The sequence below is a fragment of the Pinus tabuliformis genome, chromosome 5_1 (assembly GCF_031772625.1).
Source record: "Pinus tabuliformis cultivar Carrire ecotype Pingquan chromosome 5_1, CPIR1, whole genome shotgun sequence".
Lineage (NCBI taxonomy): Eukaryota > Viridiplantae > Streptophyta > Pinopsida > Pinales > Pinaceae > Pinus > Pinus tabuliformis.
In genome coordinates, this window is record NC_142305.1 from 639977396 (window position 1) to 640049484 (window position 72089).

The 72089-nt window shown below is 33.7% G+C and overlaps 1 protein-coding gene and 1 pseudogene across 1 annotated transcript; both read right to left on the reverse strand.

Annotated features, from left to right (window-relative positions):
- Positions 1-39875: 39875 nt before the first annotated feature.
- Positions 39876-41032, reverse strand: LOC149166606 (pathogenesis-related thaumatin-like protein 3.5). The gene is made up of 2 exons (XM_089431373.1): positions 40876-41032; positions 39876-40776 (listed from the first exon to the last, which is right to left on the reverse strand). Exons 1-2 carry the CDS (start codon positions 40943-40945, stop codon positions 40088-40090), a joined length of 759 nt encoding a protein of 252 aa, XP_089287499.1. The 5' UTR covers positions 40946-41032; the 3' UTR covers positions 39876-40087.
- Positions 41033-70458: 29426 nt separating this feature from the next.
- LOC149166607 (pathogenesis-related thaumatin-like protein 3.5 pseudogene) lies at positions 70459-71174 on the reverse strand (annotated as a pseudogene).
- Positions 71175-72089: the final 915 nt, after the last annotated feature.

A 72089-nucleotide genomic window follows, 5' to 3' on the forward strand; every position in this document is an offset into this window, starting at 1 on the left:
CAATGGTGAATCTAATTAGAAGTGAGGGAAAAAAAGTTCCTAACTCCTTTATATACATATAAAGAGCAGCAACAAAATATATAAATCTAATGTTACATTAATGGGTATATTTCTTGTGGATAGGTTATATTATATCTCTTTGAATGAGCTATGGTATATCACCTTCGAATGAGCTAAATAACAAGGATTTGAATTATGATAATTATATATACAAGTCCTAAAGTCTAGGTCATACATTAAAATTAAAGGGAGGTACTCGAGGCAATACAAGATTAATTCTAAGCAGTCTCTATTATACTGTGAGATTATGGTGATACAAGGAAGTCATTTTCAATGTTAAATAATGATATATAAGATAATGGAAACATTATCTATAAATCAATGTTACAAATTAGCTTTGATAATTGGATGATAATGTTCGGTATCAAAATATGGAACTTTATTGTTAAATATACCAGTAAAACAAAATTATTTTTGGTGTGTATGAGGTAGGTTACATTATACCTTTTATATATATACACTAAGTAATTTTATTTGGCATTCGACACTGTAAGGTTTGGGAATTTCCTTTCTGCTTGTACTTTTACTTCGCATTCACAAGTTCTCTAAGAACACTCGGGGTTGTGGCCCATTAAAGGGATTCACATTTTCAGGTTTTTCGAATGCTCAGAATTGGCTCATCAAAGGGAGAGGAAATAAAGTTGATAATGAAAACCAGAAACCCATGTAAATTCCAGTACCATGCGTTTGTTTTAATTCGACATGTATCTGGGTATATTGGAATATAATTTCATTAATATAAATGATTATATAATCATTGACTTTTGCATTAATAAGGATGACTATGCATGACTTATGTGAATCATGGTGTTTTGTTTGGTTGATAAAATATAGGTTTTATTTATTTATTTTTAATATTATAATGATTTATATTTAAATACGGGTTCATCAAATATTTATTTGTTTTGATTTAATAAAAAAATTTAATTAAAAAATAATATATATTTATACACGTTGATTTCAAAGATCAAGTTTTGCATATTTAAATGTGAACCAATTTACATTAAGTTAATTATATTTGGTTAATTTTCTTAATAGTTATATATATCATAATCATTTCTATATTATATTAATATAATTGAAATGATAATTAATTAAAATAATAATTATGTTGGAATTTTAATTTAATTATTAATAATTATTAAATGAATGTAGATATTTAATATTCATTAAATATTTTTAATAATAGTAAGAGAGTCAAAGTGAATCTCCATAATTAAGAACCTTATTTTATATATAATTAAAAAAAGCTAGAATTTAGTTAAGTTTTTTAATTTTTTTAATTTTGGTAATGTGAAATATATTATGAAGTACATATTTTGATATCTATACATGTTTATCAATGATTTAATTTATATAACTACACTAATTAATAGTAATTAGAAAAAACAAAAACTTATTATTCTATTAATAATGAAAATAATATAACATATATAATGAAAACAATATAAAATTGTTATGAAACCAGCTCACAAAAAAGATAGAAAAGATAGTTGAACGCCTTAAAATTCAGCCTCTTTGAGGGAGCAACCTCCTTTACATTAAACAAATGAACAATTCTTCGATGATACAAATGACAAGACCTCCTTTCTATATATAGGAGTCTAAGGAGTCATAATATAATCAGAGCCGACATAACAATAATAATGTAAGGGCACAATAATAACAATAGTGGGCTTCTATGGGGCACAATAATAACAATATGGGGACTACATGGGTACAACAATATAATAAGGGGGTTGTACTAATAACAATAAGGGGTTACACTAGTAGTATAGGGGCCTAACATGCCCCTCTCCTTCAAAAAGTGTTGTCCTCAATGCTTGAGTAGTTCTTGATGCTTCTGTAGAATATTCTTGTCCTTCCATGTGGAATCTTCAGCAGGTAAGTTCTTCCACTTGATGAGATACTCTAAAATTGATCGATTTTGTAGCTGTCGAGTTCTTGTTTCTATGACTACTCCAGGTTCCAATATGATTTTTCCTTCCTCTTCAAGTTTTGGCAATATTGCTTGAATTGGGATCTTCTGCAACTTTTGAATGAGTGGCCACAATTCTTCATCCTTCTTCCATTCATCCCTTGCTTCGTTTATCCAATCTGATTGGATAATAGAAATAGCACAAAACAATTCTTCCACATCCTCATCTTTTCTTGAGAGTGAATCTACAACAAAATTTTGTTTCCCTTTTCTATAGATGATGTCAAACTCATAACCCAATATATTTGTGACCCATTTTTTCTATTCTTCTATAGATAATACTTGTTCTAAAAATTATTTAAGACTATCATGATCCATTTTTACCTTGAAGTGTCTTCCAATTGGGTAAGGTCACCATTTCTTAAGTGCATGTAGTATTGCCAAGATTTCCTTCTCATAAATAGCTTGCTTGAGATGTAGCCGTAAAAATACCCAATCACCTAAATCAAAACATTTTTCACTGCAATGTTGATCTATTAGTTGTTTCATTTGATTCTGCACCAAAGTGGCATAATCCTTTAAAAGTTGGAGAACTTGTTGTTGATGCTCGATGTGATCTTTCACTGCTTGAACTTTTTTCTTCTTGATATGTCCTTCTAGCTTTAGGGTTTGAGGAGTGGTAATTTCTTCCAATGCTTTACAAGATATGGTCGGATTCATTTCTTGATGCTCGATGTGATCTTTCACTTCTTCAATATTTTTCTTCTTGATATGTCCTTCTATCTTGAGAGTTTGAGGAGTGGTAATTCTTGCCAATGCTTTACAAGATATGGTCAGATTCATTTCTTCTTTCTCTGGGATTAGTTCCTGGTGTATATACTCTTCTTTTGATGTTTCTTTATCCTTTTCTTCCTCCTCTTCATAATCTATGTAAAATAATTTCTTCTCAGTACACTTATGACCTTTAGTGCATTTTCTATCACAATTGTAACAAAGCCCTTTTTCTCTTTTTTCTTCCAATTGTTGTGGTGTCACCCTTGTAGGTTGTGGAAGGCTAGGAGAAGAAAAACTTCCATAATTATAGTCGTGAGTGGTTGGATTCCTTGTTTCTATAATTTCGATTTCAATTTTTCTTGCCCACTTGAATGCCTTCTCCCATGAATCAGGTTCCCAAAGACGAAGCTCATGTTGAATGTTATCCTTTAAAGTACATATGAAGACATCAATCCTTTACTTCTCTAGAATATCATTTACCCTTATATTCAATTTTTGAAAGTCCTCAATGTGTTCTTCCATTTAACACTTTTGTTTGAAATTTATCAATTGGCTAAACAAGGTGTTTCTCTTTGTATCCTCATAATGTGCTATCATTTCCTCCGTGAAAATTGACCACGTAACAAGTGGTTTACGAGAACAAAGCCCTTTATACCATAAAAATTGATCTAGATCTAAATATAAAGATGTAATACATACCTTTTGTAATAGTGGTACACCATGTAGATCAAAATATTTCTCCATCTGTAGTATCCAATTTATCAGATCCTTGCCATCAAACTTCCTCATCTTGCTTTTTCTTGATTTTAGGAGCTCGATCTTGAAATGACTATAACTCTGTAATTTCAGATCTTCTAGTTCTGAAATCACAACATACAATAGCCCTCTGTGTCCTCTTTCCAATGCCACCAATCTGATCCAAATTGGATTCTCCAAGGAAGAGTTATGCCAAATCTCCCATAGTGACCTGATTATAGACTAGTTCAGTAAAGCGAACTTGTATGACGTGCCACATGTCACTATTTTGAGCTTTTTCTCTAAAAAATATACACAAGAAACTACAGTTCGTCCTCTTTCTGTACCTTCTTACGAAATTTCAATCCGATGCTCAGAGAGAAAGTTATGATGATTTTCCCCAGGTCACCTGTTTGGAATGTAATTCAAGAGTCTACAAAAAGACCAACTTCCTTAGACTATATCTCTGCAAATATAGCGTGAAAAGCTCTGAAATTCGGACCTGAGGTTCAATACAATTTCTTCTCAAATGGGTTTTTTTTTAGCTTCTGAAATATTGTAGAAAAAAGGTTATAGCGAAAATTCCATGATCACCTATTTGGAGCAGCGAAACCCTAGAATCCAAAGCTCTCATACCAAATGTTATGAAACCAGCTCACAAAAAAGATAGAAAAGATAGTTGAATGCCTTAAAATTCAGCCTCTTTGAGGGGGCAACCTCCTTTACATTACACAAATGAACAATTCTTTGATGATACAAATGACGAGACCTCCTTTCTATATATAGGAGTCTAAGGAGTCATAATATAATGAGAGCCGACATAACAATAATAATGTAAGGGCACAATAATAACAATAGTGGGCTTCTATGGGGCACAATAGTAACAATATGGGGACTACATGGGTACAACAATATAATAAGGGGGTTGTACTAATAACAATAAGGGGTTACACTAGTAGTATAGGGGCCTAACAAAAATTGATGTATGTTGATTAATAGTTTTCTTTATTTTTTTTCTTCTTTTGTTTTCAAATTAATGATTTTCATTTCTGGTTATCAAGATTTTTTTTTTTCGGCCCAAATCAAGCATCCAACCTTCTCTCTATGTTATCTACATTGCTAGTTAGGTTTATATTTTTTTTATAATTGTTAATTTATTCAATTTAATTAAGGGAAAAGGGGCATGATCATTTTGGAGATAAATCTCAATTTTTATTTGTGATTACTACTAGCAATTGCACCATATGTTGCAAACAAAACCTTGTAAGACATCACTGACTATTATCTTCCTAAAAAAAAACATAACTATTATCTTTATTAATTTTTACCCTAACATGTTGCTATTTTATCAATAACTATTATCTTCCTCAACAAAAACATAACTATTATCTTTAACATCTTCCTCAACAAAAACATAACTATTATCTTTAACATTTTTTACCGTAACATATTGCTATTTTGTCTTGTCTATGTGCATATTGCTATTTTATCTTGTCTACGTGCAGGGAAGCTCAATTTGTCCATATATTCCTTTCTCTTTCCATTCATTTACAAGAAATCCATTTTATCACTAACTATTATCTTCCTCAACAAAAACATAACTATTATCTTTGTAACATATTGCTATTTTATTTTGTCTACGTGTAGGGAAGCTCATTTTGTCCATATATTCCTTCCTCTTTCCATTCATTTACGAGAAATTCATTTTATCGCTAACTATTATCTTCCTCAACAAAAGCATAACTATTATTTTTATCATTTTTTACCGTAACATATTGCTATTTTATCTTGCTTACCTATAGAGAAACTCACTTTGTCCATATATTCCTTCCTCTTTCCATTCATTTACAAGAAATTCAATCATTTTGTGTGACAGAGCACGTTCTGTCACACATTTGTACTCCCTCAAACTCCTTTGAATTGCATGCTTAAAAAAAAATGATAATTTCAGCAGACTTAAACGAAGAGCAAATAAGATCTTCTCAAGGATTTTCTGTAGGATCTTATTCCAGTATAGGGTTTAATTACCCTCTATGAATAAACCTCCAATCTAGAAATATAAGAAAATAACTATAACTATACATTGACTGAGTTCGAGCTTATAGAACAGAGAGTCAAATAGACATCAAGAAACTAGTTACAAAGAATTTCACAACAGAATGAATATCTATAAAATGAAGTAATTTAAAAATTGGTTGGCTTGGTATCCTAAAGTAATATGTCATTTAAAACAATAACAAGAGCTCTCACTTGGTATATTCACATAAAAAAAACTACACATGAATATGCAAGTGATAAATGCATCCAGTCAGATGAACCGTAAGGGATTCAATGTAACTCTAAAGGTTTCAACCAAGAAACCATGCAATTATGAGTGTACATACATCTAAATACAAAAAAAAAAAAAAACTCTTAGATCTGAGTAGATTTACATCATCAAATTCCTCACTAAAATAAGATCCTAGAGAAGACGTCCAACTCTTGCACCTGATAAAAGATTTGATGAAGAGGATAAAGCCCTAAGGTCATTGTGTCCATGGGAAAATTTGGTCTTCAATCCATTTGGGAAGGTTTCATTTACGCACAACTTGATTTTATAGTTCTTTACCCTCTTAGCCAATTTGTGAATTACACTCTAATGTTTATGAGATGGCAGAAGAGGGGCCACCTCCCATCATAGAATGGTCTACAAGACTATGGTGTACTCCCTCTGTTCATAGCACCTCCGAAAGGTTGAGCCCTTGTTGTGCCTTCGTGAAATTGCCAAATGGTCATGACATATGGGAATGACCAATTGCCAATTGGCTTCAATGAGGTGCCGCCTTGATGAGTTTTTCATTTCCCTATGCCATATGGTTTATTGGGTTGAGAGGCTCATTCTACAACCCAGTTCCACAACCCAGTATGAAGGGGATGTGTAAGTTTGTTCGTTCATTCATAACCTTTTAAAATAAAAATAAAATTAAAAATTATGTTCTAAATAGAAAAATAATGTCCATTATAATAAGAAAAATAGAAGTAATAGAAATATATGAGCAAGATGTTTCAATCTTATAATTTTCAAAACTATTTCAACAAGAGATTTAAATAAACTATTTGAACATTGATATTTTAAAACTAACCATACATAACATTAGAACATTCATAATCTATACTCCAAAAATAAATAAAATAAATAAATAGTTTTCCATTACAGCAATGTATCTCGTACAATTTTAAATTTAATATTACAATAATATCAGTAAAGTTTTATATTTTGCAGATTAATTAAATTTAATATTTAAAACATACTTACAATTTTAAATTTAATATTAAAATAATATTAGTAAAGTTTCATATTTTGCAGAATAATTGAATACAGTATTTAAAACATATTTAGCACAATAATTGTATGATAAATGACATACACACTCAAATTTCATATCCATATACAAAAAATTTATAAATAAAAATTGTACTTTATTAAATTTAATTTAATTATTTACATAAATATTTCAATTAAGTTTTTAAAAACAATTAAGTGATATTTTTCATATTTATATGACCACTAATACATTATTAAAAAGTATCATTTATTATTTTAAAGAAAATATAGAAAAACAATTAATTTCCTCTTTACATGCACCTCAAAATAATTATAGAAAATAATGCATGCATCCCAAAAATTCATGAAAATAAGTATTTTCAATTAAGGATAATGAAATGTAACTAAAAATCCCTATTTATCTTTCACATAAACTTCAGGTAATTGTAGCCAGTAAGACCATTCTCGATGACGCATATCAAAATCTGTAGCTCACCTTTAGTTCAGGTCTGAATGTTGTGAATGATCTAGCGAAGTTGGAAATAATCCCCGAACTTTTCCATGCCATCATACTCACATACAAGAATATTATTGTTCATGTATACTCCCATGTCTATACACTTTCATACTAATAAATGATAAAATTTCTCCACTCTACTTCTGTGTGTCATATCACTTCCAGATTCCATTGTTGATCATCCCACCCAAGACGAACATGACATAAATTTCCAAGCTTCAACAAGGGAGGTTCGAGTACCCTACTTGTAACCTCAGTCATATCGGCGGCCACAATTATTTGAAATTGGATCAAATGAGTGCCGTAAATAGAGAAAACAAAACATGAAAATGAAATGAAATTATAATAGAATTTTCTAATGGAAAAGCATATTAAACATACCCTCTATGACCATCTTGTTTATCCATGATGTCAGGGATCATTTCCACTAATTTTGGCAATGGTGGACATCTCTGCATCCTTGGAGATTCAGTAGAGACAGAACTATTACAACTAACTCCTTGACCATTGCAAATTTGGAAAAATTCTAAAGAAACATAATATGGCTTTGCTCGATTTCTGCTCACATCCACACAAGGACAGAGTTTGAAGTGAATATATTTTAAAGAAACATAGTATGGCTTTTCTCAATTTCTCCTCAAATCCACACAAGGACAGCGTTTGAAGTGAATATCCAGGTCATACTTCTACTTGAAGTGTTCTACAAAATCCACCATGGAAACTACATAAGAGAGATCTACAGCTGCTTGGCTACTAAACCTATGAACTCTATATATATCAAGAGTACGCTCATGGGTTGTTATGATTTCTAGGCCTTGTAGAAGAGATTTTCTTTGATTTTATTATATCTGAAAGTTTGTAAAACCCAATGCCAAAGCTAAGGTGACTAGATTATTAAGCTACATCTAAATTTCTAAACTCTATAATTTTGCAGTAATCATATTGTTTGTATGGTTTCTGAATTTCACTGTGTTTATGGTGCTGGACCCGCCAACATGTGAAGGGGATATCCCCAGTAAGAAGTCCCAATTAGACCTCAAATTTTTTGGTGTAGGAGTCCCAGTAGTGGGTCATAAGGTAATGCCTTGACTGCGATTTCGCACAAGTAAGATAACTCTGTCAGTAGCAAGGGTGTGACTGATGCAGTTAGTCAAGGAAGTTGTATGAGAGGTTCCAACACTTTGAAGGGGGAAGGAGGTCAAGGTGAGTTCCAGGTTGATAGGGATCAATCCCAACTCAGCTGGAAACACACAACACAAAGGACATACACATCTTCCGGTGGAGCAGTCCACTCAGATGCGACAATCACATCATACAAGGTAAGATAACATGTACAAAACTCACAAATCAGTCAGAGACGAGTGTGACAGTTGTTATAACAAGGTTCAAGTGAAAGGTCTGTCTGATGTCTGGTAGAGCAGTCAACACAGACAATGACAACATTAACAACATATGCAACACATTAACAACAAGATTCATATAATTGCATGTGAATTAGTTCATACAGAAGTACGTAAGTTAAACAACACACATCATTAAAGCAATTGGATCAGTCCAACTACAATAACAACATATGTATGAAAATGTGTTGGCTCTTATTATATAAAGAAGTGTAAGTCACAATCATATAATACATCCATGTAAACCTACTAGACCCAATAGTGAAACGTTACAGCCACATTCGCCTACTCCTCCAAAGAGATGTACTAGCTCAGTGCAGTGGAGAAGCCAAGGCGCGTTACAATACTATCCAAGCCTTCTTAAAAATAGTCTTAGTAGAAGCTTGGCTGACCAAAATCATATACAATGAGTTATGAGGGAATATTTATAATAAAGGGTGGGGTGACCCTTGACATTCCCCTTTGTGATAGTTCAACTACCCTCATGACTCTTCACCTACATTATGACTGTTACATCCAACCATTGACACTTGACTTACACTTGACATGACTCAACATTACAATGCACATGTACTCATGTTAGACAACATGGCTTGAGCAAGCCTTGCAAGACATCACTGACACTTGGTCCGCTGAGATGAGACCAACTCTTTGACATGCTTATGATGGTGAAGGTGGTGAGCTGATGCAAAGCTTGGTCCTCTGTGATGGTGTGCATGCACCTCATCGTGACGTCTTGCCAAAGCCAAATCTTGCCTCCATTGCAACTAGTGCATTGGTTCAACCCCTTCATCCAACTCATCTGCTAACATGTGCATGGTCTTCTTGGGTATGGCTAAACCAGAAACACACTAATGCATAACATCTAAGCTGATCTTCAAGGGTGTGATGGTGGTCATGCACATGAACTTTCTGAGGTACATGTTTACCTCCAGTTGGACTTTCTTCCTGTCTTTGCTTTGGTAAGTGTGCTGAATTTTTTGGGTTGCATGCATTCCCATAATGACATGCATGTTGTTGAAGCCCTTGCATGTGATCAAGAACACTGCTCACATGTATGCTCTGTGTTAGCTTCTGGGATGGATCTTTAACTTGTACGAGCTCAATTTCATCCATGAGTGCATGTTGCACCCACTGTTGTTCCTATTCCTACTACAACCCATTTTCCTGTCTGTGAACCTTCATGTTATTCCTAAGTTGCTGGTTCAACACATGCAACTCCTTCTTTGTTCACGATCTTCATGTCCCGCCGTCATTTCATAGCCAGAGTCTCCAAATTTGCTTTCATCATCAATGGACCTGCTTGAGCTTGCAACCTTGTTCCGCCTCTGTGTTTTCAAAAACCTTCCTCTTGCATTCACTGCATTTGGTATGCTAGCTTCAACTGTTGTTCATGATGATGTGTGTTGCGATGTTGTTGCTTGATGCTACTGCTTGAGTAGGCAATCTCATAGACACTTGATCGACTGCATCCCTAAGCATGCTCTGAACAGTGTCTTCATCTCTGCTCTCCTAGAAACCATTGTACCTATACTGCTGGGGGTAGATGAACACCTGCGATAGCAAGCAATCTATTCGTCGAAAACCAGAATGAACATGAGAACTTACTTGCAACATACCTAGGTAAATGATCATCAAGGTTGCATAATTTCAGCCGAGAGGTCAGGAGACCGACCAGCAAGACTACTTGAGGCGCAGTCTGGGTTGCTGGGAGACTGGCTGACTGCTAGAGTTATGTAATGCATAGTCCAATCTAGCTGCTGACTCCTGGGATTGTGCAATGCATAGTTCAAGATGGGAAGGACTTCTGGCCCAGGGGCAGATTTGTGCAATTTCTTGGGCCAAGCAACCACTATCCTTCAAAAATGTGCAAAACTGTCCTAAAGGTCAGTGCTAGGCAAGAATGCACAAATCTGGAGAGGAAGGTGAGCCTTCCTTCCCCAGATTGTGCAATGCAACCTTGGTGAAGGCAGAGCCCAAGCCAAGGTTGGCCCGACTCGCTGACGGGTAAGTGAAAGCAAGTCAATGAATGCATGGTGACACTAAGTGACAACAGAAGTGATCAATAGTGCATGCAAAGCATGAATGAAAGATTCAACAAATAGATCAACATGCATGTGGGTGAGGCAGTTCACTGGTTGGGCAAACATCCGTGCAAAATAGTTTCATGCATGCGACAGCAGTGAGATAGCAACAAAAACTGAAACAGAGCTAGGACAAGCTAGTATACATGTAAACGAAAAAAAGCATTCATATAAATCAAGAAAACAATACTCTGACAAGAAAAAACACAAGAAACGACAGAAATGCAGCACAAGGCATGGGAAAAGAGATTACCCCAAAATAGCTGAGCTAAATGTGCCGACTGCTCCTAGATGTGATGTAAGATATCAGAGTTGCAAGGTTGATGTGGGGAATGAGCCCTTCAGCGTCTGGTTGATGAGTTTTTATAACATCAAGGTTGTGATCCACATGCCACAAATCTAGGGGAAGTGACACTTGGTGGGAGGTTTCTGAATTGGTCCTTGCATGTAACCTCCAACTGCTAAACATTGATCCCTTAAACAAGGGATTCCTTTTCATGCTACATTGGGAGAAGCAGTCCATGCATGCAATTCTGTTTTGCTCGGTCCCAGAGGGAACTGGTCAACTCAACTGCACATGCAAGAGACTGCTCGACTACTAGTGAAAAATGTGCATTTCTGGCTGGGAGCTGGGCTCATTGCCCTGGAGGTTTGCACAATTTCTGGGCAGAGTAGTTGATTGTTGCCTAGATTTGGGCAAATGTTGGGCTTAACAGCCTACTGCTAGGAAAATTTTTGCAAATGCTACTGGGAGGGTTGGCTGGCAGGATTGCAGAATCTTGGAACCTAGTAGGCTGTCAAAGAAGATTGCAAAATTTCTAGAGGGAGGGTTGGTTTCCCTCTAGAAATGCTTAATTTTCAAGGGGAACCTTCTTAGCCTGCAGGTGGACCAAGTCCGGGTGAGCAGCCTGTGACGGGAATGGATCAACTGTGATCGACAGGCTACCTTTGTGCAAGGAAAACACTAAAGCTTGAGTACTTGACAAAGCAAGACAAAGTGATGTGTAAGGTTGGTGGGTAGGCTCCAAAATAGGATAAAAAAAAAAATTGGAGGGTGGTTGTAGCCGCTACAACACTTGGTGACACACTGGTATAACTCTAGCTCTCTAAATGGACCTTGTTCATGAAAAGCAAGTCTAACACCTCTGGAAGTATTATTTAGCTCTCAGCTAATCTTGGCTTCACACTAGCTTGATTTTAAGATGTAGCATCCGCTAGACTCTTAGTCGATTGACACTCATTCCAAACCAAGGATACACAGTTGTTTCGATTAGGGTTGAGTGGTATATAGGTGCACAAGCAGTATAGTTGTCAAAGTCTTAGTTTCATCTCTGGTGTTGCTCCATTGCCACCAAGCCTAGACAATACCCTGGTGGAGTCACATAGGAACACAAGCATGGCTCCGCTTCTAGCGATCTTGGTCAGTACCCCAGTGAAGTTACTTACATCACCTCCCTGCGTAGGAAGCCTTTCTCTTCTTTCGCCTTATTCATTTTTTTTCCACTATGCATAGCACTTATTCGTTTCAAAGGTAGAAGAGGGATCTCGACTTATTGAGAGTAGAAGATGTTGTTCCAGCAGAGAAGTAGTTTATTGTATCTCTGACGTGCTTGTTAAGGCTTTCCCCCTCACCGTACTCTACTTGACTGAGCTGACAAGGGTTAACCCAAAAATAATCGACAAGATAAGGTGACACTAGTTAGCGTGCAAGCATTGTGTTTTCACCAAGTTTCACTTCAAACAATACATATTTTCCTTCGACGTATCATGGACTAAAAGTAACAAGCTCATCATACAAAGGAAAGATGACAGATAACCAAGTAGTGATAGTTGTACAAACCCTCTTGCACTTTACCCAGCTCGTTTCATGAGTGACACATGGTTTCATGCGAACTAATCTACGAACGAAACAAGTGAATGAAATAACAATCAAAAAAGCAAAGCAAGAGCAGAAGCAAAAATGAAAGCGAAGCAAGTAAACAAGAAAGCAAGCAAGCAAACAAGAAAACAAAGCATGTAAGCAAACAAGCATGCAAGAAAACAACTGAAAGAAAACACTACTCCTACTCCTACACTAACGGTGCATGGGGCTGATCACATGAAGTGATACTTCCAATGCAGCCACCAACGCATTGGTAGACCCATGTTGGTGAAGACCTGGTCCATGAGCAACCTAGTTGTGCGAACTAGCGATCAAGAAAGATATAACAATGAAGACAACCACACTTCATGATTTGAAGTGCCCACGGGACATAAGGAAGTGCATGTGCATGACGGGTAGTCCGCGGACTTATCATGGTGCTGTGTGACACTACATGCAACTTTGAAGCATAATCACACTCTTGAATGTGACATGCAAGCAAACAAAAGAAACAAAGATAACTTATGTCGCGCACGAGTTCTTGCAATGTAAGACTCCTCCAATGCATGAGCAATGAGATCGTGTAGTTTGAGTGGAGGAAGTAATATCTAAGGGTTAGATTGGTCTTGAGTCCATACAGATGAGTGATGAGGAGCCTTGAGTGTTTGAACAATTTCCTGATCAGAAGCGAAACCAACCTCAGGATAGCGAGGGCCTGACAGAACCATCAACTTAGGTTGAAGTGCCTCGACGGTCTGTGGGGTTTCGACTTCGTTGACATATGGATATTCATAGACCAGTGGCTTTGACGAATTAACAATGAGTGAATCAACATTATGATCGGATGATGAGGAGAAGAGATCACATCAACCAAGATCAGAAAATTCAGGATGTTGGTCGACATCCTCATGTTTGGATGAATCACATAGAGGGGTAGATGAAAAGTGAACAAACTCATCATCTATGTTTCTGGAAAAGACATATGAAGGATCAAGTGGATTTTCAACGAGTAACTTATCCTCTCCATTTTCAATTGATGGAATAACATCTGGTGAGTCTTGTGAGTGATTAACAATGGGTTCATCCGTGGATTAAGATACACATGCAAAATCATGGATGATAGGTTCACCAAAGAGGTTAGGAAAGAAAGGAGGGGACTTGGATAGAAGGGAGTCATCCTTTGTTGAGTGTTGATGTTCAAGCTCCCACTCATACTCTTCATGAATGACATCGCATGTTGGTTGTGCAACACTGACTCCGTTAGTGGGTTGTTCCTTGTCCACAACAAATGGAGAGTCTGAAATGGATGAACAAAAGACAACATCATTCAAAGGAACACTTGAGTGTGAAGACGAAGGTCGAAGAAAAGAATGCATATGAGAACTCGAAGGACTCACAACCAAATCTGCATGATAATAGAGTGGAGTGATGTTGGGAGAGTGTGAAGGATGAACAAGTGTGTGAGCATGATCCTCAACATCATTGGGCAGTGGTGGATCTACTGAATGAGAGGGAGGCAGATAGTCAGTTGAGACAGTGCCCGCTCCCACATGAGATTGCACAGTTCCATCAATGACGAATGTTGAGCAAGGCTTGATATCAAGCTTACTCTTAGGACGGGCATATTTCTTAAGGTAATACTTGAACCAGTCCCAAAGATAAGCAAATTTCATATGGCTCTTCGGATCTTGAAACTGCAAGTCATGAAAGCACTGCCAAAAATCAATAATGGATTCATGCGGAGCCCTCCGTTGCTGTAATAGTTTTCAGTCAAGATAGTCTAGATCAAAATGATAGAATGTGTCTTCAATGAGATCACAGAAGTGCTCAAATGAGTGCACGGTATCAGCCAATAGGCTAAGCAACCAATGAATTGGAGATTCACGAAGTGTGTATGCGAGAAGCAAATTGGCCTATTCGTCATAAAACTCATCTTCCTCATAAATCATGAAAAGAAAGTTATATAAGTGCTCAGGCCAAGCCACTTCGCCTTCACCATCATATGTGTGAGTGGAAAAGAGATCGAAAAGCTTCCCCGAGATGGAGACATCTTCATGATTCGAAAAACACCTTGGGGGAAGAAGAGTGCAAGACTCCATGAAAGATATGAAAAGGTTCAAAACTAGATGAGAGGACACAACTTGTCATCAAGCCCTCCTTCTAGCGTGAGAAATGTTAACGGTGCTCGACCTGCCAACATGTCAAGGGGATCTCCCCATTAAGAAGTCCCAATTAGACCTCAGACCATTTGGTGTAGGAGTCCCAACAGTGGGTCGTATGGTAATGCCTTGACTGTGATGTCGCACAAAGGAAAGTAAGATAACCCTGTCAGTAGTAAGGGTGTAACTGATGCAGTGAGTCAAGGAAGGTGTATGAGAGGTTCCAACACTTCGCAGGGGGAAGGCAGTGAATGTGAGTTCCATGTTGAAAGGGATCAATCCCAACTTGGCTAGGAACAAACAACACAAAGGACATGCATAGCTTCTGGTGGAGCAGTCCACTCGAATGTGACAGTCACATCATACAAGGTAAGATAACACGTACAACACTCACAGATTAGTCTGAGATGAGTGTGACAGTTGTTACAACAAGGTTCAATTGAAAGTTCTATTTGATGTCTGGCAGAGCAGTCGACATGGACGATGACATCATTAACAACATATGCAACACATTAACAACAAGATTCATATCATTGCATGTGAATCAGTTCATACTCAAGTGCGTAAGTTAACCAACACATATCATTAAAGCAACCGGGCCAGTGCAACTACAATAGCAACATATGCATGAAAATTTGTTGGCTCTTATTATATAAATAAGTGTAAGTCACAATCATACAATACATCCATGTAATCCTGCTAGCCCCAACAATGGAACATTACAGCCACATCCGCCTGCTCCTCCAAAGAGATGTACTAGATCTATGCAGTGGAGAAGCCAAGGTACGTTACAATACTTTCCAAACCTTCTTCAAAATAGTCTTAGGAGAAGCTTGGCTAACCAAAAGCCTATACAATGAGTTATGAGGGAATATTTATAGCAAAGCGAGGGGTGACCCTTGACATTTCCCTTTGTGACAGTTCAACTACCCTCATGACTCTTCACTTACTCTATGACAGTTACTTCCAACCATTGACACTTGACTTACACTTGACATGACTAAACATTGCAATGCACATGTACTCATGTGAGGAAACACGGCTTGAGCAAGCCTTGCAAGACATCACTGACACTTGGTCCACTGAGATGAGACCAACTCTTTGACATGCTTGTAATGGTGAAGGTGGTGAGTTGGTGCCAAGCTTGGTCATCTGTGATGGTGTGCATGCACCTCATGGTGACATCTTGCTGAAGCAAACTCTTGCCTCTATTGCAATCGGTGCATTGGTTCGGCCCCTTCATCCAATTCATCTGCTAACATGTCCATGGTCTTCTTGGGTATAGCTAAATTAGCAACACACTGATGCATAGTGCCTGTGATGATCTTCAAGGGTGTGCTCATGGTCATGCGCATCAACTTGCCGAAGTACATGTTTAGCTCCAGTTGGACTTGCTTCTTGTCTTCGCCTTGGTCAGTGTGTTGAATGTGTTGGGTTGCATGTGTGTTGACAATGACATGCATGCTGCTGAATCTATTGCATTTTATCAACAACACTTCTCACCATGTCTACTCCATGTTCGCTGCTGGGATGGATCTTTAACTTGTATGGGCACAGTTTCATCCATGAGTGCATGTTGCACCCATTGTTGTTCCTGTTCCCACTACAACTCATTCGTCTGTTTGTGCAGCTTCATGTTCTTCCTTAGTTGTTGCTTCAGCACATGCAATTCCTTCTTTGTTCCATATTCTACCTTCGTGCGATCTTCATGTTGCACCGTCACTTCATAGATGGAGTCTCCAAATTTGCTTTCATCATCAATGGACTTGCTTGAGCTTGCAACCTCGTTCCACCTCTATGTTGTCAACAACCTTCCTCTTGCATTCCCTACATTCACTGTATTCGGTATGCTGCCTTCATCTACTATTCATGATGTTGCTTGCTATGATGCTACTACTTGATTTCCTTGTCGACGAAAAACATGATTTCTTCGTGGGTAGGCAATCTCATAGACACTTGATCGACTGCATCCCCAAGCATGCTCTGAATGGTGTCTCTTGTCTTTGCTCTCCTGGAAACCATTGTACCTATTTTACTGAGAGGCAGATGAACACCTGTGATACCTAGAGACATGGAAACACTCATAGAAATCAATCTATCAGTTGAAAACCAAAATGAACATGAGAACTAACTTGCAACATACCTGGGTAAATGATCATGAAGGTTGCACAATTTTGGCCGGGAGGTTAGGAGACCGACTACAAAGATTGCTCGAGGCACAGTCTAGGATGCTGGGAGACTAGCTGACTGCTGGAACTGCATAATGCATAACCCAGTCTAGCTGCTGACTGCTGGGATTGCGCTATGCACAATTCCAACTTGGAAGGACTGTTGGCCTAGGGGAAGATTTGCACAATTTCATGGGCCAAGTAGCCACTGTGCTCCAGAAATGCACAACAAAGTCTTGGAGGCCAATGCTGGGCAAGAATGCACAAAACTGGAGTGGAAGGTGAGCCTTCCTTCCCCATATTGTGCAATGTAGCCTTGGTGAAGGCAGAGCTCAGGCCAAGTTTGGCTCGACTCGCCAATGGATGACTGAAAGAAAGTAAGTCATTAAATGCATGGCGACACTAAGTGATAGCAGAAGTGATTAAATGTTCATGCAAAGCATGAATGAAATATTCAACAAATAGATCAACATGCATGTGGGTGAGGCAGTTCGTCGGTTGGGCCAACATCCATGCAAAAAATTTCATGCATGCGACAACAGTGATATAGAAACGAAAACTGAAACAGAGCTAGGTGAAGCTAGTATACATGTAAACGATAGCAAGCATTCAAATAAATCAAGAAAACAGTACTCCCACAAGAAAAAACGCAAAAATCGATAAAAATGTAACACAATGCATGGGAAGTGAGATTACCCCAAAACAACTTAGCTGAATGTGCCAACGACTCCTAGATGTGATGTGGGATGTCAAAGCTGCAAGGTTGATGTGGGAATGAACTTTGCAATGTCCAGTTGATGAGTATTGATAACATCGACGTTGTGACATGCATGCTTCAAATCTAGGGGAAGTGACACTTGGTGGGAGGTTTATGAATTTCTCCTTGCATGTAACCTCCAACTGCTAAAAACTTATCCCTGAAACAATGGATGCCTTTTCATGCTACCTTAGGAGAGGTAGCCCATGCATGCAAGCCTGTTTTGCAAAGTTCCGAAGGGAACTGGTCAACTCAACTGCACATGCAAGAGACTGCTCGACTGCAAGAGAAAAATGTGCATTTCTGGCTGGGAGTTGGGCTAACTGCCCAGGAGGTTTGCACAATTTTTGGCAGACCAGCTAACTGTTGCCCAGATTTGCGCAAATCCTGGGTGGAACAACCTGCTATTGGGAAAATTTGTGCAAATCTATTCGGAGGGTTGGCTGGTAGGATTGCGCAATCTTGGAGCCCTGTAGGCTATCAAAGAGGATTGTGCAATTCTTGGAGGGAATGCTGGTTTCACTCCAAAAATGCACAATTTTCAAGGGGAAGCTTCTCAGCCTGCAACTAGACCAAGTCTGGGTGAGCAGCCTGTGAGGGGAATGGATCAACTGTGATCGACAAGTTGCCTTTGTGCGAGGAAAACACTGAAGCTTGAGTACTTGATGAAGCAAGACAAAGTGTGGTGTAAGGTTGGTAGGGAGGCTCCAAAACATGTTAAGGAAAAATTTTAGAGGGTGGTTATAGCCGCTACAACACACCGTGTAGTAGATTTATAAGGAAAAGCCATAGAAACAATGCATCAAATTTAAAATTGCCATCCACACGATGTGGATCACGTAGGGTTTAGTTCTTATTAGCTTATTAGATTATTTTTTGATGGTTTAATAAAAGTACATATAGTCTTATAAGTTGGTTGTGTAGGGTTTAGTTCTATTAGATTATTAGATTATTGGTTTAAATTCGATGAAAAAGGAGTTGAGAGTAAGAGTCGTGCTGGGAATAAAAATTATCTTTAAAAATGTCTCAAAATTATCCTAAGAATTGTCCCACAAGACATGACAGAACTTTACACAATATTAATTAATAACATTCCCAGATGGAAAAATAAACCCACAAGACATTAGATAACTTCACAAAATCTTAATTAATAACATCCCAGATAGACAAATAGCTTTTACCTACTACATTAAAACTCAAATATAATTAAAAAAAAGATTATAACTTTCGAGTGTATTATTTCGTAAAATTTTATGGTCAAAATAACTGTTACAAATTAATATTACTATTAAATATTATAAAATTCTTAACCCAATATTTCCATGAACTTGTTAATTTCTCAAACATTTTTTCTGATGTTCGAAAGATATTCAAAAAACCAGTCATTCTATGAGAAGGTTTATATTTCCCATTTAAACGTTGTAGGAATGTCCAATATAACAATAACCAAAAATTAAAAAATCCATCCATTCCAATCTCTTAGTCGACTCTACATGTCGGTTCATTGGGCGGTAGGATTGGACCCCATTTTTAATTATTTTTATTGTTATTAATTACATGCTATTAGGATGAGTTTTTAAAAGTTTAAAAGTTTCATATTTTTTATATTTTTCAACATTGTAATGTAGTGTTTTGATGAATATGGTTTTCACATTTTTTATTTAATTATTAATCATTATTAAGTGTATAGTATAGGATTTAACTTTAATGGAATATTCTTGAAATGTCAAAAAAGAATTGTAACCTTCAACCTCCACTCTTTCTCTTTGATATTGCAACAGTTGATTTGTTTTTGAATGACCTACTGCGAGTTCGTGCAAGAAGCATTAAATTAACAACGTGAATCACATTGATAAAGTGCTTCCATGAAGAAACATGGCATAATTTCCATGCTTGGTAGCAATATAATGCTCCAAAGTTTGAGATTCAATGTTCACTGCCCTGTCTTTTACATATGCATTTTCAAAATGTTAGGATGCTGTATAATTTCTGTTGGCCATCCATTCCCATTTCGTTGAAAACCATTTAGGTTTATTTTCATATGCCTAAAACTACAGGACGATAATCAACAATATACAAGCAACAGTGTAAACATAAATTGGAATGGAATCTCTTTTCCTAGAAAACAATTTTCTAACTAATACTAAAGAGCCCGGGCACTCCATGTTGTCAAATTCTTGTAGGACAATTTTACCAGTATGCTATATACTGACGATGCAAAAGTTAACAACCTGCTATCTGATAACTATGTAACTATCATTTAGTACCATTCCCACTATAGAGCATATAAAATACTTTCTCAACATTGAAATTCCCATTCATCTTTTATATGTATTATACCCCAAATGTTTAATATCCACATTCTGTATTATGGAATAAAACTGAGATTAAGCATATAACTCGTATCATGTGCAATCATGAAACTATCGATACTATTGATATCTTTGAAGGCTAGTTCCTAACTGCAGATGCATACATTTAAAAAGAAATCAAAGGCGAATAATTACTGACCAAGGGAATTTCAAGACTTCGTAAGAGAATTGTATACAATTCAATGATCTAAAAATTAAAAATCTATAAATACATCATCTTCCCATAAAGCTGATGTGTAAGCCAAAACAACTGTTGATAAAGGAGACTTTCTCTTAGAAATTAGATCCGCCGTAAATAATTTTACAGTTTCACAGGATACATTCCCTACTTGCGAGATATCCACGTTGTAAAGTTAAAACAATGGGTAACAAAACCTAGAGGTGAATTAGGTACATCCACAGTTTTTTCCCGTAGAACATGAAGAAACAGAGGATGAGCCCAGTGATTTAAAAAAAAGTTGAGGCATCTAATAGCTTTCCAAAAAAGCCAACCATCGATACAGGTAGTGAATTCATATGGATTCCAGTTGGATCCCCCAATTAAAATATCTAAAAATTCCTCAAAACTCATAAATATCTCTTTTCCAAATAGATAAATATGAAAAGTAGAATAAAAAACTAGCTTACCTCCTTCCTGTAGATAGATATATCCCCTGCCATCCTTTCATTGATTTCAATTATTTCGTGCCTGTTCTCTTTGTTTCCAAAACTGCGAATACATTTGCCGAAATCTGCAGTTTGTTTTTGTGAAGCCCTACCATTGCAGCAATTCACCTCATTCATGGCTCCCACGATGTCAATGTTGTCTGTGATGTATTTTCATTGAAAGAAACCCAGAGAATTTTCCATAAGCTGAGTTATGTCCTCCATTATTGTAGAAGCAGGAAATGAAGTACCCAAAATTGAAGAAATGGGCCAATCTTCACAGCAGTTTCTATAGACAATGTACAAATTTTCATCTCAGAATAGTTGTGATGAAAATAAAATGAGTGAAGCAGAAAAGCAATTTGAGAAAGTCCTGCTTCTCAGTTGTTGGTCCTTGTAATCATTACTTCTTCTGTAAATTTATTCTGCACGAAATGTTTATTCTCACGCTCAAGGTTATGATCTGGGAACTCTTGTCATTTTTCTGCAAAACTTTCCTGCAGCGCGTTGAACAAACGTGAGGAAGAGCCTACCAGCCTATCCGCAAGAGCCTTCGTATCATCTTTTTTCTGGGCAAAGGTGGTTTATCACTGTATCAAATTATAACTGACAATACCCATTTATAACTAACCATATCGGATTTTAATTTGATGGTAGACGTTATTTCAATCATCTAGCATCAAATTCAACGTCCCACCATTGTATACGTGGCTTGAGAGGAACATCATTTAAGAGAGAAACACCTTATAGCGTAATTAAGAATATTGAAAATTAAATCTTACCATCCATATAATAATTATTGATAATTAAATTAACATTTAAAAAACTTATTTAAAAATAAATAAATAAATATATAAATAATTTAAAATCATTTTAATTTTTTATTTTTTAATAATATATTATATACATTAACACATAATCAATCTAATATGATTTGACAAAATATTAAACACAAAAATTTATAGCGAGATTCTTATGCTTGTTATATATATATATATATATATATATATAATTTTATTCCTGAAATAAATATATAAATAATTTTTCATTGGATCACTATCCTTTGTTTTAATTCAACATATATCTAATGAATTAATTGAAATATAATATGTATAGATTAAATAAATATAATTGTTTTAATGTAATCAACGTGGTTTATTTGAATAATAAAATTAACTATATGAAAATAATAAAATTATATGTATTATAAATATTTCATATAAAAATATATATATTATATAAATATTTCATTTCATTATATTTCTATTATCTATTTTATTGATTTTGAAATAATTACATTAATTATTATAATATTAATACTATATATATATATATATAAATATATAAATTAATATTAATAAATAAATATTCATGATTAATGTTTACTAAGACTAATATGATTGATTGAACTATACAAAGATAAGAAATTAATTGAAATTTTTAACATATTATTTCTATGGTTGAACAAAAGTGAGATAAACATTTCTATATAACTCGCTAGTCACATGTTGAGCTTTGATGCCTTAAAGAATATTGTTGTAATGACTAATATACACTAGCAACCTCACTCTTTCTTTCAATAATGTTAAGCAGATATATAATATTTAAAACAAAAATATAATAATAACAAAATAATGTTTTAGTGTAATATCTATGTCAAAATCCCCTAGAACTCATATAGTTATGAAATAAAAATATTATTAATTTAATATATATATATGTGAATCAGTTAACTGTTAAGAGGAGTTCTTCACAAATTCCTTTTGATTCTTTATTTCACCATGGATTGATTATTATGGGGGGATTATGCCTTCATTTTCGATCATTCTATGCTCCAATATCCTAATCATATTTTCATATTATTGTTTGCCATATCTTATGATTGACCACTATTTCCTATGCACTTGAAGGGATCGACAATGCTCATAAAAGGAAAAGAAAAAAAAGAGATGGGTGTGTAAAAAGAGATGGGTGTGTAGTAAGTTTGGGTACGGTGAATCTATAGTGGGTCGACTCATTACAGAGGAGGCCAAGCCTGCGGGGGCAAGCCCTTTCTGATACATATATATTGAGGATGAATGTTGAACAATGGTGTCATAGCATTATTCGGCTTCAACTTTTTTGAATCAGTGGGGCCTTCATTTAATATGGAGAAGCACAAGTGATGAGAAAGAATGAGTCATTTGTAGAGATAAATAATTTTATCAGTTCCCGGGAAGGGATAGGTGCTTATTTTTGGCTAGTTTTGTAATGAATGTGTTGTTTGACATGTAGAAAATAACTACTTTGTTTGAAAAGTGCATGTATTCATATGCACCAAAAAAGAACATGAAAAATAATAGTTATTGCATTTATGGAAAAGATAATGCATACAAAAGAAATAGTGGTTAAGTTGATTTTATTTAAAAGGAATATGACCTTTGCATGTACTAAAAATATCATATCACTATTGTGTTGGAGTTCTTTGAAAATAGATATGCATTTGGTTTCTTGAATAAGAAACATGTGTGTGCATGTTTTAAAAGTTAACTAATATGCTTTTGATTTTTTGAAAAGAAATTAATTATTTGCATGCACAAAATATAAGTATTATGATTATTTTGGAAAATAACAACATGTGTTTGCATGTTCTAATTGTGTTAAAGTTAAGGATATTTTTTCATACAAACATGGTAACAGTAAAAGTGATTATATGAGCAAAAATAAAACTGATTATACTGGTCTTCAGTAAAAAAAAGTACATAAATATCATTTGCATAAAATATTAGCCATGTTATTTTAGAAACATTGCATGGTAAAAGATAAATTAGTTGTGCTAATCCTTTGGAAAGAAAAACATATGAATTCTTGTGCATTAAATGTTAAGAACCAGGATTATTTTCTTAGAAAGTTGCCTATGAATCATGTACATATAGAGATACGTATCTCTCTTAATTTCATTGGAAAAGAGATTGAAAGTATTATTTTGTGCATTAGATAAGTTATTGTTTCTTAAAAAAAAAGTGCACATAAAAGAAAAAAACCATGCTAGATTGCAGAGAAAAAAAATACAATTAAGATTGATTTTTCTTGGAAATAAATATGTATATATTTATTTTTCTATTCTTTTGCAAGAATACTTGCATGTGAACCTTTCATGTAAAAGGCATAAATACATATAATATCTTGAAAGGGAAATATGTAAAAGACATAAATACATATCATATATTGAAAGGGAAATATGTTGTGTTATTTTTATCTTGAAGAAGATTATTTTGCAAAAGAGCATGTATTGCATATTAGCTTTCTATTGGAGAAGAAAATGTAGTTGTATGCAAGCGTCATAGCTATTATGTCAATTCATTTTGGAAATATTATTTTTGCATGCAAGTATAATAGCTGTGATGATAGTTTCCTTGGAAAAGGTTATGTTGCATGCTAGAATAATAACTATTATGGGAAAGATTATGTATTCACATTGTGTATTTCTATGCAAGAATAATAGTTGTAGCGCTAATTCCTTGCAAAGGGGTATATGTTTAATTTTGATAGATTCCTTAAGGAAGAGATATGTATTGTGTGCATAAGGAATAGTCAAATTGTGACAGGCTTCTTGAAAAAAAATATTTTCTTTACATGTAGGAAAATAGATCTATTGTGTTAGATATTTTAAAGAGAAAGATGAATTGTGTGCAAAAAACAATAATTATTATGTTAGACCTTGGAAAGGAAAACAAGTATTTGCATGAAATAAATGCATTAGCTTTCATTTGGAAAAGTACATATAACCTCCTGCAAGAAATAATAACTAAAACATTAGTTTTATTTTAGAAGAGAGCACATCTTTACGTGTACAGTAGACTTTGTAAATAGCTCTATCTTGGGAAAGATGTTTTTGGAAAAGGAACTTGCATTTGCATGTACGATAATGATATCTATTATGTTAGCTTTCCTTTAGAAGGGGGCATGGATTTTTATGTATTATAATAGTAGTAATATTTATATTAGAAATATTATTTAGTTACATGCATAAAGAAAAGTTGAGGGGCTACCTTTCCTTGAACAAAGTTTTATCTAATTACATGTACAAATATCAAAGCAAAGCTGCTAGTACCCTCTAAATTAAAATGGATGGTTGTGGTGGTTTTCCTTTGGAAAAGAAGGGTCATAGTACAATGTGGTATTTATTTTGACATGCTTGATAATTATTTTCTTATGTTCAATGCATTAAGAAGTATTTTTAGAAGAAGCTTGTTGTGATAATATATTTACATCTCATTTATGCACATGAATAGATGTTAAAGGATTTCTTTTAAAAATTGATTATTTGTTGATTGATTCTTTATCTAATCATGATATCAAAACTTTTTTATGACAATATATCATAGGAAATGATGATGACTTGTGCAAAGGATAGATTATGTTTAACATTGTGGCAGGTAAAGAAATAACGGTCCATGTAGATGAGTGTGAGTTGTAGGATGGTCCACTAATGGAACAACCAGGCCACAAAGATATAAATAGTGGATATTTGTGAGTAAACGATTTCAAGATTATTGTAATAGATTTTAGCTAGATATGTTGTATTTTAATGATATTTCTTTGTAAGATCTTATGACAATGGCTAATGGATGGACTCCCTTATAAGACATTGAGTGAGGGGTGAAAAACCTCATAAGCGTTTAATTATAAATTAAATGTTTGTTGGTTTTCACCCTATGGGGTTTCCAGGGTATATCAATGTTCAATGTATTTCTTATTATGTAAGTTTGATGATGTTGATTCCTTACATGATGTGGTGTTCATAATATCAAGTATGTGATTAACTAATCTAGTTAAAGGAATCATGAACTTGATGCAAGGTTACATCAAAAAGTTTATGTTAATATGCTACAACAGTGGTTCTTAATAGTTATTTAATGTACCCTTTGTAATGATGAAAATTCCATCTAATGGTTAATGAGGAATCTAGAATAATAATTTGGATAGTTAATTATGGGTAAATTATGTAAAAAATTCTAACTCCATGCATTTTCATGCAAGATTACCAATGGATGTTACAAGTGGTATCAGAGTTGAAGGTTGGAGCACTGATGCATTTTGGTAATTGGTAAGTGAAAAATGGATTGAGGTATGATACTAGTGTGCATCAACTCAGGTATGATTCTAAAAATCTACATATCGAAATATGCAGTAGACTACTTTCAATAGGAGATGCATGATGCATGTTTATAACTGCATTGAAGAGTAGTAGGTAATAAAGTTTACTACAAAATTGTGTTCATGAAATTTGAATCCTGCTGAGGATAAAAGAGAATAAAACCTTTGTTGCACCTATGAACAACCTGAATACTCACTAGTGAAAGTGAGAGTTGACTACCAACCTTTGCATATATGACAATAGTACTGGTACATTTAATGAACATGACTAACGTTATAATGCACTACTTATGAAGTACAAATGCATGAATGTAAATGTAGGGGAATGTCTTTGACGAGACGATAGAGTGTTTTAAAAGGACATTGAAAGAACCCCTTTCAATGTTAATTATAAACAATGAGTCGAGTAGTGAGACTTGTTTGTAATAGCTAGTTGCTGATTGAGTCTTGTCATGGCTGATTAGTTAGTGTTGTAGGACTAACTATTAAAAGTTATATGCATGAATTGGATTTGATTTAAGCTTATTGCAAGTTTTAAACAAGTGATTATGGTAGTTACTTCATGTACAGGTCTATTGGTAACAATACACTGTGGAAATTGGAAATGTTTGAATTGTTACCCTAACTATATCGACATTTACACATTAATGAATATTTGCATATACTTTTATACATGAAAATATTGTATGCATGAAACTAAAATGATTGCGAGAGTGAATACTTATTTAAACAATGCATATTAACGTTGTTGATGGGATTAAGCACGGGTAGGTTAATGGAAACAAGAAAACTTGTGAAGGTAAAATGTTGCAATGTGAATTGCAAACGCAAATTAGAAAGTATAATGTTGTGATATGCATGACTATTTTATTTGGAAAGTCAAAATGTATACCACATGTATGTCAGTTATGTTTCCTGTCAATCTAGATATTATGGATCAATGCTAAGGGTCAAGCATAAATGCACGGTGTAAATAAATGTTTCTTTTGTTTTAATGATAATGTAAATATAGTTCATTATGTAAATCACTATGGGAAAGAGTGATAAAAGAGAAGTTTACATGCCAGACAATTGTGGACAGTTGAAAGGCTAAAAGGCCTTTGGTTAATGGTAGTTTCCTGCCAAGAGGAGGTTGTGATTCTTGCGCGCTCAAATTTCCTCTCGCTGGAGATAGATGATCTCAGTAAGGTAAAAGAGTTGGCTAATATGGTGAAGAGGGGGAAAATCTCGAGGCAACTCTATTGATTTTGGATGTTTTTGGAGGAGGCCCAACAATTCCTCGTAGACAGGACACTGTCAGAGGATTAGGTAGGACACTCTCAAGAGGAATCTAGTATTGGACCCTTTGTGCTCATTGGAATTCTTAATTTGGTTGGCCAGTGAAATTCTAGAATGGACCTGGTATGGTCTCTATCATAGAACTTTATGGATGTGAAAATGGCATAATATGGTTGTGGAAAATAATTCACATGGGTTGGGAAGAACATTCTTTTTCCACTGCGGTTATCATAGTAGAACAAATTAACTAATCGATTATGTGTTGTGTTAAAAATGAATTTTCTATATAATTGTGTAAATATTTTATGTACATCTTGACAGGAAAGGAGCCTAGTGCTCGGTAAGGAATTATTGGTAGTGTAGTTCCTTTATTGTATTACCAATCTTATGAATGTCTCTAGCAAGGGCTAAGATAGTTTGCACTTGATGCAATTATTGATCATTTCGATGATTGGAGAGCTAGGTTCTCTATGAGTACTTTTAGAAGTACTATGTGGATGTATTTAGTGGGAGCTAAGATAGAAGACAGTGTGCACGTGGTGCAGTGATTTATCATTTTGATGATTAGAGTGTTGGTTCTCTCCAAGTACTTGCAGAAGTAATGTGATTGAAATATCACCTAACATTGCATAATTGACTGATAGTTAAAATTATTTCATTTGATTGCAAATGTTGTGACTAATATGATTCTCTTGGATTTTTTAGTCATAGATTACAAGGTGCATAATGTTGGGCTATCAAAACATTGGAGTTCTTGCGTAAAAGTGACCGTGACTTGCAGGAGTAATTGGTACATAACTGGAAGTTGGTATAAATATTCTGATTTGTTTTTATAAATTTGAATAATGGACAAGTGATGGAAAGTAGAAATTTCACGACTTTATAGTTGTAAATGCTTATGATTATTGATAAAACATTATTATTTTTTCTTATTGGTAGTTCTTGGAAATTAAATCCTTCATTTTTAAGTGGAAGGTTGTTTAGATTATTATATCATGTGTAAAAGTTAATGTTCCAACGAGAGACAAACATTCAATATGATGTTCTCTTTAGGGGGGGAGTATGTAATATCCCTATCACAATCCCTCATAGAAATCATATCGTTATGAAATACAAATATTATATATATATATATATATATATATATATATATATATATATATATATATATATAGATATATAGATATATATATATATATATATATATATATATATATATATATATATATATATATATATATATATATAGATATATATATATATATGATTGTTCTCATCAAGAATCAGTTAACTGTTAAGATGGGTTCTTGGCACCTTCCTTTTGATTCTTTATCACCATGGATTTATTATTAAGGGGTGGCTCAGGCCTTCATTTTCAATCATTCTATGCTCCAATATCCTACTCATATTTTTATATTATTGATTGTCCTGCATCTTATGATTGACCAATATTTCCTATGCACCTGAAGAGACCAACGATAATCGTAAAAGGAAAAGAAAAAAAAAAGAGAAGGGTGTGCAGTAAGTTTGGGTGCAATGAATTTGTAGTCCGTCAACTCATTAAAGAGGAGGCGAAGCCTACAGGAACAAGCCCTTTCCGATACATATATATATTGAGAAGGAACATTAAACAATGGCACCATAGAATTATTTGTCTTCAACTTTGTTGAATTAGTGTGGTCTTCATTTAATATAGAGAAGCACAAGTCATGAGAAAGAATGGGCTATTTGTAGAGATAAGTAATTTTATCTGTTCTTGGGAAGGGATAGGTGTTTTTTTTGGCTAGTTTTGAAATGAATGTGTCTTGTTTTTCACATAGAAAATAACTACTTTGTTTGAAAAGAGCACGTATTCATATGCACCAAAAATGAACATAAAGAAATAATAGTTATTGCATTTATGGAAAAGAGAACACATACAAAAGAAATTGTGGTTAAGTAGATTTTCTTTAAAAGGAATATGACCTTTGCATGCACAAAAAATATAACTATTGTGTTGGAGTTCCTTGAAAAGAGATATGAATTTGGTTTCTTGAAAAAGAAAAATGCGTGTGCATGCTTGAAAACTTAACTAATATGCTTTTATTTTTTGAAAAGAAATAAATTATTTGTGTGCACAAAATATAACTATTATGATTTTTTTTGGAAAAGAACACGTGTTTGCATGTTCTAATTGTGTTAAATTTAAGGATATGCTTTTATACAAGCATGGTAAAAGTAAACCTTATTATACTGGTCTTAAATAAAAGAAAGAACATAAATATCAGTTGCATAAAAGATTAGCCATGTTATTTAGAAGGCACAGAAATATCATTTGCATAAAAGATTAACCATGTTATTTTAGAAACATTGCATGGTAAAAGATAAATTAGTTGTGCTAATATTTTGGAAAGAAAAGCATATGCTTGTGCATTAAATGTTAAGAACCAATATTATTTTCTTGGAAACTTGCCTATTAATCATGTACAAATAGAGATAAGTATCTCTCTTAATTTCATTGGAAAAGTGATTGAAATTGTTCTTGCATTCATTAGATAAGTTATTGTTTCTTAAAAAAATTACACATAAAAGACAAAGAAACCATGCTAGATTGCATAAAAAAAATGCAATTAAGTTTTATTTTTTTTTAAAAGAAATATGTATATATTTATTTTTCTATTATTTTGAAAGAATTATTGCATGTGAACCTTGCACGTAAAATACATAAATACATATCATATCTTGAAAGGGAAATATGTTGTATTAATTTTCTCTTGAAAAAGATTATTTTGCAAAAGAGCATGTATTGCATATTAGCTTTTTGTTGGAGAAGAACATGTAGTTGTATGCAAGTGTCATAGCTATTATGTAAATTCCTTTTGGAAATATTATTTTTGCATGCAAGTATAATAGCTATAATGATAGTTGCTTTGGAAAAGGTTATGGTTGCACATTATAATAATAACTATTATGAGAAATATTATGTATTCACATTGTGTATTTCTATGCAAGAATAATAGTCACAGTGCTAATTCATTGCAAAAGGGTATATGCTTAATTTTGATAGATTCCTTAAGGAAGAGATATGTATTGCACGCATAAGGAATAGTCAAATTGTGATAGGCTTCTTGAAAAGAAAGATTTTTTTACATGCATGGAAATGGAACTACTGTGTTAGATATTTTAAAGAGAAACATGAATTTATGTGCATAAAATAATAATTATTATGTTATACCTTGGAAAGCAAAATAAGTATTTTCATGAAATAAATGCATTATATTTTCTTTGGAAAAATACATATATATCTGCATGCAAGAAATAATGACTAACACATCGGTTTTCTTTTAGAATAGAGCATGTATTTGTGTGTATGGTAGACTTTGTAAATAGATCTATCTTGGGAAAGATATTTTGTTAAAGGGAGGTGTATTGGCATGCACGATAATGATATCTATTACATTAGATTTCCCTTAAAAGGGGGAATGAATTTGTATTCATTATAATAGTAGTAATATTTTCATTAGAAAGATTACTTAGTTACGTGCACAAAGAAAAGTTGAGGGATTACCTTTCCTTGAATAAAGTTTTATCTAATTACATGCACAAATATCAAAGTGAAGATGCTAGTATCTTCTAAATGAAAATGGATAGTTACAGTGGTTTTCCTTTGGAAAAGAAGGGTTATAGTAGTGTGGTATTTATTTTTACATGATTGATAATTATTTTCTTATATTTAATTCATGGCCACTACTGTTAGAGGAAGCATGTTGTGATATTATATTTAGATATATTGTATGCACATGAATATATGTTAAAGGATCACTTTTAAATTCTGATTATTTGTTGATTAATGCTTTATCTAATCGTGATATGAAAGCTTGTTGACGACAACAATCATAGGAAAGGATGATGATTTGTGCAAAGGATAAATTATGTTTAACATTGTGACAGGTAAAGAACTAATGGTCCATGCAGATGAGTATGAGTTGCGAGATGGCCCACTAATAGAACAACAAAACCACAAAGTTATAAATAGTGGATATTTGTTGGTAAACGATTTCATGATAATTGTAATAAATTTTAGCTAGATATGTTGTATATTAATGATATTTATTTTTAATATTTTATGACAATGGTTAACTGATGGACTCCCTTATAAGCCATTGAGTGAGGGGTGAGCACCCTCATGAGCATTTAATAATAAAATTAAATGTTCGCTGGTTTTCACCCTATGAGGTTTTCAGGGTATATCGGTGTTTAATGTTGCGATTTCTTATTATGTAAATTTGATGATGTTGATTCATTGCATGATGTGATGTTCATAATATTAAGTATGTGATTAACTAATTTGGTTAAAGGAATTGTGAAATGGATGTAAGGTTATATCAAAATTTTTATGTTAATATGCTACAACAATGGTTGTTAATAGTTATTTAACTTACTCTTTGTAATGATGAAAATTCCATCCAATGGTTAATGAGGAATCTAGAATAATAATTTGGATAGTTACTCGTGGGTAAATTGTGTAAAATTTTTCTAACTCCATGCATTTTCATGCAAGGTTACTGGGGGATGTTACATTTAGCTTCAGCCATAAATAACATAATTTTATGTCAACTTTGTATAGAGAAAAATAAAGTAATTTACATATTTTTTTTCTATATTTTCACTTTCCATTACAAGAGAGATATGTAATTTATTATTCGATATATAAAATTTAAGAAATATTAATAAAAAGAATTGTTTAATGAGGAATATTTGTAAGTCCTTCAATGTCTATATGAAGTAGATATATAACACACCCACATATATAACAATAACATTTTAAAATATATGAATAATAAAAATAATTAGATATAGATAGAAAGAAAGATTATATAGTATGGATATATTTTTCTACTTTTGAATATGAGAGACATTTATTAACATTTTAATGTGGATAATCTAATTCATAAATAAAATATTTCAATGTAAACCATCCATATATAATATAAAATAAGTGAAAATAAAAAAATCTTTATAGTTAAAATATTTTATTAGTGTGTTACCCAAAACTAGCATACATCCATATTAACTCAAGATTTGAAGAGTCTATAGGACTCAAATATCTCGAGGTGAAAATATTTCCTCAGAACTCAAAAAAAGATTTGTATTGTCAAATTTTTTTTTCTCTCTTGGCACTTGCTAGAATCTAGGTTTAAGATGGACCCATGTTGGTATTTAAGAGAATAACTCAATATAAGGGAGATGTTGTCACACAACTTTACATTTAAAAATAATAAAGCATCCTAGATCCATCTTAACTGCAGGCGCCTAGAGGGATCAAATATCTTTTCACTCTAAAAGAGGTTTGCACTTGATCCTCTTTGCTCTTGGTAGATCTCCATTTAAGATGGATCTAGACTAGTTATTAATATTTCAAAATGAAACCACTATATAAATATTCACTAGAATTATAAAACAATTGTTAAATTAAAAATAACAATTTCAATATTTTAAAATTATAACTTTTCATTTTCAATACAAATATTAAACTTATATAATATAAATTATAAAAAACTAATCTTAACTTAGGATAAAAAGGCATCAACTAAATTTAAATAAAATAAATTATAAAATACTAAACCAAAAATAATTAAATTCCAAAATACAAACTTTATCTTATAATCACATAATAAAGAATTGAAAATAATTGAGTATTTATATAATATAAATTATAAAAAACTAATCTTAACTTAGGATAAAAAGGCATCAACTAAATTTAAATAAAATAAATTATAAAATACTAAACCAAAAATAATTAAATTCCAAAATACAAACTTTATCTTATAATCACATAATAAAGAATTGAAAATAATTGAGTATTTAGTTTATATTAAATCAAATTATATTACCCTGTAATAAATTATATTACCCTGTAATAAATAACAATAAGAAGAACAAGTTTAAAGTAAAAGATTATTTAGTTTATATTAAATCAAATTAAATTACCTAATAATAAATAACAATAAAAAAGCAATTTTTTTTAATCAATATAACTTTGTTATTAAACTTTAAATTGATTACAAGTCATTGAAAACCATTCATGAAAGCAATTACTAATATACATGGGAAGAGATATGGAATAAAATTCATGGAGTTGCGGACCTCTATTTCCACCCAGCAGAACACCTATGATAGTTTATAACGCTGCCCTTTTTATAACCATATATCATTCCTAGGACAAGTAAACCGTCCTTTTTAAAACCATATATCATTGCTAGGACCCCATAGATATATATATATATATATCTATATATATATATATATATATATATATATTATCTCAGTAGTAAATGAAAAAATGTAATGATAATAAGGTAAAGGAGAAGGTTTTTTTATTTAAGTTTATATATAGGAAAGTTTTTGAAACCAGTCTAAATTTTTTTAATTTTAAATTTATGAAGTATTTAGGGGAATCAAATATTTGGAAGTATAAATTTTGTTTCAAATTTAATACTTGCATTTTGAAATATTTAATGTTTCAGTATTAGTGAATCTAGAGTTAAAATAAATCTGTAATAATATTATTTTCAAATAAATAAATAGTTAAATATATTTATAAATATATTAATTTAATAACATAATAATAATGATTAATAATTAAATTAATATCATTTAAATAAATAAATAATAAAATTTAACATTTACTAAAAATTATATGATTTACTGATCTATAAAGAAGTAAAAGATTGATCAAAATAGAAAAAAACTAATTTGTTTCGAGAAAGAAGATAATTTCAGTATTTCACTTAAAGAATATACTATAGTGTGAGTATTTCACTTAAAGAGTATACTCATAATGGTAGTGTATAATGTCTATACTCATAATTGTAGTGTATAATTTGACATTAGAAGAGCAACATTTATACATTTCTTTCCACTCATAAGTTGATTTCTACACGTTATTTCCACTTATAAGTTGATTTCTACATGTTACATGGTAACATTGCCGAACATTAAAGGTAAAGCAATAACGAAGCAAATATTTATATAGTAAGACAAATCAATCCATGTCTTAATTACTTGGAATTTTGGTTCACTCTAAATACTAATCATATTATTTTTAGTCTTTTTTTCATTATGTCTAATTTTTCACTTTCACTAGGGAATAACACAAGATTTGAACGAAAGACTTCTCGTTCTATGAGACTTCATTTCCACGATCATTACCAATTGAACTACCTCAAACAGACATATTATTCTTAATTTTTATAGTACTTAAAATTTTATTTTAATAAATTATTCCAAACCTGAACTACTATATATATTATAAAAAAAATTATACTTTTTTCTCATAATGAGAAGAAAATTTTGAAAAATGATCACCTATAAGTTGATTTCTACATATTACACCGTTACATTGTTGAACATTAAAGCTAAAGGAATAATGAAAAAAGCCAAAGCAAAGAGAAAGCTAATATTTATATATGGAAAACACATGGTAAATCACCCAAATAAATTCATGGCTTACTTGGAATTTTGAAAAATCACTCAAATAAATCCATGCCTTAGTTACTTCAAATTTTGAGTGGAATGATATATATAAAATTAACGTAATTATATAAATTAAATAATTGGTAAATTTAGATAGGAATTAATTCATGATAAGAATTAAAATATTTATTTCATAATATATTTTACATTGGGTAGATTAAAACAAATCATAAAAGAAAAATTAAATTTTAACTCTATTTTAAATTATTATTATTATTAATTATAAAAAGAATTAATATGTGAGTTAAATATAGAAAAACATGTAATGGTATTTTTAACCATGGTTATTCACTCTTACTTTATTATGGAAATTTTTGTAAACTTAAGAATATCATGGGCCAATGCCATGTCTTATCAATACCACATGTCCAATATGACATGTGTTAATATGACATTTGATTTACTCAAAAGCATAGCTAACTTGAAAATAAATCTCAACTTGTGATTTGTGTAAATTACTATAAATATTCCAACATATTCTATAGAGATTAAATTTATATCATCCACTTAAAAATAACCATTAATTCAATTAAAATTATGAAAATCATATTTAAAAATAAACATAGTTGTTAAATTAACGACCTAATATTTTATACATTTAATTTAATTTCATATGAAATGAAATTACATGTTAAAATAAAATATTATATTAAATGTATTTTATTTAAAATATTAAATTAAATATAAAACTGATATTAAAAAATATAAATTTAAAATTTAAAATTAATATTATAATAATATTTTGGTCACATAAAATTATAATATAATATATTTATTTTAGTTGTGTAATGATAAAATGATATTATTCTTGTAAAATAATCAATATAAAGGTATTCAAACGTATCCGTGTGAATAAAGGATTTGTTTTTTTTAAATGAATTTATTTGTTTTTTTATTTAATTTATTAATTATGGATTAATTTTTTTGATATTAATTATGGATTTAATTTTTTTATTTTTTTTATGATTTAATTATATTGATAGGTATGTTTATATTGGAAAGAGGGTGTTAAATTCTAGAATTTTTTAATTACAAATATTATGTGGGTTTAAAGTTTAATAAAAAATATTTTTGTTATCTTGATTTAGTGAAAAGTTGTTGTGATTAAATTTATTAATTTAATTGCATTTTATAAATGGAGATGTGTGATAATGCAAAGTTGTTGTGATTAAATTTATTAATTTATTTACATCTTATAAATGGAGATGTGTGATTGCAATTTATAATTGGAGATATGTGATTCCAACTCTATTTTCAACTTTGTCTTCACAAATTTTTTTCCTGAGTATAAGATAGAAATGTGTGATTCAAACTTTATCCCACAATTGTCTTTCTTTCTGGAGTATAAAATAGGGTTGTGTGATTCAAACTCTATTGTCAACTTTGCTGCCACAATTGTCTTCTTTCTGGAGTATAAAATAGGGTTGTGTGATTCAAACTCTATTGTCAACTTTGCTGCCACAATTGTCTTTCTTTATTGTCCAGTTTACTGCCACAAATGTCAAATTACTGTCACAATTGTCAAATTTACTGCCACAATTGTCTTTCTTACTGGAGTAAAAGATAGAGATGTGTGATTCAAACTCGAGATGTGTGATTCAAACTCTATTGTCAACTTTGCTGCCACAATTGTCTTTCTTTATCGTCAACTTTGTCAACTTCACTGACACAATTGTCCTTCTTACTGGAGTATAAGATGGAGATGTGTGATTCCAACGGTATTGTCAACTTTGCTGCCACACTTGTCTTTCTTTCATTTCTGCGCACGAGTGTTAATAAAGCATTTAACGGTATTGTCAACTTTGCTGCCACACTTGTCTTTCTTTCTTTTCTGCGCACGAGTGTTAATAAAGCATTTAACTTTCTTTCAGCGCATGAGTGTTAATAAAGGATTTAACTTATATAGTGGGGTTAAGTCTGTTTTTTTTGTGTATAACATTCCATAGCATCTGCGCATGAGCGTTAATAAAGCATTTGACTTATATAGTTGGGTTAAGGCATTTAACTTATTTAATTAGTTTGAGCGTTAATAAAGCATTTGACTTATATAGTTCGGTTAAGGCATTTAACTTATTTAATTAGTTTTTTTTTTTGTTTTTTTGTGTGTAAGGTTCCATAGGCATTTAACTTATATAGTTAGAGTTTTAGAGTTTTTTTGTGTGTAAGGTTCCATATATAAAATATGGGTAAGAACATTACAAAAGATGATTCTCACTATTGACATGCCCATAAAAAACCAGCAAGTAGCACAGATTGAAAAACCGGCCAAGTAGTATAGATTAAATAACTTAAAATTATGTCTTGTTTGATAAGTAATTTCCATAGATTACAAACATATTGGCTTTGTTCTACATGGCTATCTAAACCAAGCCAAAACCGAAGGAAACAATGATCAATTAAGACAAAATATAAGAGAAAGAAATGCATTGACTGAGCTCGAGCAGAAAAAGCCGACGAGCGCGAGCTGTATTTGTTCTGCCCTGAACCATGAAGGAGCCACAAATAACGAGCAAACCACGAACCACAAAGGAGCATATATACCGACGAAGGAGCCATGACCAACGAACAATGAGCTACAATTTCCCTTCGACCTGAGTTGGAGCCTTTAACTGCCAGCCTATGCTCGCAATTACCGTGAAGCCCGCAGCAGGCAGAAGCCAGAGAAGACCCCAACGAGGCTTAACAACCCCAGGCCTTCAACCATTGAGATAGAGCTGAGCTTTAAATTCGAGGAATGTAGCCACTAAAGTACAACCAATGATTTGTATTGAACCCGAGACTGGATTAATATAGCTTGCGAATTGTGAGGAAGCAAAGAATCCTTTCAGAAAACCAAAACATGATGGTAAACCTGGGAGGCCATCTGAGATTCCAAAACCACCATGCGAACATGGGAGGCTGAAGGTGGCCAATCAATAAACAATTTGTGAGACTGGCCCTTCATCGCTGAGAAGACCAGAATAGGCCAAGAAATGGCCCGACCAGAGAATGGGAAGAAATTATTAATGTGGCAGGCATAACGGCCCTGCAGAGACAAGACGAAGGTAGAATGCACTGCAAATTCTGAAGAATTCCTTGCAGGATGACATGCTAAAAACGAAACAAATCTAAGGAAGAATTCTGACTATCGATGACGTCGCTTTCGTCCAGAGCCAAGGCTGAGTTAATGCATCCATCACAGGGGAATTTAACGAAGCGTGCCAGGAGTTTGAATGAGGGGCCAGGTGGTCTTTTCTTCCACCTAGCCTTGTCATGGCGGTGACAGACGTTGGGCTCAAGCACCCGTCGTGGGGGATTTATATGGTTGGGTTAATTTTACATTTAGATAAGAAATTGATAAGAGTTTTTCCTGCGATTTTTTTCTTTCTGTGTGGAAAAGGAGTGATCTTATTCTCATTCTATTAAATTTAAGTTTAAAACAAGATTGGGTTATGGATAAAATAATTATATAAAATTGATGGCGTTATAATTAGTATTGATGTGAGTAATTGAAAATATAATTCGTCTAGATTTATTTTAATTTTGGATTTATCAAGAGTTTACAAGAATTAAATTTTTTTTCATTGTAAAATGGGTTTGTATCTTAAGAGATTTGATCTAATATTAATATTTTAATATTAGATGTTTTTAACATAGCATGATAACAAAATTAATATTTTCAAATATTACAACTTTGTTGTGGAAATATTTATGTCATCAAAGATTTTAATATATTTTGAAACAATATTTTTTATTATTTGTCTTAATTTAAAGAAATATTAGATGTTTTTTAAATAAATAATAGCAAAATTAATATTTTGAAATATTATAATTTTGAGGTGAAAATATTTATGTCCATAAAGATTTTAATGTATCTATATGTTCTGGTTTTTCTTTTGTATTGTAACTCTTTTATCTATATGGTTATTTTCATAATTGTTTTGGGAGGACATTAATTTTTTTTATTATTTTATTACGCTATAGAATGAGCCTCTCCGCGCAACTAACATTAATGTGATCAAATGAAAATGAAATTAACAATTTGTAATTTATATATTGTTATTAAATAAATAAAAAATGAATAAAAATGTCACAATATGTTTTTATTGTTATTATCATATTGTTATTATTTTTTAATCAGAAAAAGTTAAATATTTGAGAATATCTTTCAAACATATTGCTATTCATCATGTGTATATTGAAAGAAATATAAAAGAAAATAATTTATCCCAAATTAAAATTCTAATACAATATAGTAGTTGGATAATAACATAAATGCTATTCATCATGTGTATATTGAAAGAAATATAAAAGCAAATAATTTATCCCAAATTAAAATTCTGATACAATATAATAGTTGGATAATAACATAAATAAAAATAGTGACATTTAAAAATATGTTCACCTTGCTATTTATGAATCAATGGGGAGAGCAATAAATGTTAATGTATCAAGTTTATACAAGTTTTTCTTTTTAAATATTGAATTAAAATTAACTCTCATTCTATTTATTTTATTTCTTGTGAACAAATAAAATCACATCTATATTTAAACTGGAATATATATCCCTTGTACACATAAGTGCAGTTTATTTATTTGATTTACTAAATCTAATGAATATGAGAAAAAAATGGTTTAGTATATTTATATTTTTTAATTAGAGTTGATATTTAAAATGTTATATATATATATATATATATATATATATATTAAAGCTTATTCTTTAAGCATGTTGATCAATCTATTTATTTTGTTTGTGAAAAGTAAATTTGTTAATGTAATGACTCTTTTGAGAAGATGCACTTTACGTTTTCACAAAAAATTGATACGTGTTAAGTCGTGTGAATGCGAAGGATCAAGAGTCCCTCTCACTAAGGCTAGGTTTCTGCAGTTTGTTCACTGCTGGGCTATGCTGCAAGAAGGGAGTAGTTTTACAAAACGAATTATGTTTCGGTAGATTTAGAGAACAATTTAGTCGAGGATCATCCATGTGCAATTGGAGCGATTCGGAATCATTTAAATACATCACATTCAAAATCGCAGTCACGCTATGCAGACCATGAAATGACTACTATCATCAATACTCACATGGCTTCTACAATATCAATCCCCAGTTCCATAATGGGAAAAGTGGGTGCAAATAATTCATTCTCCTTCTCATAGTAAGTAATATATAATAACAGTGCAAATAATTCATTCTCCTTCTCATCGTAAGTAATATATAATAGCTAATGTATTAGGTGCAGAAAATTATGTGTTACACTACACAACACACAGGCTTGTCGATGACCAGAAGACCCTCTTCGTCGGCCGCCCTGAGAAAGGTAATGCAATTATTGAGTAATAACACAACAGCTGAGACTAAGTGTAAGTAAACCTCCGAAAAGACTTTAACGCAGAAAAACCGAGAAGTTGATACGATCTAAGTTTGCCCACAGAAGGTGATGGTGTAATTAGCATCACTGCAAGTAAAAGTGCTGCTGGCGTCGTCGTAAGCGTAGCTGTACGCCGTCGGGCAGGCGGCCTTGAAAACCTTCGAGTACTCGTTAGGAGGACACGTGACAGCGGTGTTATGGTCGCCAGTGCAGCAGTACTCGGGAAACTTGAACGCATCACACGCGCTCCTGCAGGCAATCACTCGCCCGTTATTGTCGGCGATGGAGAGTGAGGTAGGGCAGCTGCTCAGAAGATCAGCGACGCATCCAGCCGCCCGGCAGTCTCCGGTGCCACCCTCCGCGGTGATGTTCAACGGGACATTGTAGCCGTCGACGAGGCTCACGTCGTAGAAATCCTTGCTGCCGTTACTACCGATTGTGAACTCGGCCAGCGTAACAGGCGGAACCCCACCAGCACCGTCGCATTTGAGGCCGCGTCCACAATCCCCCGTGGCGCAGGAGCCGTTGCCTGCGGCGTCGAAGGTGCAACCTGTGCGGCCCCAGAAGCGACCCGACCAGCCGACTGGTGCGTCCAGCGCCGGCGAGGACTGGTTCGGATTGAGGGCGAAGCCACCGCCAGCGAGGGACGCCCCATTTCCCGCCAGGATGCCCGGCCAGATCGTCTGGTTGCAGCTGTTAACTAGTGTGAACGTCGTCCCGCTTACTCCACTGCACCCTGCAACAACAAACAAACAAATTAATAATGATCCCAAACTCATCGGGGAGATGTTTACATAGGAGGAGCATGGGTGGATTTATTATAGGAGGTTCTCACCGAGTATGAGTGCCATCATCATCAAGTACGCTACGCTCGGCCCATTCAAAGCCATAAATGTAGAAACCATCGGAACAGAATTTATGTATTGATATCGTCCTAGGATGAAAGCCAAACAGCGAATATCTATAATGGGGAGGCAAGAAGCCAATATTTATAGCTGAGTCCACCGAGGAAGTCCTGTGTGACATGAAGACACAGAGGAAAATGGGATAGGATTTGGGTGGATAAGAACGGTGGACTGGGTTTCAACAAGGACCGCCGCCTAGCAGAGACTTTCTGCTCCAGCTTGCGTATTAAGGTCAGTGCCAATATCTGAAAGTGTTTAGATATGGAAACAAAAAAATAGATTAGTAGTCCACAAATAACATTACCAGTGAATTGTTACATTATTTGATATTTGGAAAGTGTCCATATTGCAAACATACAAATGAATAACACATCACCTTACATGGTTTGGATGATGACGTGAAAGATATTCCGTGAATATTTCGTCAAATCTTGCTGCTGTCCACCTTTATTATTCGTGGAATATTTTGTAAAATCGTACTCCTTCCTTTAATTGCGGGTGGGAATTTCAAATCCGGAATACCAGTCAAATTTAACAATGTGTGCAACTGTAATGCCTGATTATTTCTTATCTTGAAAAACAAAAGAAATTATTGACTTAAATGTTGGCTGTATTTGATAGCAAATCACACCGTCAATTTCCGTGCCCCCTTAGTCATTTTTAGTAGCGTGGTCAATTTCCATCCCGGCTTAGTCAATTTTAGTTATGCAAGTAGGCGGCATCCCCTGCGATTTGATGTTCCACTTTTGTTTTTATACGTTTCTTAGGGCTAATAAAACTTTAAAAACGTCAACAGTAGATAGATAAAACAATATTTTTATGTAAATTTGACCTTCACATAATCGTGATAAGTTATAAATTCTAATACTTGCGTGGCGAATACCTAGATTAATTAGGTCGGTTTTGGGTAAAGCAAATGATGCAACATCAGGGTTATGAGTGAACTAAAAATTTAAGAGAATGAGGATGTAGGGTGAACAATTGGCATAGGTATGTAGAGTTGGGATAGAATATTTGGTTGATGAATTAAATATGAGTAGTTTTTAGATAATTGGGGATGGTGATTTTTTACGAGTTTTAACATTATTTATGTGGCAGGTGACTCATGAAATAACTTATCACGATTAAGTATGTGAAGGTCAAATTTACATAAAAATATTGTTTTATCTATCCGTTGTTGACGTTTTTAAAGTTTTATTAGCCCTAAGAAACGTATAAAAACAAAAGTGGAACATCAATTGGGGATGGGTGACCTCCTGGGAAGTCCTGGTTACCGGGTGCAAGCCCCGGAAGTGATGATTGATGCTATGTGATTCGTTCTCCACATTTCACTAGTTTCAATCCCACTTCTTCACCCCTGTGAGCATCACCCGATGCAATGAGTGCTAAGTGAACTATTCAAAAATCATGAGAAATTAGTCAGTTACGAGTACCTCTCATGGAAATGGTCATACGTTTGAATGACTTACTTAACGCAGTTGAATCCCACAAATGATAATATAATGCACTGCGTAATCCCCCATACTTAAATTCAAAAAGAGTCAAGGGATCTCTACTTGTATGGTTCATGAGGCACAATACTTGCTAAGGTTTTGCAAATGGGGTAGCAAGCTAAGTGGGCTTGATTGTGGGGAAAAACTCCACAGTTAAGCGCGCTTGAGCCAGAGGAGTTCTGGGATGGGTGACCTCCTGGGAAGTCCTGGTTACCGGGTGCAAGCCCCGGAAGTGATGATTGATGCTATGTGATTCGTTCTCCACATTTCACTAGTTTCAATCCCACTTCTTCACCCCTGTGAGCATCACCCGATGCAATGAGTGCTAAGTGAACTATTCAAAAATCATGAGAAATTAGTCAGTTACGACTACCTCTCATGGAAATGGTCATACGTTTGAATGACTTACTTAACGCAGTTGAATCCCAAAAATGATAATATAATGCACTGCGTAATCCCCCATACTTAAATTCAAAAAGAGTCAAGGGATCTCTACTTGTATGGTTCATGAGGCACAATACTTGCTAAGGTTTTGCAAATGGGGTAGCAAGCTAAGTGGGCTTGATTGTGGGGAAAAACTCCACAGTTAAGCGCGCTTGAGCCAGAGGAGTTCTGGGATGGGTGACCTCCTGGGAAGTCCTGGTTACCGGGTGCAAGCCCCGGAAGTGATGATTGATGCTATGTGATTCGTTCTCCACATTTCACTAGTTTCAATCCCACTTCTTCACCCCTGTGAGCATCACCCGATGCAATGAGTGCTAAGTGAACTATTCAAAAATCATGAGAAATTAGTCAGTTACGACTACCTCTCATGGAAATGGTCATACGATTGAATGACTTACTTAACGCAGTTGAATCCCAAAAATGATAATATAATGCACTGCGTAATCCCCCATACTTAAATTCAAAAAGAGTCAAGGGATCTCTACTTGTATGGTTCATGAGGCACAATACTTGCTAAGGTTTTGCAAATGGGGTAGCAAGCTAAGTGGGCTTGATTGTGGGGAAAAACTCCACAGTTAAGCGCGCTTGAGCTAGAGGAGTTCTGGGATGGGTGACCTCCTGGGAAGTCTTGGTTACCGGGTGCAAGCCCCGGAAGTGATGATTGATGCTATGTGATTCGTTCTCCACATTTCACTAGTTTCAATCCCACTTCTTCACCCCTGTGAGCATCACCCGATGCAATGAGTGCTAAGTGAACTATTCAAAAATCATGAGAAATTAGTCAGTTACGACTACCTCTCATGGAAATGGTCATACGTTTGAATGACTTACTTAACGCAGTTGAATCCCAAAAATGATAAGACTAAGAAAGTTCAATATAAAATGAAAATATGGAGAAAAGACTAGTTTAATAAAAAGTTATTATTAAAAATGAGAGATGAAAGAATAATTTTTATTTGTAATGTTTAATGAATAATATGATGAAAAATGTGATAATGCATATTATTCTAAAAATTTAAGTAGAAATGAGATAGGAAGAAATATGAGAAAGTATGGATGAGATATGGAGGAATGCGAGTAAAGGTAGGGATGAATAAATTTGTGAAGAGAATCATGAAGATAGTGTAAAGAAACTGTAGAAGATAGTTTAGAAAATAGTTAAAACTAATTAACTAATTATAAGTATAATGTATTTGTTGATAGTTTAGAAAATAGTTAAAATTAATTAACCGATTATAATTATAATTATAATGCACTTTTTATGGTCACTTATAATTATAAGAATTAAGTATTTATATACTAAATGCTATATTAGAGAATGATTTAATTAATATAATATCTCAAGGGGGGAATTAGGGTACACTCCCGGTGACCCATTTCTTTGTAAATACCAATGTTTTTTAATATCCTTTGCGTGATGTGGTACATCACCATCAATTGGTATCCAAGCATGTTGAGTAGATTTGTTGTGAGTTTTTTTTTTTTTCTTTTCTAAATGTTGCAGTCTTCTGGTCGCTATAGCCTTAGTGGTGGCAACACGCATTTAAAGAGGAGAGCCCAACCACATCATGAAGAGAGTTGCAGTAAAAATTTGTAGTCTCTATGGACAGATATGCCTGTAACCGATCTGAGCTTGGAATGTGGAGCTAGATTGAGTAACGCGGATTATGTGGTGTAAACGGATTTATTATTCTATTGGAAGTAAGAGGGCTCATTAATTCGTGCTATTATTTTATTGGAAGTAATTCTATCATGATTATTGTAAGTAAGTTTTCCAAATCAAGTTGTCTTTAGAGAGATTTTTTGAAATCTTTTCTGGTTTGTTTTCCTGGTCTAATTTCTCTAAAATTTGGCAGGAATTTATTGAAATGACAAACTTGACGGGTAACTCCCGCACAATTCAAGTTCCCTAGGGGTTTTCCAGGGTGTTGAATCCATATACAGTAAAAAAAATAGTTTAAATAACACAAATCAAGATCTTGCCTCAATTTTTCCACCGAATTCTGGCACCAAAAAGTCGAAAAAGTCGCATTAAAGACAACTCCTTTACAAATAATGAAGGCCATGCTATGAAAAGTTCTATTTTAACTTGTAATCATTTTCTCTAGGGTTGTTTTTTCACATAAAATATGTCAAATGGTTGAATAAAAAGTCAATTGTTGTCTTAAGGGAGTAATGAAGATAGAAGGAATGATGGTTCTTTGAGGAAGGATGAATAATTGTAATAAATGGTATTTGATAACAGATTAACGATAACAATATTGTAGGAACTATCAAATCGTGTTGATTGAGTTTGGGATGTTGGTAAGTCAATCAAGTTTGTGATCTTGCTAAATTGATCATGGAAGTGTGCTAATGTTTCTATAATTGCGCAGGTGCCTAATAATTGAGTTAAAGGTAAATCTGCATGAGATCTCTCGTGGAGATAGAAAATTATTGTGGTGGCTAATGGTTGAACTCAGGGAAAATTTTAAGAACCCCCCCCTAAATTTATAAATATAATAAATGGGCGAATCTCCATGGTATATAGGAAAAATGGAAGGCGATTTTATCAATAATATAATATGTATATATAATTTTTTGGCGAATCTCTCACCAGGCATGGCGAATATTTTACTCAATTATAAAATCTTGTAAGATCTTGGCGAGTCTTTCACTAAATAATAAAACTTTGTAAAGTCCTAGTGAATCTTAGCATAGGCTACATGTTGGTTTAATTCCCCCATTTAAATAGGCTACATTCCAGGTGAATACCATGGGTCAATACCATGTGCCATTTTGGTGAATACCATGGGTCAATACCATGTGCCATTTTTATTTTTATTAATTCTAATATTAGGGTTAATAATGGTTTTTTGCATGGTATTAATAACAATCTAGTCCATGGTATTTGTCCCATAGTATTTTGGCCATAGGTTTCACCTAAATATAACCCATTTTTTGAGTGTTCGTAAAATATAAGGTGACTTATGGAGTAAATATAAAAAAATGTTTTATTTGTTTACCATACCTCTCGTTTATATATATTTTTATTAATTTACCATACCTTTTTTACAAATATGGTATTTGGCCCATAGGATTCACTCAAATAAAACCTCTTTCTTGAGCCTTCATAAATAGAACGAGGGTTATGGACTAAATATAAAAAGAGGTTTTATTTATTTACGATATGTCTAGTTTATTTATATTTTTATTTATTTACCATACCTTTTGAGTAAGTATAAAAAGACGTTTTATTTATTTACCATACCTCCACTTTACCTATATTTTTATTTGTTTACACCCTTACATGTATATAAGGTGACTTATGGAGTAAATATAAAAAATGTTTTATTTATTTACCATACCTCTCATTTATTTATATTTTTATTAATTTACCATACCTCTTTTATAAATATGGTATTTGGCCCATAGGATTCACTTAAATAAAACCTATTCTTGAAAATGGGCGAATGGAAGGTTGTAAGTCCTAATTTCAAGGGCTAAATTTACCTTTTTTACCCTCTCCCTTAAAATAAGGTGGGCTATTTGAGGTGATTTGTAAAAATGTACTATGATACAAAATATTCGGCCACTAAAAATTTAAAACCCCTTAATTTCGCCAAAGGGCGAACATTCGCCCCTAAAATTATCCTTGGTTGAACTCCTGGCTGGAAAATGGATTCTTGGGGGATGATTTCCATGTTGGGAGTTGTAGAGTGCCATATCATAGATCAACATGCAAAGTAATTTTTTGTCGAGATTGTTCCCTAGTTTCGGTGGAATGATGGATCTGCTGTAATTGGTGTTTCTCAATACAAAAATGTTTAATTTGTATTAGTAGATTCCTTTAATGTCCTCACGAATCTACAAATGTTCCCGATCGACGATAATGGCTTACTAGTGCGATGATTGATCCTGACAACGCTTGTGTTATGGCTCTCTCATCATTAAGTGAAAAACGACAACATTGTTAACGAGATACTATACTTTTGGGAAATGGAATGATAGTGGTGGGAAGAATTGAAGGTTCTTACATAGGCATCAAAACTTCCATATGCTTTCCTGAACCTTCTCCTAGAAGGAAACTTGTGATCAACTTTGATTATGAGATTGTTAACCTAGCTTGATATGATCGTTTTTGTATCATGCAACTTGCATTTGAGTATGTTTCTTATGTAGTTGATCCAGTTGAGGCTGGAGATATATTCATGTGAGTCTGCAAGCCTCCTCTAGAATCTATCCATGCCACTAAAGTTGTTCATGATTGAAAATGTGACAAAAAGTCATTTATTTTCCTGGATTGGCTCAATTTATATAATGTAGTTGACATCAAGATTGTATATTCAGCCTCCGAGGTAGGACTAACAAAGGTTATGGTGTTGGAACTGTGGGATGTGTAGGCGAATATTGCAATTGTTGAACCCATGGTGGCACTAAGTGCTGAGTAGAGTTGAATTGCTGTGTGGATTGTCTTGTGCTGCCAAGTGTTGACTAGTAGGTCTATACCTAGCCAACTCTTTTTGTTTCCTAATCTCAAGTAATTACATGTTAGACAACTAATCCTCATAATTAGGTTTGTGTTAGGGTGTTTGGTTATTAGATTCCTAGAAGACCCAAAAACTGAAGCAACTTTCTTTTATGTACTTATATTACATCATGTATATCATTCTTTGAGATCAATTAATAAACGTTTGTATTTGATTTCCAATTTATGTGTCTTATAGTGGTATCAGAGCAGAGGTTCATCCCCGTATTGATTGAGTTGAGCCACTGGCTTTGTGGCGTTCATGTTCATTTGTGTTTTTCTCTTGTTGTTTTGGCGTGCTGTCAACGATGTAAAGGGAATGCATTAGAAGAGTTTTAATCATGGATGTCAATATTATAGGTGTATGGGTGTTCTATGATTGACAATCATATGATCCGTGTAAACTCTGGTCTTGGTGCGTATAAATGAATATTAAAAAGAAGTTATGCTCTTGGGGTTGTCTATAGAAAGCTGCCAGCTAGAACTCATGCTCGAAGGGTGTTTGAACATCATTGGAGAAGAAAAGTATACCATTATGGATGCAAGAGATTACACTAAAGATTGGGTACCTTGTTTAGTGATTAGAGGCCTTCAATAAGATTGGTGGATGCAAGAGAGGTGACTTCATTTTTCATTCAATTTGTTTATCATATCTATCACATGTGGATAATTATTTTTTAATGAGTCGATCTAGTAGAGGATGTTGTTTGCGACCCACTTCTCCCATCAAAGGAATCTAGACCAAGAGATGAGTTCCTATCTACAAGAACTGATGCACCACCAAACATTTATGCAGGAAAGATTGTATATGATGGTAAAGAATGTACAATGAGGGATGTCTAGTTTTATGTTGTTAGTGCAAAAGCCTTGATGAACTTCGTTGACCAGCAATAAAGTGTCTTAGAGTTCGAGTGGCGTATAAGGTATATAAAAGAGGTTGCGTTATATGATCTTGAAATTAACTCAATTTTTTTATGAAATGTTGTTTCAATCACTAACCAAGACTGTGCCAAGAAGATCAACGACTGGAAAGTTGAAGACATACAACAATTTTAGATCCTCCAGTTAAACTATAGTGTGGAACGTGAATGATGGAAGTATAAGTACGTGTGGATCGGTTATGATGAAGGCCTGCCTCAACTTTTGAGCAAGACAAGGTTGAAGCAGTCCTAATTCTCCATTCAATCCTTGGATGCTGGAATACTTTGGGAATTCAAAGTTTTTTTGGTCAGTTAAAGTCGTCTGCATTGGAAGCGAAATGAAGAACTAGTTGAGAGTAGTTGAGTAGTTGGGTGTAAAATACCCTCTCTATGATAGAGGCAGAGCAACAAAAAGTGAATAAAGTGAGTATTGAGTTACAGTACCTGGCCTAGGACAAAAACGAAGATGGAATTTGAAATGCAAAGGTATCTTTAAAAGGAAATCTATTAAATGTATGAAGTACAAAATAAAATCCAAAGAGAAAGGTATATGTTACTCGTCGTGAATTAATTCATTGGTAAAGTGGTAAGTGTTTTCACAAAGGGTGAATTTTTTCACATAAGAGTAGATAATCTAATTTCAAATTATTTAAGCTTGGAGTACATCAATTATTTTAAGGTTCTGCATGGATTAAGAATTTACAAAGATTCATATTATTACTTCAATTCAAGAAGGAAGACTTTATTTGAAGAATAAAGTTAAAGATAAGTGTGTGTTGTCAAGGGGGTGTTTTTGAGACATAAGTAATTATGGATTAAGGGGTCTAATATATTTTTTGGAAGATTTATTATGACATGCTTGCCTTAAATTGAATAAGGGGGTCAATCAAATAAAAAAAGTCAATAATTAAATTTTAATTGAGTCAATTTACTCATCAAATTCAAGATCGAACTTTAGAGTGCAAGAGAAAATGACTCAAATTAAAAATGTATTAGAATTATTGAAAAATATCATTATCTCTACTACTAACGAAACTATAAACATTAGTAAATTGAGTCTTATTGATATTAGAGTTCATTTACATGATGCATTGGATATAGTTGAATTTCTCCGGATTGAGTCTCAAGTACAGTGAGACGATCCTAATTCCAAACAACAACCAAAGATTAATGAATTCACATCATGAGAAAATTTGGGTGCAGTGAAAACTCATGTACATACAAGTGTCTGCGAGAGTCATTTGCATATAGTTGTGAAACCTACAGTTCCCAATACTTTTATAAGATCGTGGAAAGATATTATGCATAAAAGACACAAAATTGGTTTGGGATATAACAAATATGTCTTGAATGTATCTTTTCAGATTTCTAATTTTTCTTGACCTATACAGTTTCCTAGTGTTGGATTTCTAGGTTGTGTTTTTCCAGAACAAGTTAATTGATTCTAACAATGTAATAGAGTTGGACATGTGAAAGATCAGTGTTTTTATCTTCACCCATGCAAGCATTGTGGAAAACAGAATCACCATTCAGATAGGTGTTCCAAAAAGAAGACTATTGCAAGAGAGAAACTAAATTTTGGATGGATTTATTCTTGGGGTTGGTCGAAAATAACCAAGAAGATTTACAGGTTATACAATAGGATATGTTAAAGAGTGTTGGTTAACCTTGCAGTGATGAAGAATACTTCATCTTCTCGTCCTGTATCTAACAAGGGGGGAATTTTATCTTTGAGGTTTCTGCGAGTTTCATGTTTGTGTAGATTTTCTTCCGGATCCATCGCATTCAATTTCTTTTTAGATCGATGTTTCGAACCAGCAATGGTGGTTCATCTTCAGGATGTGAGAGAATTAATTGAGAGACTCGTCTTTTTTGCCAAATATATATAGAGATGCATGAGATGCTTAGCCGACAAGTCTTTAAATTTTATTTATTTATTTATTTTATCTTATCTTTTTTATTTTTATTTATTTATTTATTTATTTTTATTTATTTTTAGTTTTAGTTTTATTATTGTTTAATTTTATTAGTCCTAATTATTTCATGTTTTAATTATATTTATTTTAATTTAATTATATTGATTTTTAAATTTATTGTTTGTTTAATTATTTTAATTTTAATTTATTAATTAAAATTAAACTATATATTTAATTAATTATAAATATTAATTGTTTATTAATTTTGATTGTTAAGATTCTATTTGTTTATGTTTTTAACTTTTAATTTGTCTTAGGATGTGTTGTCTTATTCTAATGAATTATTATTCTAATCATTTTAATTTTAATTAATTTTTAAATTAAAATTAAAATTAAAATACATATCCCTAATTCTATTTATGTTAATTAATTCTTTAGCTAATTCCAATTGTTTTAGTTTTAATTAATTTGTTAAAATTCAAATACATGTCCATGATTATTTATTACTTAACTCTCTAGTTATTATGTTTGATGAATTATTATTTTAATCTTAATTAATTTATTAATAATTATTTTAATTCTAATTAATTTATTAATTAAAATTAAAATACATATCCATGTTAATATATTAATTAAAATTAAATATGTATATGTGCATATACATATTTATTTATTAATTAAAAATTAAGTATGTATATGTATTTTAATTAATTTGTTGATTAAAATTAAAATACGTAAGTAAGGGTTATATTTATACTTATTTGTTTTGTTATTTTAATTAATTATTAATATTAATTGTTTATTAATATTTAATTGTTATGATCCTTCTTGTTTTTTATTTTTAACCCTTAAGTCATTCTATTTGATGAATTGTTATTATTGTTTTGTCATATTATAATTGATTTTACTATGTTTATATCTAAAATTTTTACTTTTAATTAAATGTTTTGATTGTTTATTATTAAGGCTTCTTATATAATGTTCTAGGTTGCAGATTTATTATGGTTAAGATATTTTCAAATGATGATTATTGTTAACTTATGTTTTAATATGGTCAAAATGTGTTAATTTAGTTAGAGAGGATTAGATTAAAAGGTTAATTGGAGGAGGATTATAGTTGGGTAGGGGTAGATTTGGATGATAGGATTGGAATCCAGTTTTCACTTATAGTCCATCCATCGTCTCTATTGAGGTTATTAGGGTGTTTGTTAATTTCTATGGCTTCTCTGAATTTCCTTATGAAGTAGTGATCACTTCTAGCTAGGATTCGGGTATCCTCTATGCATATTTGGTGCTTAGCTTTTTCAGAATGTTCAGCTAGAGCTGAGGATTTGGATCGACTGTGTTTAATGTCAGCTGAGTGTTCCTGGATTCTTGTGTTAAAGGATCTCCCAGTCTCACCTATAATAATATTTGCCGCATGAGCAAGGAATTAAGTAGACACCTTTATGGCATTTAGGATCAATTTTGTCTTTGACTTAAGTAGACACCTTTATGGAATTTAGGATCAATTTTGTCTTTGACTTAAGTAGACACCTTTCTGGCATTTAGGATCAATTTTGTCTTTGACTTAAGTAGACACCTTTATGGCATTTAGGATCAATTTTGTCTTTGACTTAAGTAGACACCTTTATGGCATTTATGATCAATTTTGTCTTTGACTTAAGTAGACACCTTTATGGCATTTAGGATCAATTTTGTCTTTGACTTAAGTAGACACCTTTATGGCATTTAGGATCAATTTTGTCTTTGGCTTAAGTAGACACCTTTATGGCATTTAGGATCAATTTTGTCTTTGGCTTAAGTAGACACCTTTATGGAATTTAGGATCAATTTTGTCTTTGACTTAAGTAGACACCTTTATGGCATTTAGGATCAATTTTGTCTTTGACTTAAGTAGACACTTTTATGGCATTTAGGATCAGTTTTGTCTTTGACTTAAGTAGACACCTTTATTTGGCAACAAAGACCAGTCTCTCAATTAATTCTCCCACATCCTGAAGATCAACCACCATTGCTGGTTCGAAATGTCGATCTAAAAAGGGGGGAATTGTTGATGGTCTACTACAGGTTCAAAGATTTTTCAAGCGAGCCTAAGTCAAAGATCCACAAGTGAGCCTAAGACACAACCTATACTAGTTAGAGCCAGAGATAATTCATTTTTTTTGCTAATTGAGTTGTTTGTGAACGAGCACTTCTAGATTCATAATTGTTTGAGGAACTATATTGATAGTTCCAGAGTTAGTGGTCACCTTAAAACCACATTTTCTCTTGTTCTAAGAACTACTGTGAAGGTTTCAGAGTTGGTGTTGGATGAGACCTTGATTTTTCCTACATTGGTATGTGGTCATCCTTAAAAACCATTTCTAAGGGACATTCAACTCTTAGCTGAGACGAGTTTTTTCATTTTGAGCTCTCATTCTTGGAATTTGATACATACCTTCAAATTAAGGGGGGAATGTTAGAAAACTAATCCTTAAGATTAGGTCTATGTTAGATTTATTGGTTATTAGAGTCCAAGAAGACTTGAAAACTGAATCAATAATTTCTTGCATGTATTTATATTACATCACATACATCATTCTGTGAGATCAATTAATATAGATTTGTATTTGGTTTCCATTTTATGTGGCTAACATTGTAACGACCATACTAGTAGCATCCCATAAGAGTGAATATTAAGAGCATAACTACCAAATTCGCTAGTTTTTGTATTCTTGTTAGCATTTGATGCACTGAAAACTGCGGGTGTAAAGGATTTTGGACAATTGTTATTGGTTCTATTGAAATGTTTCTATTTGTATTGGCCTACTAATTATTGGTGACATAGGACAAACATGATACATTGATTGTCCCCATAATCATTTTGGCTGGGGGAGATTACAAATATCGAGGAACAACAAGGTTCTTCACCCTCTTCACTCAGACATAGTATACTAATATCCACTTACAACAAGTATCTTAATATTTCCTTGGCATGCTTATGGTGAATGCCTCATACTACTTGGACTAAGACAAGGATAACATGAGCTAGGAACTTCATGTGTCCATGGCCTAAAGTATGCATCAGGGGATTTTGGCATCATTATGAATTCATATCACTACCACCATCCAAAGTTTTTCATAAACTTATAAGAAAAGAAACCAGTAACAATTAAGATATATATTATAATATTAGGATTTAATATTATGGTTTATAATATTAATCTTAGGGTTTATAATAATTTTAGGTTTAATATTAATTTCAGGATTTATAGTATTAATCAATTTGATTACAATTGTGGAAATATTGATAATTCTTTGCGATTATTAATCTCTTGGGTATATAATATTAATAATCCCTTCAATTTGTAATATTAATATTAGTTTTTATAATCTTAAGGTTTATGATCATACAATTTATAATATTAATCACATGGTTTATAATCCATCAGGTTTATAATATTAATTCAAAGGTTTATAATCTTTAGGTTTATTAATACCTTGAGTTTATAATATTATTAATCCCTTTGGTTTATAATATTAATCCCTTGTAGGTATACTAATATATTAGGGTTTATAATATTAATCTTAGGTTTAATATATTGATCTTACAATTTATAAAATTAAACCTAGGTTTTGTACAAATTCTCACTGCAGATTAACCTAATAATGCAATATAACTAAAGCAAAATACTTTAATCTACTTCTACAATCAAAATTGCGGAAGCTTAATAGATTTGAGCAAGATCAAGCATAACACATATAAGCAGAAGAAGAATCAATACACATGAAACACAAAAGAATACTCAAGGGAAAGCCTCAGCTAAAAATCCCACTATCTGTATTATCATACAAGGTGGAAATACATCAAGATTACACAAAGCTTTAGCTCTCACAACTATCCAGCTCTCAATACAATCCTCCTGGATGTTCACAAGAAAACAATGCTTCTCACAAACCTTCTCCTCTACCCTCCAAGCATCCTATTTCCTTACGCAGTTACCTCTGGGATGATCTCCTTCACCCAGTGTAACACTGCTCTCACACACTGCTCTAACACACTGTCAGAACTGCACAATCCTGAAGGAACCTTACCTTAACTGTATGGATGAGTTTCCTTTATAGGAAAACTCATGCAACTGATAGTAACTTGTCCTTGAAATTTAGCTCAACTGGGTTTTTTTTCAGAACAGACATGCATGAGTTAATGATGAGAGAATCTTCAGTTATCTAGAGTACACTAGTTGCATGCATGCATGCATTGATTGACTGATAACTGACAATTAGTTCCTCAAATAGTTTGGAACTAATTTAACTGGACTTAACTCATTAAACTGAGCTAACTAATTACAACTCAATCTTATCTCCTTAATTAAGGGATAATCTCCTTAATTTAAGGGATAACTGTTGCATGACTTCACAAAGAATTCTAGCTTGAATTTCTCCAACTAATTAACTCAAGATGAATTAATTAATTGTTTTTCAAGAAGCTGGTGAGACTAAATTTGAATTTTAATTCAAGGACAAATTAAAATTGGAATATTCTGGATTCTATTTTTTACATTTCTTGTTGTTATTTTCAACACTTCAACACTCCCTCTCAACAAGAAAGGAGTTCAACTCGATCCTGATCCTAAACCTTTGGAATGTTTTGCATGCAACGATTCTCTCAAGTGTTGTTTCTCTAGCAACTCCAGAAACAAAAAAAATATCCAACCTGAATCAAAATGATGTCTTTGTCATTAAAATCTCTGACTACTATTGCCTATGTTGACTGAAAACTCTGCGCTTCTGCTTACTCAACCTTTATGCACCATTGTGAATCCTTCTCTACACTCTTTAGTATCTGACTACTCTAGCCTATGTCACTTTGATCTCTGACTACATCAATCCCACTGATTCCTCCCGCTACTATGTACTTTGGGCTCCCGTAGAAAGGTATGATCCATGAGATAAGACCTCTCAATGGACCCTGCCCAATTTCAGCCTTCTTGGGACTATCACTTCACATTGCCCCACCTCACACCTAGAGGTATGGCTACATGTGTGTTATGAAACCAGCTCAAGAAAAAGATAGAAAAGATAGATCAACGCCTTAGAATTCAGCCTCTTCGAGGGGGCAACCTCCTTTACATTACATAAATGAACAATTCTTGGATGATTCAAATGACAAAACCTCCTTTCTATATATAGGAGTCTAAGGAATCACAATGTAACCCAGCCAACCTAACAATAATAATATAAAGCCACAAAAATAACAATAGAGGGATTCTATGGGGCACAGTAATAACAATATGGGGATAATAGGGGCACAACAATATTAATAAGGGGTACAACTACAATAGTAATGGGGTAATCACTAGTATTATAGGGACCCAACATGCCCCTCTCCTTCAAAAAAGTGTTGTCCTCAACGCTTGAGAAGTTCTGGAAGCTTCTATATAAAATTCGCATCCTCCCATGTGGAATATTCAGCAGATAAGTTCTTCCACTTGATAAGATACTCCAAAATTGATCGATTTCGTAGTTGTCGAGTTCTTTTTTCTGTGACTGCTTCTGGTTCCAATATAATTTTTCCTTCCTCCTCAAGTTCTGGCAATATTGTTTGAACTGGGAGCTTGTCGCCTATAACCTTCTTTAAACATGAAACATGGAAAGCTGGGTGCAATTGAGAAGTTGCAGGAAGCTCCAATTTGTATGCCATAGTACCAATCTTTTGCAACACCTTGTATGGACGATAATACTTTGGTGATAATTTATTATCCTTCTTAGCTTGCTTGAGGGACATTTGCTTATATGGTTGTAGCCGTAGGAATACCCAATCACCTACATCAAAACTTCTTTCGTTACGATGTTGATCTGCCTGTTGTTTCATTCTATTCTGTGCCAACACGAGGTTATCCTTTAGGAGTTGGAGGACTTGTTGTTGATGTTCAATGTGATGTTCCACTGCTTGAACCTTAGAATTTTCTCTTAAATATGATGTGATGGATGGTGGCTAATACCCATAAAGTGCCATAAATGGGGTCATTTTTGTTGCTGTATGGAAGGAAGTGTTATACCACCATTCAGCCAGAGGCAACCATTTGACCCATTCTGTCTGTTTATCAGATACAAAGCAACGAAGATATCCTTCCAAAAATTTGTTTACTATCTCGGTTTGTCCATCAGATTGAGGATGATAAGATGAGCTATGAGCTAACTGAGTACCATGACAAGAAAATAATTCTATCCAAAAATTTCAAGTGAAAATGGGATCTCTGTCACTTACAATAATCTTTGGGTTTCCATGTAGCTTTTGAATTGTTTCCATAAATGCAGTAGAAACTGTACTGGCTTTAAACGGATGTGATAATGCACAAAAGTGTGCATACTTGGTAAGTCTGTCAACTACCACCATGATGACACTCTTTCCCTCAGACTTGGGTAAACCTGTGATAAAATCCATTGAAACCTCCTCCCAATGTTGGCTTGGAATGGATAAATGTTGTAATAGACCCGGTGTCTTAATTGTTTCAACTTTATTTTGTTGGCAAACCAAACATTCCGCAACAAACTTTTGAATATCTGATTTAAGGCCATCCCAAAAGAATTCCTTCTTAACCCTGTGGTAAGTTTTTAAAAATCCTGAGTGCCCTCCTAAGGGAGAAGTGTGCAATTCCATAAGACTATTTTGTTTTAGCTGGGAATTCTTACAGAGGTATAAGCGATCTTTATACCATAACGAATCATTTTTCCAACTAAATGTATCAGACATACTGGAATCTTGTTGTAACTTTCGAATAAGTGCCCACACTTCTTCATCATTCTTCCATTCCTCCCTTGCTTCATTTATCCAATCTGGTTGGATAATAGAAATGGCGCACAACAATGCTTCCACATCCTCATCCTTTCTTGAGAGTGCATCTGCCACCACATTTTGCTTCCCTTTTTTGTAGATGATTTCAAAGTCATAACCCAACATCTTTGTGACCCACTTTTGTTGCTCTTTAGAGGATAATCTTTGTTCTAAAAAGTATTTAAGGCTATCATGATCCATTTTTACCTTGAAGTGTCTTCCCATTAGGTAGGGTCGCCATTTCTTAAGTGCATGAAGTATTACCGACATTTCCTTCTCATAAATAGCTTTGTGTAAAAACTTTCCCTTGATTGGATGACTTTCAAAAGCAATGGGTCTTTCATCTTGCATTAAAATAGCACCAATTCCATTTCCTGAAGCATCACATTCCACAATAAAGGATTTTGTGAAGTCCGGTGTAGCTAAGACCGGTGCTTGGCACATTGCCTCTTTAAGATGTTTGAATGCCTTTGTTGCTTCTGGAGTCCATGAAAATGCATCTTTCTTCAATAATGTTGTTAGAGGTGCTGCTATTCTCCCATAATTCTTAACAAACTTACGATAATACCCTGTCAACCCGAGAAATCCTCGCAGATGCTTTATGGATGTGGGAATTTTCCATTCCTTAATGGCTTTAATTTTGCTAGGGTCTACCTTAACTCCTTCATGAGATACAATATGACCAAGATATTCCACCTCTTGTACTCCAAAGAAACATTTGGATCTTTTTGCATATAATTGTTTCTCCTCCAATAGTTGTAGCACTCTGTCAACATGTTCAACATGATCCTTCCAAGACTTGCTGTAGATTAGTATATCATCAAAAAATACTAACACAAATTTTCTAAGGAATGGTTTGAAAATTGAATTCATCAAACCTTGAAATGTTGAAGGTGCATTGGTAAGGCCAAAAGGCATGACCAAAAATTCATAATGACCCTCATGAGTTCTAAATGTTGTTTTCAGAATGTCTTCAATCTTCATTCTGATTTGATGATATCCTGAACGAAGATCCAACTTGGTGAAGTAAATTGATCCATGTAATTCATCCAGTAATTCATCAATGACAAGAATGGGAAACTTATCTTTAATAGTGAGCTTGTTGAGCTCCCTATAATCCGGACACATGCGCCATGATCCATCCTTCTTGTGCACCAATACGATTGGAGCAGAGAAAGAACTTTGACTTGGTTGAATTATACTAGCCTCTAGCATTTCTGCAACCATACGTTCAATTTCACTCTTTTGGGCATAGGGATATCTGTATGGCCTGATTTTTGGAGGAACACTTCCTCGAATCAGATGAATAGCATGATCATGATCACGAATAGGTGGGAGACCTTTGGGAATTTCAAATACCTTGGAATGATTGTCCAAGACTTTTTAGAGATCTGGAGAAATAGATGATTCCAATGTGGACACATCTAGCGAACATAATTGTGCAATTACACCTCTTTGTTCCTTTTTTAGAAGCTTTTTCATACCGTTAGAGTTGATTATCTTTCCTGGTTTCCCTGCAATACCCCTTAATTCAACTTCCTTTCCTTCCACAGAAAATTTCATGAAAAGTTCTTGAAAATTAAAAGCTATTGTACCCAAGGATTGTAGCCATTGGACTCCTAGTACAAAATCAACACCTCCCATTGGAATGGAAAGCATTGGGCTAGTCAATACATATTCTACCATGGATAGCTTGATATTATGGCACTTTCCCGAGCAATTTATTGTTCCTCCATTTGCAACCATCACTTGACACTCTGGTGCTGGATATAAGAAGAAATTCAATTCTCTTGCTACCTTACAATGAATAAAATTGTGGGTACTTCCTGAATCAATCAACACTATTACCTTTTTCTTCTTGATTTGTCCTCCTATCTTGATGGTTTGAGGAGTGGTAATTCCCGCCAATGCATTACAAGATATGGTCGGATTCATTTCTTCTTTATCTAGGCTTTGTCCCTGGAGTATATCCTCTTCTTTTGACCTTTCTTGCTCCTTTTCTTCTTCCTCTTCACAATCTATGTAGAATAATTTCTTCTCAGCACACTTATGACCTTTAGTGTATTTGCTATCACAACTGTAACAAAACACTTTTTATCTTTTTTCTTCCAATTGTTGTGGTGTCAACCTTATAGGTTGTGGAAGACTAGCGGCAACAACACTTCCGTCTTTATAGTTGTGAGTGGTATGCTTCCTGTTTGCCATAATTTTGATTTCTATTTTTCTTGCTAACCTGAATGCCTTCTCTAATGAATCGGGTTCCCAAAGGTGACCATCATGTTGGATATTATCCTTTAAAGACCCTATGAACACATCAATCCTATGCTCCTCTGGAATATCTTTTACCCTTATGTTCAATTTTTGGAACTCCTCAATGTGCTCCATTATTGAACCCTTTTGTTTGAGACTTATCAATTGGCTAAAAAAAGTGTTGCTTTTTGTATCCTCATAATGTGCTATCAATTCTTCCGTAAAAATTGCCCAAGTGATAAATTGTTTACGAGAGCAAAGCCATTGATACCATACAAACTGATTTGGTTCCAAATATAAAGTTGAAATACGTACCTTTTGTGTGTTTTGCACATTATTGAGATCGAAAAATTGCACCATCTGTAATATCCATGTTGTGGGATCCTTGCCATCAAACTTCCTCATATCGATTTTTGGAATGTGGTGGGTCTTTGATCCAACATTAGAGTCTATGGAATCATGATTAACATTTCTTTTGTTCTCATCATGAGTTTCCTTTACTACCCTTTCACCATTAGTGACCCTTTCTTGTAACAACTTATTCATATTTATCTTCAATTCTTCCATGTCTATCTTCAAATCTATCTTCAAGTCATCCATCTTAGCTTCCACGTCATTCATCTTAGATTCTACACCTTTATTTAAACAATCCATCTTAGCTTCTACACCTTTCTTTAAACCATCCATCTTAGATTCTGTTCCTTTTTGTGCAAGGGACAGTTGTTGCACTTGGTCTTGTAATTTTGATATATCATGTTGCATTTCTTCCTCTTCTTCATGAGTCATGCTAGATCTTTCAGGTTCTTCACTAGGTGTTTGCATTTTCTTTCCTCGAGGCATCAATTACCGATAATAATTCTTTACTATGCCCTTTGAATTCCTTCAAAATAAATTTTCAAACCAGGCTTAACCAAAAATTTAAGAAAATCTACACACCTTTTTCACTTTGTAGGAGCTCGATATTGCCTCTGATGTATCTCTGTACTTTCCAATCATATAGATTTGAATTTGTGGCCTTCAGTAGCCCTCTGTGTCCTTTTCCAATGCCACAAGTCTGACCCAAATTGGATTCTCCAAGGAAGAGTTATGCGAAATCTCCCACAGTGACTTAATTATAGACTAGTTCAGTAGAGCGAACTTGTATGACGTGCCACGAGTCACTGTTTAGACCTTTGGATCTAAAAAATACATACAAGAAAATATATTCCGTCCTCTTTCTACATCTTCTGACGAAATTTCAATCCGATCCCCAGAGAGAAAGTTATGATGCTTTTCCCCAGGTCACCTATTTGGGATGTAATTCAGGAGTCTGCAAAAAGACCAACTTCCTCAAATCATATCTCTGCAAATATAGCACGAACAACTCTGAAATTTGGACCCGAGGTTTAGCACGATTTCTTCTCAATTTTTTTTTTTTTGCAACTTCTAAAACGTCACAGAAAAAAGTTATAGCGAAAATGCCACGATGACCTGTTTGGAGTAGTGAAACCCTAGAATCCAAAGCTCTGATACCAAATGTTATGAAACCAGCTCAAGAAAAAGATAGAAAATATAGATCAATGCCTTAGAATTCAGCCTCTTCGAGGGGGCAACCTCCTTTTACATTACATAAATGAACAATTCTTGGATGATTCAAATGACAAAACCTCCTTTCTATATATAGGAGTCTAAGGAGTCACAATATAACCTAGCGACCTAACAATAATAATATAAAGCCACAAAAATAACAATAAAGGGATTCTATGGGGCACAGTAATAACAATATGGGGATAATAGGGGCACAACAATATTAATAAGGGGTACAACTACAATAGTAATGGGGTAATCACTAGTATTATAAGGAACCAACAATGTGATCCCTTTGCTAACTGTAATTGTGGTGCCTCCATAATTGTCTGAGACTTCTTCTTGGACTACATGTTGAGAGGTAATGTACTCTCCCTCTCAACCACCAAGTCTGTAACATTTACCTTGCTCCTCAAGGCTTTGCATGCATCTTGAACCTTAAGAGCATACAAGTTCTTGACTGGTTAACCGGTCTATTTTACCTATCTCATGGTGATGTGTCTAAGGAAAACCTTTCCTTTATTGAAGAGAACATCGTAGCCTTTGTCCTCCAACATTGCGATCGATACCAAGTTCTTCTTTAGTCCATGCACATACTTCACATATGTCAAGGTGATAGAGGCTCCATGCTCCCTCTAAAAAGAAACTGTGCCCACTCCCGAAACACTAAATCTTTCGTCGCCACCCATCTCTATGTGAATATTGAGGTCTTTCTCCTCCAAGGTATTGAATAAACTTTTATCTCCGGTCATGTGGAATGAGGCTCCATTGTCAATATACCAACCACAACCCATCATCGATGACACCATCCATGCGATGAGAGTGAAGTCCATTTTGAACTGAGAGGTTAATCCTCACCTTCCGATCCATCCAAGGATCCCTTCTTCGGCTTCTTCAATGGGAAATTAGTCACATAATGACCCATCTCGTGACAATTAAAGCATCTCACTTTAGACTTGTCACCCTTCTTCCCTCCATGAAAAGAATTCGATTCGGAATGGGACACCTTCCCCTTCCCTTTCCTTGCCTTACTTGCTAAGGCTAGATTTTATTCATCATACTTGGATGAAGAATGATCCCTTGTGCTCCTCCTGATCTCCTCCTGCATGAGATCTGAACATAGTTGTTCCCAATCTGACAGTTTCTCCCTTTCATTCACAGAGTTCTAGTAGCTATTCCAACTCTTTGGAAGGCCAAGGAGAGTGAGGCTCAACATATAATGATCAACAATAGTTATTCCCACACTGCTAAGCTCATCTCTGCAAGTGGAGAGCTTGTTCAGATATGTGGAAATAGTATCGCATTTCTCAATCTTGATTTTTTGAAGCTTATCCTTAAGCGCCAATTTTCTCTGGTCGCTACTATTCTGGTAGAGGTCCTTCAATGTCTTCCACATTGAATATGGAGTATCCTTCCCATGGAGACTTGAGACAATATGGTCTCGAACTCCCGCATGGATGATCCAAATTGCCCTCGCCACAAACTTCTTCCATTCAGCCAACACTTGTGCATTAGTTGAACCTGGCTTTGGGATTTCTTGATCAATGAAATCCTTCAAGCCGCTGTCTTCTAATACAACCTCCATGTGATCTTTCCATGCTATGTAATTCGAGCTGCCATCCAAGGCATACTCGAGTCTCAAGCCATAGAACGTCATTGACCAACCTGAAGTATGAGATGAATTCGATTTGTACCTGCAATCCCGAACTTCAAACTTTGAATTCTCTTCTCCGTATACTATTCACAGCTCTCATAACCTCAGCTCTGACACCATGTTGAAATTCTCACTATAGATTAACCTGATAATGCAATATAACTAAAGCAAAATACTTTAATCTACTTCTACAATCAAACTTGCGGAAGCATAATAGATTTGAGCAAGATCAAGTAGAACACATATAACCGGAAGAAGAATCAATGCACATGAAACACAAAATAATACTCATGGGAAAGCCTCAGCTAAAAAACCCCACTATCTGTATTATCATACAAGGTGGAAATACATCATGATTACACAAAGCTTTAGCTCTCACAGCTATACAGCTCTCAGTACAATCCTCTTGGATGCTCACTGGCAAACAAAGATTCTCACAAACATTCTCCTCTGCCCTCCAAGCCTCCTATTTCCTTGCGCAGTTACCTCTGAGATGATCTCCTTCACCCAGTGTAACACTACTCTAACACATTGTCAGAACTATGCAATCATCAAGGAACCTTACTTTGACTGCATGGATGAGTTTCCTTTATAGGAAAACTCATGCAACTGATAGTAACCTGTCCTTGACATTTAGCTCAACTGGATCTTTCTCAGAACAAACATGCATGAGTTAATGATGAGAGATTCTTCAATTATCTGGAGTACACTAGTTGCATGCATGCATGCATTAACTGATTCATAACTCACAATTAGTTCCTCAAATAGTTTGGAACTAATTTAACTAGAATTAACTTAGTAAACTGAGCTAACTAATTACAACTCAAATATAACTCAATCTTATCTCCTTAATTAAGGAATAATCTCCCTAATTTAAGGGATAACATTTGCATGACTTCACAAAGACTTCTAGCTTGAATTTCTCCAACTAATTAACTCAAGATGAATTAATTAATTATTTTTCAAGCAACTGGTGAGACTAAATTCGAATTTTAATTCAAGGACAAATCAAAATTGGAATATTCTGGATTCTATTTTTAACATTTCTTGTTGCTATTTTCAACAAATATTAATCTCTTAAGTTTATAGTCCTTTTGGATTATAATATTAATACTAAGGTTTAATATTGATCCCTTAGGTTTATAATATTAATAATCCCTTGTGTTGATAATACTAATTCCTTGGGTTTATAATATTAATGCTAAGGGTGTTCACAGGGTCTTGGATAAACATTCAGGCACTCCATGATCTTAAGTCACTGGTTCAATTCTCTGCAGTTGTTATTCTTGGGCATGACCATGATGTAGACTCACTAATGTCAAACTTACAAAAAAATAAAAAAAAAATAATCTAAGGGTTTATAATATTAATCGAGACTTTATTAATCATTTTATGTTTGTAATATTATTAGTCCCTTTTTTTATAGTATTAATCCATTAGGTTTATAATTCTTTGAGTTTATAATATTTATCCTTTGAATTTATCAATAATATTATAATAATAATAATAATAATAATAATAATAATAATATTATTATTATTATTATTATTATTTATGTGAATATTAATATTAATAATATAATAACAAGATCTATTACTTATCTGCATATATGAATTGCGTGATTTTAGTTTATGTAGTTGAAATAATATATGTGAAAATGAAATTATTTGAAATAAAATGACTTTTTATTAATAAAATTTATTAACAATATATTTATTAAAAAAATAATATTATTTTAAAGTTTTTAATAAAAGCTATTTATTTCAAGTTTTTTAATGAAGGATTATTATTTCTTTTTGATTATTTGTTAATATTTTTTTTTCAAATATCCTAGAACTTTAACATAAAAATATTATTGTGGTTACTTTTAAATTAATAAACGAAATTGCATGTTACTTTTGCAACTTCTCCAGATAAATCACTTAAAAGTTCTAATAATATTATAAAACTAACATTTCATCTATTACTTCTACTTATTAGTTTTGTTGTACTTGACTTATTTAACAATATTTCATGCTTATAAAAAATATTTGATTTTGTTATATATAAAAAAACATTATTTTTTCACTTAATAATTAAACTTTAATATTCTAAAATATTTAGACTAAACTTTTTTATATTAAGTATATATATATATAAAAGCAATTGAAATTTAAATTTTTTTCAAAGATGCTAGATTAATTTTCCATTCAACATGAAGTTAATATATAACATTTAATAAAAATATTAAATTTATTTATATTCTTTATTAAATGTCATATATTAACTTCATGTTAAATGGAAAAATAAATATACATCTTTGAAAAACTTTTAAATTTCAATTTCTATATATCACCCCAAGAGTTAGCTTAGTAGGTCGAGTTCTCGTTGATAAGTACCTTACAAATTGGGAGGTCGCCAGGTCAAATATCCTCGACGTCCTTGGGATTAGGCCCTGTTTGCTTAGGCAATGAATAGATCCCTTTGGGTTGACATGCCTAGATTCCTTTTCTCACGGGGTCAAATATCGTCGACATCCTTGGGATTAGGCCCTGTTTGTTTGGGAAACGAGTAGATCCCTTTGTGTTGATTTGCGTAGACCTGTTTGTTTGGGAAACGAGTAGATCCCTTTGTGTTGATTTGCATAGATTTTTTTTCTCATGGGGTCAAATATCCTCGATGCCCTTGGGATTAGGCCCTGTTTGTTTGGGCAACGAGTAGATCCTAGACCCTGTTTGCTTAGGCAATGAGTAGATCCCTTTGGGTTGACATACCTAGATTTTTTTTTTTTCTCACAGGGTCAAATATCCTTGATGCCCTTGGGATTAGGGCCTGTTTGTTTGGGCAACGTGTATATCCCTTTGTGTTGATCTGCGTAGATTTTTTTCTCACAGGGTCAAATATCCTCGATGCCCTTGGGATTAGGCCTTGTTTGTTTGAGCAACGAGTAGATCCCTTTGTGTTATTGCTTAGATTTTTTTTCTCATGGGGTCTTGGGCAACGAGTAGATCCCTTTGTGTTGACTGCCTAGATTTTCTTTCTCATGGGGTCAAATATCCTCGATGCCCTTGGCATTAGGTCCTATTTATTTGGGCTAGATCCTTTTGGATTGATCTGCCTATATTTTTTTTCATGTGGTCTGTGAACCACCCTTAACATATACATACACACACACACACACATATATATATATATAACTTTAAATTAATAAGAATGATTCAATTCTCAATACTAATATCAAGAATAAAATTATTTAGATTGGGTAAACAAATTTATAAATGAGAAAAATCTATTAAAAAAATATATTTTTATATAAAATTATATTTTATATAATTTAGTCTTTAAATCACCCTTAATATATATATATATATATATATATATATATATATATATATATATATATAACTTTAAATTAGGAAGAATGATTTAATTCTCAATACTAATATCAGGAAATTATTTAGAAATTATTTAAATTGGTTAAACAAATTTATAAAATTAGAAAAATCTATTAAAAAAATACATTTTTATATAAAATTATATTTTATATAATTTAGAATCCATATAAACAATTGATTTTATAGAATTTTATATTAATTTAAATAAAATTTAGGTTTTATTTTTTAGTAATTTTAAATTGTTAAAATTGATTAATAAAAATAAACTAATAAAAATATATCTCATAAGCTAGTGTTCATATTTTTAAAACAATAAGTGGAGAAGTCAAAAAGGCATGGCTAGGTTCATAATTTTAAAACAAGAAAGTGGAGAAGTCGAAAAGGCATGGCTAACTAATATGTTATGAAATCAAATATTCGTTGAGGTACGTCTTCACACGAACACGATTAATAAAGCTCAGAGTATATCCTCACGCAAACAACGAGCCCAACTTCCTTGCGAGAGTTTGACTCGAATCCCCGACTTATGACTTGCACATTTTCCTTACAAAATTGTAATTACAAGTAAAAACAGAATAAAATCCCTTATGCAAAGCCATGTTAACAACCTCAAATGATGTATGTAATGTGTTACTCCTCATAGAGCATGATGTAGGTAATGTGTTACTCCTCAAAGAACATTGTGGATGTGTAAAATTTGAAAACGTGTTGGAGTTAATGCTTACATTTCATATTTGAGAAATTGGTTTGTGATGGTTGAGAAATTCTCTCAACCACTCTCCCTAAATTAGGAATAAGTTGGATCTCAAAAACTCTATTTAATAGAGTGATCTGAATGTAATCTGTGTGTGAGTGTCTTTGCACATACACCATTTGTGCATAATATATGATTTGAGTTTCTGTAATTGTGTGTTTTAGCTATTTTTATCATGGTATGAGAGCACAGGATCAGAGGCCTGTGTATTGTGAGTCTAAATCCTTGAAAAATCAGAGTGAAAATTGATTTCTTATGTTAATTTATTTTTTTTTCGTACGCCTGAGCAGCGATCTCCTGAGCGTTTGAAACTGGGCGTTTCTCTGTTCTGCCTGAGCAGCGATCTCCTGAGTGGTGCTGTTTTTGGCCTCCAACATTTTGACCAGCTATTTTTATCAGTGTGGACCTAGAGCTTGGACCTCAATGTGAAGATCTGTGCAGCGTAAAGACTTCCATAGACACGTGGATTGTGGCATGGAACTAGTTTGTGGACCTGTGTGAAGAGTTGATGAAGATCAGATTTTAGCCCGTCCAATCATTCGTTTTCTTTTGGCGATTCACTGCCATATCTTTCCATTGTGAGCGGAGGTCATGGTGGTTTTCCACAATGCAGCGATAATTGTGAGCCGAGGGTGAGATCTCTATTCACCTGCGCAATAGTGAGCCAAGGCGAGACTCTGTGACAGGTAGAACTACAACAGTGTTTTCACCGCTGCATTCAACCATTTAACAGAAGTGATAGGAGCATCGTCAGATTGATAAAGTCAGTGCTGCACTGTCCCTCCATGACTATGAAACTATGAAGCACGTTGCACGCCTTGCTTCCCTCAACTGTTTCTTGGGACGGACGGGATCTACCTGCTATAAATCAACCTCAACCCGCTGCCAGATGTGTGACAGACGAGAACACCAGCGAACAAAAAGTTCATGCATTGTTGTCGAATTCGTTTTTCCAGGTTGTAGCCCTTCACTGGGAATCTTGATTGGGAAGAAATTCATTAAGGGTAGTCTTATGATCGGAGTTGCAATGAACGCTACCGCGCAGAGCTGTGTAGAATTGATGAAGACAACTTCTAACGGAGCATGGCGGAGTAATCGAGCACCGAGAGCGCAGAATAAACGACGTCTATCTGAGCGTGGAGCATGTTGCTGTAGTGTAGATTCTTGTCTTCGTCCACCATTCCGGCGTTCGGCTGGAAGAGAACGTAGTCCAGCGGGATTTGATCGGCGTTATCCTTGTAGGCAGTAGGGCCTACATTGATATCTTTAGAAACATTTTGTTGGGATGCAATTATTTTTTTTTAGAATCAACCTGCAGTAGTATGCTTGGATGAGTATTTGCATGGATCAAGTAGTAGTAAGGCTCAATATGGATGGTTGTCCAGATAGTATGGCAGTTGCGGATCTAGGGAAGGATCCCTCATTAGTGGTAGACGTGGAAGTGGTTTCCTAATGAGGTTATGCGACAGATTGGGATGTTGTCCAGTAATTGACTTCGGGAGGTCCTTGATTCGGGAGTTGAGGAAGAGAACTCGGGAATCCAACTTGCCAACTACACCTTTCCGAGGGTTATGAGGCAACTTGATGGAGCATCTACTGATAAGCTTGATTATTTTGTTATTTTCATGTAATGTAATCATTAAGGGGGGATGTTGGAGTTAATGCTTACATTCCATATTTGAGAAATTGGTTTGTGATGGTTGAGAAATTCTCTCAACCACTCTCTCTAAATTAGGAATAAGTTGGATCTCAAAAACTCTATTTAATAGAGTGATCTGAATGTGTGTGTGAGTGTCTTTGCACATACACCATTTGTGCATAATATATGTTTGAGTTTCTTTGATTGTGTGATTTTAGCTGTTTCTATCACGTAGATATTTGAGTTTCTTTGATTGTGTGATTTTAGCTGTTTCTATCACGTAGATATTCACGAATAGACTGTAAAATTTATTTTTACCCAAAAATTCAAATAGAAATCAATTTATTTGAAAACATAAATATGTACAGATGGACTATAAAATTTATTTTTACACAAAATTCAAATAAAATTCATTTTTTCCCCTTTCCTGGATTCAAAAGCTAATGAATCTTGCGCAGTTGCCAAGATTGAGAGTTCACCCAACCGAAATACCTAGTGGTCTCGAGCAAAGAACTTTCAAAATCACCGCCTCTTTTTAAAAGGAGAAAGGAACGAAAGACATAACGATCAAATCGATCTTAACTCGAAGGGTAGAGTGTTACAGTTATTAAATGAGCATTTTTATTTCGATTGTTGATTTTTTGAATCTTTAAAAATCAGAGGAATTTCAGCAGGGTCAAATAAATGATCGTGTCCATGTAAAAAAATGAATCATGCTTAATTAAATACTAATTATGGAATTTCATTACACATATTTTTAACTTTTTATATACTTCTTATAAATATGGTATCTTTGTTTTTATAATAATTATTATCTTAATTTTTTTTTTTCAATTTAATTCATTTTTTATATATATGAATAAGCAAAAAAATTTCTTTTCATAAATACTTATCATATTGGCATTTTAATGAATATAAAAAAACTCATTGCTTAATTTAAATATTTACATAATTAGAAATTTATTTAAATTATTATTAATAATACCATTAATTAAAGAGTAATTAATAACATAAATTAAACATTTATAGGTATTTAAATAAAAAATGTAACAATATTTTTAACCATAAGCATTTGCTCATATTTTACCATAGAGATTTTTAATATTAATTTTTTTTTCTTATAATACTATGGGCCAATATTACATATCCGAAAAATATATCCAAAAAATTATAACTCACTTCATATGAGAATTGTTCATATAATATTTAATTAATCAATTTAATTAAGAAGATAAAAATGACTTAACTACTTTGTAAATAAATCTAGACAATTTATTTGTATATACTACTTAGAATATCCTAAACTATTATGTGAATCATAAATCCCTACCATCTACCAAATAATTATTCATAATTAAAATAAAATTACAAAAACCCTCTAAAACATAAAAAAAACTCAATATAATTATATTTATTTATAGAAAACCTTTAAATTACAATCATACCATCATTATTAACAACCAATTACAAATAACTATACGTAATCATACTTATGTTATTTACAACTACTTATAAATAACATATATTATTGAAATATAATTTATTATAATGAAATATAACATAGAGCACTTTACAATCCTTTACCATTCCACCGTATATCAATTTAATTGAAACATTCCCGTCCGCTACGCCAACAAACTGCGAGTATTTATATTAATGGCGAGATATTTAAAATGCTAATATTTACAATAATCCTGACATAACTAGAATTCTAGCATTTTTTATAAACTCTACAAGACTAGATGTAAAGAGTTAGAATGCAGGTACTATAATCATGCGCCATATAGTGGGAAACCCACTAATCTAAGTGTGTGAAGCGGAAGATAAACAAAAGAGGGCAAGGCCAACCTCCGACTTCATAGTCGGAGTCGACCTCCGATTTGTTTCCAATGGGGGGCACTTTCATTTTCAATTTGTTGTTGGGTGAGTTGAGTTAAAAATGTGAGTGGATTCAATGTCTCAACTTTGTAAGATGAGATTAATAAAGAAATATATTGCGTGTGCACAACGACCCATTTTTGCTGTAATTAATAAACGGAGACTCCTATATCCACCTTTATAGCAAAGTTAATGTACCCTGACAGGCAAGGGGAATAGTGGATGCTTTGCATTTATATTTCTCTCAAAGTTGACTTTGGCATGTTAGCAGCAAGACACCCACTATTCCCCTTGCATGTCAGGGTGCATTAACTTTGCTATAGAGGTAGAAATAGGAGTTTCCCCTGCAGGCAATCACTCGCCGCTGATTGTCCGCGATGATGAGGTCGGTCGGGCAGCTGCTCAGAAGATCAGCGACGCATCCAGCAGCCCGGCAGTCTCCGGTGCCACCCTCGGCGATGATGTTCAACGGGACGTTGTAGCCATCGACGAGGCTCACGTCGTAGAAATCCTTGTTGCCGTTACCACCGATTGTGAACTCGGCCAGCGTAACAGGCGATGCCCCACCGGCACCCTCGCATTTGAGGCCGCGTCCACAATCCCCCGTGGCGCAGAAGCCCTTGCCTGCGGCGTCGAAGGCGCAGCCTGTGCGGCCCCAGAAGCGACCCGACCAGCCGACTGGTGCGTCTAGCGCCGGCGAGTACTGGTTCGGATTGAGGGCGAAGCCGCCGCCAGCGAGGGACGCCCCATTTCCCGCCAGGATGCCCGGCCAGATCGTCTGGTTGCATTTGTTCACTAGTGTGAACGTCGTCCCGCTTACTCCACTGCACCCTGCAACAACAAACAAACAAATTAATAATGACCCCAAACTCATCGGTGAGATGTTTAGATAGGAGGACCATGGGTGAATTTATTACAGGAGTTTTTCACCCAGTATGAGTGCCATCATCACCAAGTACGCTACGCTCGGCCCACCCAAAGCCATGAATGTAGAGACCATCGGAGCCGAATTGATGAAAGCCAAAGAGCGAATATCTATAATGGGGAAGCAAGAAGCCAATATTTATTGTTGGGTATTTTTCTTTAAATGGAGAAATACCAAAACCAACAAAATAACCACTACAGAGACAATGCTCTGTTTCCTCTGTCCAGGATCTTTTGCAGAGAACCTCTTTAAAAAAATTAACTCAGAACACAGTCCATTACACAGTCACAACACATTTCTATTAATTTAAAACTGAAACTCTGTTACATATTTCTTCCTCTGTGCAAAGAGGGAATCCAAAAAAAAACTACTCTGCTGCTCTCACAGATTTTCCACTGCTGTGGAGATTACATAAACAGTTTTTCAAAACATACCTCTGTTTTTCAATGCCCAACAAACATTACAGCACTGTTGTGCATATATATATGAAAATCGCACTGCTGTGCATACTAAAAGACAACACACACACACTGTTTACAATCGCAGCCACAATACATATTTCATAAAAAAAATAATCGCACTCCCGTGCGTAACCACCCCACTCACAATACAAAAGGAACTACACTCCACTACTACACCGCGTAGACTATATTCAACATATGACAACGTGTTATATGAGAAAATATAAAAAAATGTGTATGCCATATGGGACATACACCCATAACCAAAATTAAAACATATAATAAATATGGGACGTATGCCCATCCTGTTAATAATGGCCGCCACCAAAACTATGACACACATTAAACTTCATTTGATTCCTCCTACGGCGGTCAACGCAAACGAGACTTCCACTTCACTCAAAATCTGACTTGTCGGGGGTCCGTGCACCTTCCGGAGATCGACGGCGGAGAACACACAGGGAGATCGGACGGTGGAGAGGATATCGGAAGGCAGATTTCCACCGAGCTTTAACTTCCGATGGCTTTCGTTTGCTGATGTCA

Bases quoted from the DNA above. Each gene is read 5' to 3' on its own strand.
- LOC149166606 (XM_089431373.1), bottom strand. From the start codon at position 40,945: ATGGTTTCTACATTTATGGCTTTGAATGGGCCGAGCGTAGCGTACTTG. The intron at 40,777-40,875 runs GTGAGAACCTCC...TTGTTGTTGCAG, and splicing joins GATGATGGCACTCATACTCG to GGTGCAGTGGAGTAAGCGGG.